The sequence below is a fragment of the Erythrolamprus reginae genome, chromosome 1 (assembly GCF_031021105.1).
Source record: "Erythrolamprus reginae isolate rEryReg1 chromosome 1, rEryReg1.hap1, whole genome shotgun sequence".
NCBI classification, from domain to species: domain Eukaryota; kingdom Metazoa; phylum Chordata; class Lepidosauria; order Squamata; family Dipsadidae; genus Erythrolamprus; species Erythrolamprus reginae.
In genome coordinates, this window is record NC_091950.1 from 231,953,347 (window position 1) to 232,025,435 (window position 72,089).

At 40.5% G+C, this 72,089-nt stretch overlaps 1 protein-coding gene across 1 annotated transcript; it reads right to left on the reverse strand.

Annotated features, from left to right (window-relative positions):
* Positions 1 to 2,128: 2,128 nt before the first annotated feature.
* Positions 2,129 to 50,578, reverse strand: TFAP2D (transcription factor AP-2 delta). The gene is made up of 8 exons (XM_070738017.1): positions 50,540 to 50,578; positions 49,006 to 49,503; positions 45,465 to 45,525; positions 24,986 to 25,151; positions 24,616 to 24,734; positions 13,114 to 13,255; positions 10,379 to 10,492; positions 2,129 to 2,348 (listed from the first exon to the last, which is right to left on the reverse strand). The coding sequence occupies exons 1-8, from the start codon at positions 50,576 to 50,578 to the stop codon at positions 2,129 to 2,131; spliced, it is 1,359 nt and encodes a 452-aa protein (XP_070594118.1).
* Positions 50,579 to 72,089: the final 21,511 nt, after the last annotated feature.

Sequence of the window (72,089 nt, forward strand, 5' to 3'; positions counted from 1 at the left end):
GGCTTTGAATGAACTATGCTAGGATACTAGATGCAAGTAGTCCTTGTTTAATTGCTGCCTTGCTCAGCAACCATTCATAGTTATGACAGTGATGAAAAAGTAACTTTACAACCAATCCTTGTATTCGAGACCTTCACAGATCTATAAAGCAAAGGAAAACTAAAGTAAGATTTTAAGCACAGTAGCAGTTTCACATTGTAACTGCTTTGCTTAATTATTGAGTTGTTGATCCCAATTATGCCTGCTAAATGAGGATTACCTATACTGCCAATTTGTGACTGAGTCCTGACAAGTAAATCTAGCCAAACTTGGCTGATCTCAAAATGGGAATAAGTTAGGTTAGTATTTAGGTAGGAAACCCCAGGCCTTTAAATTAGACTAAATTAGATAGTTATAAGCAGCCACAAACAGGAAGCTGGGCATTAATTTCCTGATAAATATAATATTTAAAAAACCTTGAAAAATTGCAATGGCAACCAAGTTCTATATTATTACCATATAAATTTAATAAATGACTTGAATGGGCAGATTTTACTTTTCACTTCCCTCCTGGATTAAAAAGAACTTTTCACAGCTTCTGTAAGCATATCACTCATATCACCATGGCGGTACGAGAGCCAGGAACCTTTACCTGAGTATGTCTTCTAAGGAATAACAGATTAACAGAGTTGGAAGGGACCTTGCAGGTCATCTAGTCCAACTCCCTGCCCAAGCAGGAGACCCTACATCTACCTCCATCTAGGATCCAACTCAAAACCTCCTGATTGTGAGGCAAGAGCGCCACCTCTAGGCCACATCAGCTCTGATGGTCACTTTAGTTTATTTTTAGTACATTCTTAGTCTGCCTATTGCAAGACAACATCTGCAGCAATGGGCACCTTTTATGCAGACTGTGCTAGGATAATCTTGCCTATTCAAGGATGCCCGGAGCCTACCTACTTACAGCAACTCAACATATACTGTTATTTTTTTCAGGCATTCCTGGAGATATGTCCTAGAGCTGGGGTAGGCAAAGTTGGCTCTTCTATTGTGGACTTCAACTCCCAGACTTCCTGAGCTAGCATGATTGCTTCATGAATTCTGGGAATTGAAGTATACAAGTCGTACAAGAGCCAACTTTTCCTACCCTTGCCCTGGAGAACTAGAACAAGGAAGAATAACCTGGGCCTGTTCTCTACTACCACCTGGAGAACATCTGAGGTTGATTCAGAATTGTTATGAAAAAGAAAGCAACACCCCCCCCCCAAAAAAAATATCAAAATGACACAATAGTCCTCTCCACTCCCTTCTTTTGAAACTGCAGAATACGTGACTGTATATCATTTCTTGCTGAGATGAAAATGGGCTAATAACTGGAAACACAAACAAGAAAGAGACTCGTTGAATGTATCACTTGACTTCTACTAAGCAGAGATAGATTTAAAAGGTGATAAAGCCCTAATCTGTGATGCCATCCCGAGGCTGATCCTTGAATGAGAAGGACTCAACCTTGGTGGATTTCGACATTGCTCTGATGAGGATCATTTATACATTCCCAAGCCTCAAATCATCAGTCCTGGTTGTACTCCTAAGAGCTCTGAGGTTTTCCATTTTTCAGTCAGGGGTCTTTCATATGTTGTCAGAAAGGAAAAGAGGTGTTCTTTCATGTGTCATCCATCAGATGGGTGGTGCAGTTCAATTTCCCCCACTAGTACAAGCGTATCCCATGATTGTGTATTTTCGTGATCCTGAATGGCATTCTTGAGTCTGGAAATGCCAAGAAAATGTGCATTGATGTAATGTTTGGAATGATTGAATTAAAGTGTGTGCACGTGCACACACACATACACACACACACATACACACACACACACATACATACACACACAGCAGTTTCAAGGGCAACACTTAAAAATGGATAGTCTCATCACAGGTTTGATGTCCGTAGAATTGTTCAGGTTGGTAGACTTTTTACAACTTTCCTCTCTCTCTCTCTCCCCCCCCCACTTCCGTTTGGTCCATGGGAGCAGAGTTCACCTTCAATGAGATGTACAGGCATATATAGATATAGTTAGTTAGGTAGATATATGTTTTTCTAAAAAATATAACAGCAGCAAAGTTCTCTGGAAATATATTCTGTCTGATGTTGCTAGTCTGTCTTTTCTGTTTTGCCCTCTTTCACTGCTGCCTCTGACGTTTTCCTCAGTGGGACTTTCTCTGAGTTGCTGTGTCCTTGGCCGGATTCTGCTGCTCCCCCATTTTTGTGTGCCGTGTGTTTTTCCAAGTAGTTCAGCATTTCACTTAGAACAGTTTGGAAAGTGCTTAGGGCAGCACAAATCGCAGGAGTCCCAAAGCCATGAGTAATCAAACTGTAAAGCAAGCAAAAAAGAGAGAAACATTGAAGGGTTTACTATATGTCTATGTTGGGCATATTTCATATATATATATCATATCATATTTTTCAAACTATAAGACAAACCTTTTCCCCACCCCATAAAAGAGGCAGAAATTTTTTTGTATCTTATACTCTGAATGTAGCTTTTTTGAAGCTTTTCCCCCCCAGCCCAGGCTTTGGAATACATTCTTAGCAGAGAGTAACAATGAAGGAGCTTGCAAGCCGGTAAAAGCTGGGAACATAGCACCTGGTTAGGGCTGGAAAGAAACATTTGGAGCAAATAGGGAATGAAAAAAAATCAAAGACAGGGTTTGGAATACATTCTTGGCAGAGATTAACAATAAATGGCATCGGACCAGAATATCTCCAGGATTGCCTTCTGCAGCACGAATCCCAGTGACCAATTAGGTCCCACAGAGTTGGCCTTCTCTGGGTCCCGTCAATGAAACAATGTCATCTGGCGGGGCCCAGGGGAAGAGCCTTCTCTGTGGTGGCCCCGACCCTCTGAAACCAACTCTCCCAGAGATCAGGACTGCCCCCACCTTCCTTGCCTTTCACAAACTCTTTAAAACCCACCTCTGCCATCAGGCATGGGGAAATTGATTCCCCTGGGCTGGTCCGTTTTATGCATGGTATGTTTGGGATGTTTGATTGTTTTTTCATTAAGGGTTTTAAACTGTTTTAATAATTGGATTTGTACTATGCTTTATTGTTGTGAGCCGCCCCGCGTCTTCAGAGAGGGGCATCATACAAATCAAGTAAATAATAAATAATAATAAATAATAATAATAATAAAAAGAGCTTGCAAGCGGGTAAGAGCTGGGAATATTGTTAGCACCTGGTTAGGGCTAGAAAGAAACTTACTCAGAGCAAGTTAGAGTAATGAAAAAAACCCTGCAAAGACTTAGAGCTTGGAAAACATTCTTCAAAGAGAGAAACAATGAAAGAGCCTGCAAGTTAAGAGCTGGGAAGATCATTATCAGCTAGTTAGGGGGGGGGGAAGCTTCATTCAGAGTATAAGATGCACCCTAATTATCAGCCTATTTTAGGGAGGAAAAAAGGTGCATCTTATACAACAAAACATGGTAATCTTTCAGTGCTAGCTGAACACCTTCTGGAAGGAACTGATTGAGAATCTTGATGAACAAACAATAATTCCATTTTACTTGGATCCAATTTCAGTCAATTTTGTCCTATACAGAACTGTTACAGCCTCCGGGTAAAATTTCCATAGCATCAACCATAAGGCCCAGAGTGGTGTTGCACATTTTTTATTTATTCTGCCTATTTATTCTCCCTGAAAAAGAGCATGCAATCCTATTGGCTTCATCCCAGCCTTGATGTCTGCATTGTCACCTACAACGAATGGATTGAAGGTACCTCAAATGTTGCAGTTTCCCAAGAGTCTATTCAATTGTGGTGGAATAGAAATATGTTAAATGATAAATTGTATTCTGTTTAAATGTTGCAAGGAGAATACAGGGAACATTTGTCTAGTTTCCAACGATTATTCTCTTAAAGATTTGTGGACTATTTTCTAGGAAATCAGCTGTCAAGCCAACAAAAAGCCTATGGTTTTCAACAGTATATGACTTTGAATTGCAACTAGTCTTTTGTGGATGGATGTAGAAAAAACTTCTTAGACTGGAATTCTTAAAACTATTAGATCAGAGCTGTAAACTGCCAGGTGACCATTTATTTATTTATTTATTTGTTTATTTATTTATTTATTATTTGTATTTGTATGCCGCCCCTCTCCGAAGACTCGGGGCGGCTCACAACAAGTGAAAAACAAATCATAAATAATCCAATTAATTAAAATATTTAAAGATTTAAAAAAACCCATATACTAACAGACACACACACAAGCATACCATGTATAAATTAAACGTGCCCAGGGGGAGATGTTTAGTTTCCCCATGCCTGACAGCAAAGGTGGGTTTTGAGGAGTTTACGGAAGGCAGGAAGAATAGGGGCAGTTCTGATCTCCGGGGGGAGTTGGTTCCAGAGAGTCAGTGCCACCACAGAGAAGGCTCTCCCCCTGGGGCCCGCCAACCGACATTGTTTAGTTGACGGGACCCGGAGGAGGCCCACTCTGTGGGACCTAATCGGTCGCTGGGATTCGTGCGGCAGAAGGCGGTCTCGGAGATATTCTGGTCCGATGCCATGAAGGGCTTTAAAGGTCATAACCAACACTTTAAATTGTGACCGGAAACTGATCGTCAGCCAGTGCAGACTGCGGAGTGATGGTGAAACATGGGCATACCTGGGTAAGCCCATGACTGCTCTCGCAGCTGCATTCTGCACGATCTGAAGTTTCCGAACACTTTTCAAAGGTAGCCCCTTGTAGAGAGCATTACAGTAGTCGAACCTCGAGGTGATGAGGGCATGAGTGACTGTGAGCAATGAGTCCCGGTCCAGATAGGGCCGCAACTGGTGCACCAGGCGAACCTGGGCAAACGCCCCCCTCGCCACAGCTGAGAGATGGTTTTCTAATGTGAGCTGTGGATCGAGGAGGACGCCCAAGTTGCGGACCCTCTCTGAGGGGGTCAGTAATTCCCCCCCAGGGTAATGGACGGACAGATGGAATTGTCCTTGGGAGGCAAAACCCACAGCCACTCCGTCTTATCCGGGTTGAGCTTGAGTCTGTTGACACCCATCCAGGCCCCAACAGCCTCCAGGCACCGGCACATCACTTCCACCACTTCGTTGACTGGGCATGGGGTGGAGATGTAAAGCTGGGTATCATCGGCATATTGATGATACCTCACCCCATGTCCTTGGATGATCTCACCCAGCGGTTTCATGTAGATGTTAAATAGCAAGGGGGAGAGGACCGACCCCTGAGGTACTCCACAAGGGAGAGACCTCGGAGCCGACCTCTGACCACCCACTAACACCGACTGCAACCGGCCAGAGAGGTAGGAGGAGAACCACTGAAGCACAGTGCCTCCCACCCCCAACCCCTCCAACCGGTGCAGAAGGATACCATGGTCGATGGTATCGAAAGCCGCTGAGAGATCGAGGAGCACCAGGACAGAGGATAAACCCCTGTCCCGGGCCCGCCAGAGATCATCCATCAATGCGACCAAAGCGGTTTCCGTGCTGTAACCGGGCCTGAAACCCGACTGCTGGGGACCTAGATAATCGGCTTCTTCCAAGGACTGCTGGAGCTGGAGTGCCACCACCTTCTCGACAACCTTCCCCATAAAGGGAAGGTTGGAGACTGGACGATAGTTGTTAAGTACGGCTGGGTCCAGGGAAGGCTTCTTGAGGAGGGGGCGCACAAGCGCTTCTTTATAGAGTGTTGGAAAAACTCCCCTCCCCAAGGAAACATTGGTAATCTCCTGGGCCCAGCTCCATGTCACCTCCCTGCTGGCCGAGACCAACCAGGAGGGACACGGATCCAGTAGACAGGTGGCGGAACTCACAGCTCCAATGGTCTTGTCCACTTCATCAGGTGTCACCAGATCAAATTCTTCCCAGACAGGTGGACAAGTACGTGCCCCAGTCACCTCGACTGACTCATTGTCAGTCGACTCTGTTTTACAATTGGAGTCAAGGTCGGCCCGGATCTGAGCGACTTTATCAGCGAAAAACGTGTTAAAATCCTCGGCACTACTCTGCAAGGGCTCCCCAACTCCCCCCTGGTTAAGAAGGGAGCGGGTCACCCTAAACAGAGCAGCCGGGCGGGATTCCGCTGATGCAATCAAGGCGGCATGGTACGCGCATCTTGCCGCCTTCAGCGCCACTTTGTAAGTCTTAATAAAAGCTCTTACAAGTGTTCGATCGGATTCAGACCTAGTCTTCCTCCATCGCTTCTCTAGACGTCTCTTTTGGCGTTTCATCTCCTGGAGCTCCTCGTTGAACCATGGGGCTCTACGGGGTCTAGCGCCACGGAGAGGTCGCAAAGGCGCAATCCGGTCAAGAGCCTCCGCAGCAGCCCTGTTCCAGGCTTCCGCAAGAGACTCCGCCGAACTGTGGACGAGTGCCTCTGGAATAACCCCAAGCGCCGTCTGAAAGCCCTCTGGGTCCATCAGGCGTCTGGGGCACTTAGTAAGAATTTGTGTTTTCCACATCTCTTAATGATGATCCAGATTTGGGTAACCAAAACCTAGGAGCCCTAGGCTTTCTCCATTCAGAATTGTTTTAGAAATTGCTGCCAGAATTTTTTTAAATTGAATGTATTCATGGGCCACATTGGCTGATATACTGTATCATCCAGTGTGTCCAGAATTCATACTGAGCCAATATCATTCCTTTTATAGAAATAACAAACTGATCTTCACCTGATTTAGTTCTCCTGGGCAGAGAAGGCCTCTCATCCTCACACTGCTATTAAATATTATTTTTTAAAAAGTATTTCAATTATTTGGTTATACTGAAAAGGTTCAATGAGCCTAGCAAGTTCTCAGCATAGGTTAGAAGTCTGCTATTTCTCTTGGATAAAACTGAGATTAATTATATAGAAAGTCCTGAGCATCCTAAACTCGATTTGTTCACATTTGCCAAGAATCTTAAAAGAGAAAGAGACTAGCTCAATTGCTAGTCTTTTCTAGTCATTATGCTTTAATGATATTCTTTCATTATATGTCAAAGCAGCCAAACTGCCCTCAAGACTTGGACTCTGCTTTGACAGTATCCACAAGGTACCTCACATCCTACCCGACCCTTCCATCCCCACCCTCAAGGCTGACACAATTTAGTCTTTTCTGCAAAGGAAATGCTTTCATTTTCCACTGAGAAGGGGGAGAAGAAGAGGAGGATGCCATCTGTTTATCTCCAGTTTCCAACAATGGCCAAGTCTGGAAATCGTTAGCAGCAGAAGTTGCTATCAAATATTTACAACATACTGTGGCTGGTGGATGATACTCAAAGAGAGTCACAATTTTTTTTTTGCTACCCCTTGCTCATGTGAAAAACATCTGGCCCCAGGTATGGACCATGTTATTTCAACAGAGTCTACCTGCATACCATAGAATATCTTAAAGGATAATTGTAGTGTTTCATCTCGGGCCTCAGCTTCAGAGAAGCTACCAACATTCCATGGAGTAGATCAAATGGTGACCTGCAGTAAGCCACTCCATTCTTTAAAGTAATCCACACCTTCAGATTATTTTTAAAAAATTACAAATGCCCTTTTAACTAGCCATGCTTATGCATGGCCATCATTGTTTCACTCATCACATAATAGTCCTCAGATTAGTCCTTATGATTAATTACAATTAAACCAACATAAAACTTACTGTATCTGTGGATGGATACAGCATACATACACAAAAAGGGCAACCTAAATGATGAGGCAGCTAGAACGGCTCGTCCCCATGCTTCAGGGGTGGGCTGCTAGCAGGAACACCTAATTGGGCTCATCACCGTGGCTCTGGAGGTACCGTGAGTTTGAGTGGAATTATGCTTCTGTGCCCATGCAAGTAGCAAAATCGCACACGGAGGCACAAGTGCACTCATGTTCCGGTGAGGTTTTTTGCACATTTGCCTGTTTTCTGTGCATGCGCAAAAGCAAAAAACCTTGAAAGGACACAGGGGCATCTGCATCTCCATGTGTGATTTTGCAACCTACATGGGTGCAGAAGCATATTTCCACTCGAACTCACAGTACCTCCAGAGCCGCGGAGGCAAGCCCAATTAAGCATTCCAGCTAGCAGCTCACCCCTGCCGTGCTTATACTTTGTAGCTTAGACAAATTATGGGCAAAAAGAGAGGTGATACAAGTACATGAAATTGTGCACAAATTACCCAGGGCTAAAGGTAAGAAAAATAATGCAATATAGATGGAATTAAGCTTTAATCCTGCAAAATCTATGGTTTTCCACTGAAATTAAAGGCAGACAATTTCAATATTGAAAAAAGGAAGTCAGCATGTAAACAATGCACTTTAGAAATATGGAAACTGATGCAAATCTCTGGTAATGGCTGCTAATTAGGATGCCTTCAAAAGGGGTGGTGGTGTAGAAAATATAATGGATGAATTACAGAGAACATACATTAAATATTAGCTGCTAGGAAACCAAAGCAGAGAAGGACTATCATCCCTTTATCGATGCTTATCAGCTCCTTGAAAATATTTAATGGGCCATGGTGTGATGCAGAATGGCCAATAACCTGATCCAGTTGGGCTCTACTTTGGGTTTTAGGTTAGATAATCTCATGTTTATAGAAGGCAACATAGACCTTTCCAAAAAACAAAATTAGTTACTGTGAAAGCCTAAGTGTTTAGAGAACAAAGGATGGGCATCATTTTTTACGGCCTTTACTCCGATGTGGGCAGTAAAGTCACAGTAAACAGTAGCCCGTTCATGTGGCTTCTAATGGGAATCCTTTCCCATTGACATTCTCTTTGGCAGAAGTCATACAAAATTATTTAAATTTATTTATCTAGTGCTTTTGGGTCAGCCATGACTTTTGCAACCACATGGGCTAGGCTATGAAGTTTCCCAGCAGCATTTTTGGAAGAAATTTACCAGTGTCTCCCTTCAAGGCTGAGAGAGCAACTGGCCCAAGGTCACCCAGCAAACTTTGTGCTGAAGGTAGGACTAAAACTCTAATGCCTCAACCATTAGACAAAACCAGCCCTGAAGACACAAAGAGAGCTACTTTAACCCCAAAATGCAGTTCTGGAGGTTACATGGATGTTGACATATGACTCATAAATGTTATAAACATTATGCATTTTAATAGTGCCATCATTACAAATATCATATTAGGAGGATGAGGAATTACTAGGGATATTTGGCAACTGGAGCTCATAATTATTTTTATCTACACTTGATCTTAGCCAAAAATTCTATTGGTTGTTAATAGAGTAAACAGATGAAATTCAATTAAATCAAGAAAAATATGGGTATTCTAAGGAGAGTGCTTATATTGTTTTGAAGATAACATAGAACATAATAATTGGGGGGGGGGACACCTTACATGCTATAATAGGATAGGGAGACCATATTCTATGTGGACTAAATTAAAAATTGTATGACTTCTAGAATTTATAAAATAATTGTTAGAAAAATCAAGCCCATTGTATTGTAGATATAAGGTAATGTTTCATATGCATTTGTTCCAACCTGGCTACTGGGGAAATCTAAGCAATTTTCCTCACATTGTTCTACTTAGACAAAAGTGGAACTATATTTGAAATAAAATACAGTTAGAGGCAGGAGCGAAAGTGTAAGTTAGTATTCCTTTCCTTCATGCTTCCTTGGGATGTGTTCTTTCAAGGATCACTAGAGGGCACCTGGCCTCTTATTTATAGCAAAAGTGCAGTCTGGGATTAAATGAATAATTTGAGCAATCTATTCTGTTACTACAGCTTTCCTCAGTTGTGTGGTCTTCAGATGTGCCATAATCCCATGCATTTTGGGGTGCTTCAACTTTGAGTGTACCAACTTGAGGAAAGCTTCTCTATGGAATCCTATCCTATGTGAGCTGATGTGGTCTTTGTGTTCTCTGACAAACAAAATCCTGTGTACTCAACTAGACAAATTTTCATCAAAAATCCATGCAAATTATATAAAAATACATATTGATCAATCAGCTGAGATAAACAAAGAATCAATTTCTTTGGAGAAAAAAAACCTATCATCAAGAAGACTGATGATACTGATTTAAGAGAAATAATAGAATGACTTGACATATAAACTCAACCTTGTTATTAAACCAGAAGAGTATCTTCCAGCAGCAATGACAGATCACCAGAGGAGCTTGAAAAGCATTCATAGTCCCAACCATTGTAAACCAAAAGATTTGCTATAAGATGTTGGAGAGGTTCTGAACAATATTAGCTTTCCCCTGGATCGCTAGTCTCTGGAGTATTTTGACATTTCCTCATCTTTGTTTTGGAAGAAGACATGCACAAGAAAACATTAGTTTTGGACAAGATTTTCATATATACAGCATATTGAATACTTCTGCACAGAGGAAGTACTCTTAACACTTCAGAACTGTTTTTTAAATGAAGTTATTCCATTCAATAAATTTTGGAGGTCATACCTGAAATGTGTTAAATGTCTCTGAATATCCAGATCTAATATTGGAGTAGGTCTTGAGGAACCCAAAGGTGACCTGTCTTGGCTTAGGAGATCCTGGAATTCTTTACATATTTGCCTAGAATAAAAATTAAAGTTATTTACCATATTCATTGAATCAATACTTTAAGTTTCATACCATCCATGCTTCCTTCACCACAATTATACCAATGTAATATATAACTGATACAACTTTATGTAAATTTCTATTAGAAGAATGGATTGCACCAGAGGCAAAAAATGCTATTTATGCAGCAGAATAGCTGACTTTCTTTCTTTGTCAGTGATCAATAAAAAAAAAAACACTGGATGACCTAAATGTTAAGATTATCAAGAACAACAAGCATACATCCTTAAAAATATTGGCAGATCCTCTGAATCCTTTCAGAACTAACCACTGGGTTTTGCCATTTTTTTTAATGTGCCAGAAGGCAGACATTATGGAAGAGGTGGGAAGGAATTACCATATATAAAATTAAAGAAAAAGGTACCGTATTTTTTGAGGGTAAGACGCACTGCAATATAAGATGGGGATTAGTTTTTAGAGAGGAAATTAGGAGGAAAAATCTGCCTAGCAGATATTCATCTGGCTAGCATCCTTAGGGCTTAAAAAAACTTATTCAGAGAGAGTATCAATGAAAGAGCATGCAAGCTGTAAGAGCTGGGAAAATTGTTAACACTTGGTTAGGGCTGGAAAGAAACATATTTGGAGAGTAGAGCAATGAAAAAAAGCCTGCAAAGACTTAGGACTGGAAAAACATTCTTTTCAGAGAGTAACAATGAAAGAGCCTGCAAGGTAAGAGCTGGGAAAATCGTTAGCACCTACTTAGGGCTGAAAAAAAGCTTAAAAAAAAAAGCTACATTCAGAGTATAAGAAGCACCCAAATTTTCAGCCTCTTTTAGGGAAGAAAAGGGTACAATTTATACTCCGAAAATATGGTAATTTTGTCATGGCATTGCTCATTCATTATCCTGGCTCCATTCACTTTTCGGTATGTATTCACTCCCCTCCTCTCCAATCCCCGCTCCCAGCTTCTGAACCTGCTATGTAAAAGCCAAGTGGAACTCTTTTCATGAGAAACATCAACCATACATTGTAAATTACTGGGTAGGTTGCACCGGAAAAGATTATCTATCACAAGGCACACCCACACCATCAAATGGGAATATTATTCCGTCAGATTCCACGAAGATTATTAGCCCTGTTCTCCAGGACACATTTGGATGGCATTCATAGATGCCTGGCTTTCTTAGTCTTTTTCATTACTACCTCTATATATATTTAAATATATTTAAAAATTCAAATTAAATAGGTCTGGTATTCCTTTAAAATGAAAGTAGAATGCATAGTAGCTGTATTATTTGAAGTGTACAGCCTGAAAAGCTGTAATGAAAACCACTAGAGTGAGCCTTCCTTCAGAGGTAGCAGATTAAGCAAAGCTACAGGTATGTATCTCTTGGCCAAAAAGGGCCACTCACTGCTACATATGCAGATGCACCAGTTGGCTTGCTTTTGTCTTAGTAAATGTTTTAAGATTCTGTTTGGTCAGAAGCAATTGTTTTTTTATGGTTCCCTTGGGAAGCTACAGAGCCCTTTATAATAAGGCCAGCTTACCTTTGGTATGTTAGTACATTTGAGAACTTCCGATCGTAATGTCTGCGTATGGCCTAATAAAAGGGGAGGCTTGTTTTCTGCCACTTTAAGTCAGTTGGGTAATATATATATATTTTTGGATCATGCCATTCTGATATAGCCAAAGGGGATTCTTTGAAGAAGGGTTACACATCAAGTAGGAAAGAGGTTCTCCTTTTAAAGGAAACCAAAAGCTTGCTATTTTCACGAAACCCTTTGATACTGTATGTATTCTTTGCAGTAACCTCCTTCTTGTTACCAGGTTTCAAGTGGTGGCCACAGAGAAATACAAAGGCATGTCTTAGTGGACATGGCTGTTCTTGGCTATAAGCACATGCTTAGAACTAGGGCAATATAATGTAGGCAGTCTGATAAACACATTGGACTGGATTCTTATAAATTAAACCTTATACAGTCCCATAAGAGCACTTAAATCTGGTTTATGTCATATGCTTTGAATGGTTTGTGGGTCAGATTATAATCCTAAACCATGGAGTTGTGGAGAAACCACTTTAAAATCATGTTGCAGTCAGTGGAACTACCTGAGTCTTTTGTTTATATGCCAACAGCATGACTTCATTCAGTACAACCTGGATATTTTGTCCACTGTGTATAAAAATGATGAATTAAGAGAGCAAATACACCTTACAATGTCCCATGTGTTAGTACAAATTTGAAAGAAAAAAATAATATGAAGCAGACCTGGGAATATTTATTTGAGTGAGTTCTCACTGAACAATTTGATACTGTCTAGAATCTACTGAGAATTATCAGTAGAATTTACTTGTGAATCAGACTAGATTCAAATAGACGATTAAAGAGATTTGATTATTATATTACAGTACTACAGAAAGTATGTATGAAAGTTTTTCTTCCAAGAATATCTTCTTAAATCCAGAACACCTGTGCACAGTTTATCTGTAGTATTTCTTAAACTGTTTGATAACTGCTTAATTAACACAATACGATAAGATTTCCGTACATAAAGAATACTTGATTTCTATGTTTCATTGCAGTAGTTAAGTTCCAGACTCACGTGTGAGCAAGGTAGCATTTAAACAACTTACTTTGTTGCTAGGATCATTTTCTTCCTTGCTATTTGTTCCTTCTGTTCCATGTGTTGCCTGGCAAGATGTTCTCCGACTGCCTTGGCTGGGAATTCAGTTTCACACGTATAGCCAAAATCCCTGGCCAAATGCAAAGCTTCTCCTATGACCAGACAAATTATCAGTGAATTATACAAGCAACATGTTTTATAACTAACATGTTTTAAAATGTTTTAATGTGTTATAACATGTTTTAACAATATGAAAAACTTGGTTAGTTAAAAAGACTCTTGTTTTTTGCCTGAGACAAATCATTCAAGAATATCATTGCCCATGAGAAGATATTACTCCCTTATCCTTTTTTTAAAAATTCATAAACAGCATGGAGGAAAATCAGCAGCAGTTCTTCACATTAGGAGGTTTTATCTGCATAGAAAGAAATGGAGTTAACCTCACAGCTGAATTATTGCTGCCATTCTAGTTCTTCCAGTTCCAGAGTTTATTTATTTTATTTATTCTTTGTCCAATACACAATACATATTGAAGAGGATAGACATTGAGTAATATATATATAAAGATAACATGTAAAATAGAAGAGAAAATATATGAGAGGAAGAAAACATGTATGATATATGAGATAAAGGAAAGACAATTGGACAGGGGACGTAAGGCACACCAGTGCACTTATGTACGCCCCTTGGATGGAATGGAAGCTTCTAGCTAAAAGCTAAGAGAAGGATCTAATGAAAGTTTATTTATTTATTTATTTGTTGGATTTCTAAGCCGCCCAACTCCTTACGGACTCTGGGCAGTGTACAAGTTGCCCAAAGAGGACAGTGAACCTCCCCCAATCACCTCCCAGAGAAAATATGATTTGTAATACTCATTTAGTACCCTCCAACTAGAGAATTAGAAGCAATGCCCTCCTCCCCAGGTGTTAGCATATTTCTATGGGATTTTCCTATTAATTTCAATTACTTTTCAGCACTTAACAAGCACTTTGTGAGTTTGTGTATTTTGTCACTGTTTCATTTCCTTTGGATCCATCATGTATTACTTATTTGATGGATCTCTACATTATGCCACAGGCCAATGGGACCAGTAGTGGGTTGCTCCTGGTTTGGACTGGTTCTTAGAACTGGTAGTGCCAGCAACGGGGGCTCTGCCAAACCACCCAGGAGGCTTCTGTGCATGTGCAGAAGTGTCATGCATGCACAAACCAATAATAAAGGGTTTTAGAACCCACTATTGATTGGGACTGGAATGCTGGATGGTTTGCTTAAGTTGTGCCTGTGGCTTGATCAAAAATAAATCCTCACTTCTGAAGTCAACCTTGAGCTACATGGCTTTGTTCAACCCATCACCCAGGTATCAGGCATGTACTTTCTTTCTTGAGAATTTAAATTCATTTTTTGCAGAAGCCAATGCACACTAGAGGTATACCATGTGAACAGTAATGGGGAGCCAAAATTTTTACTGCCACACTGTGGGTGTGGCTTATTTTCTGGGTGTGGCTTGATGGTCATGTGACTGGGTAGGAGTAGCTTTCTGGCTTTGTGACCAGGTGGGAGTGGCTTGAATGATCATCTTCGTTCAAGTGAACTGTTAAGTCTTCAACTTACAACCTCACCAGTGTCGCTCTCTGGGGTGACAATTTGCTTCACGTTTCCCACGCTCTACTTCCTGGGTCACCCTCTGCCTCAGGCTGAGTAGCTAGGCAAATGGGTGCCAATCAGCTGTTGAGAAATGATGGGGGAGGAAATGGGCCCCCTGCAACTCCTGCCAGTGCTGGTCTCCCTGCCACTTTCCAGGGAGGAGTAGGAGGATGGGAGGGTAGGATGGTCAGCTGGAGCTGGGCACACAGCTTCATTTATGTTGTGAGCCGCCCCGAGTTCTCGGAGAGGGGTGGCATACATATCCAATAAATAAATAAATAAATTTCCACTGATGGAACTGCATTCCACCCCGTCCTGCCTGCCACCTGCCCCTGCATGTGAACAACCAGAGTGGATGAAGCAACTCTATGCCAATATTAGCTTGTCACAATTTTTTTACTAACATAAATTGGATGAATTCAATTTTTCCTCAATTTTTCATCTGTGTGACTTAAATTCAGTTCACTGTACTCAAAATTAGTTTAAGGATTTGTATTTTTTTTAATGCATAGCTCTCCAAACAATGCAGTTTTCTTTGCATAATTATTTATTTGTTCAATTTCTATAGCCGCCCATTTGAAAGAATTGAGTCTGGGCAGCAGCCAATCATAAAACAATTAAAAACAGCTATAAAATTAAATATGTATGGCAGCCAAGAAAAAAAAATATAATCATAGATGTCAATACAGCCAGGAAACAGGACTCTTAACATACTTGGGGCCTTAGGCCTGGACACAAAACCAGGTCTTCTTATAAAAGGCCAACAGGGTTGTGGCCATCTTCAACTCTGAATGGAGAATGTTCCAGAAGACAGGGACTATGGCAGAGAAGCAACATCACCTAATGTCCACCATCTGACATTCCTTGCCTGATGGGACACATAGCACACATAGCCTAACGTTAGCATTTTGCCCAGCCCAAATTAGCATTTTGCCTAATATACCCACTTCTTCTAAAATATTTTCTACTGCTATGTATGCGTTGACATATTTGATTTCTACCTTACACATATTTTTTATTGGAAAATTTCATGGAAAAATTAAAAATGTGTATTTTTAAGTTTAACAAACTTCAGGAACTTAGTCATAAAAGTGGAAGTAGAAAACTCTTTATCGGAATGCAAGACAAACACATTTGATGTTATCTCAACAGTCAGAAGTGTGGCCTTGGGATCCATTGACTTATTTATATGTCAATGGATCACAAGGCCACACTTCTGACTGTTAAGATAACATCAAATGTGTTTGTCTTGTGAAAGAACTTTATTCAAGGAAAACAAAAACTGCTGACAGAACACTTAAATGACATTTGCTATTTTTAATTCTTGCTGGCTTGGGCTTATTTGATAAAATGGTGGTAATTTGGGGAAGCATCAATTCACAATCACCCCTTCTTCTTCTTCTCCTTCTCTATTGTTATAGGTCTGTGAGTAAATACATTCAAAAACTGTATGTATGCATGAGTACACAGGTGAATGTAGCGGGCTTATTTCCTCATTTGATATCTTAACCAGGAACACCTCTGATGTAGAGCTGGGGTGGTGCAGTGGTTAGAGTACAGCACTGCAGGATACTTCAGCTAACTGCTAGCTGTAGTTCAGTTGTTCAAATCTTACCACCGGTTCAAGGTTGACTCAGCCGTCCATCCTTCTGAGGTGGGTAAAATGAGGACCCAGATTGTTGGGGCAATACGCTGATTCTGTAAACCGCTTAGAGAGGGCTGTAAAAGCACTATGTAGCAGTATATATGTCTAAATGCTATTGCTATCATGAAACTCATGCTGCTTTCAAGAGACTGAAATTTTACTTAAGAAAGGGATTGTAAGATTCATGAATTGGGAGAGCCAATGGTAGGTAACAAGGTCAGCCAATGAATAGGCATAGCAAATAAGTCAACCAATGGGAGCCAAACACATTTGTGTCTCTGAACTCTAAAATGAAACTAACGGTTCTCTCCTGCCTGCATGTTTCCTTGCAACCGCTTGAAGAAGAACCTACATTAGTTTTGTATATACTGTATATCCTTGTATATGAAGAACTTCCTTATTTAAATTAATCCTGCTACATCAGTCTGCCTGTGTGTACTTTCTGGATTTAATTTTCTGCAACAAACTCTGACAAGAATGATATAGGGTGCATTCAGCCCAAAGTACTAGAAGAATAAATGTTGGCTATAATGCCTAGAAATAAGTTTTATAATAAATACCCTGTTTTTCCCCAAATTAAGACATCCCCAGATAATAACCTTTTGAGCACATGGCAATAAGGCCAAGCACTTATTTCGGGGTTCAAAAAAAATATCGGACAGGGTCTTGTTTTTGGGAAACCCAGTACAGTGATACCTCTACCTAAGAATGCCTCTATTTACAAAGTTTTCTAGATAAGAACCAGGTGTTCAACATTTTTTGGCCTCTTCTTAAGAACCATTTTCCACTTACAAACCCGAGCTTCCGAAACTGTAATTGGAAAAGGCATGGATAAGCCTCCTTGGGCCCTCTCTAGGAATCTCCTGGGAGGAAATAGGGTCAGAAAAGGCAGGGAGAAGCCTCCATAGAGCCTCTATAGGAATCTCCTGTAAGGAAACAGGGCTGGAAAATGCGGAGAGAAGCCTCTGTGGGGCCTCTCTAGGAATCTCCTGGGAGGAAACAAGACCGGAAAAGGCAGGAAGAAGCCTCCCTGGGGCCTCTCTAGGAATCTCCTGGGAGGAAATAGGGTCAGAAAAGGCAGGGAGAAGCCTCCATAGAGCCTCTATAGGAATCTCCTGTAAGGAAACAGGGCTGGAAAATGCGGAGAGAAGCCTCTGTGGGGCCTCTCTAGGAATCTCCTGGGAGGAAACAAGACCGGAAAAGGCAGGGAGAAGCCTCCATGGGGCCTCTCCAGGAATCTCCTGGGAGGAAACAGGGCCTCCACTCTCCCTGTGGTTTCCCCAATCACACACATTATTTGCTTTTAAATTGATTCCTATGGAAAAAATTGCTTCTTCTTACAAACTTTTCTACTTAAGAACCTGGTCACAGAACGAATTAAGTTTGTAAGTAGAGGCACCAATGTACTTACAAGAACAAGAAAAACAATGAGGAGCAGAATCCTCTTCCGATGTGTTATCCTAGTCAATCTAGAAAAGCAGCCACATAAAGAAAGACTGATAGGTGAACAGGCAAAAAGCACTGTCTTTAAAGCACAAATGGGAAGTAGACATTAAACATCTCTAAGAAAAAAGACCCTCCTTTGATAAGTTGTAGGAGGTCAGTGGTTGAAAATGGCGATGAGTGAATTGCACATCCTGATTTGTGGAAGAAAAATTGGGTTCTTATAGAGTTAGGAGAGACCCCCAAGGAAGGACAAAACAAGACACCCATGGAAAAAAAATCCTTTTGTCCCCCTTTCTATTTTCTAGAATTGCTATGGACATTGCTGGTCCCTTGCCAAAGTCAGCCAAAGGAAATCAGTCTAGCCTTGTAATTTCTGATTATGCTATGAGATGCCCTGCGGCAATTCCCTTCTGCAGTTTCCACAAAAGTCATTGCCAATGAGTTGCTTAAACTGTTCAGTAGAGTGGGTGTACCTAATGAGATTTTCACAGATCAAGCCCCAAACTTCCAATCTGCTTTGCTAAAGCATTTATATATAGCACTGGGGATATCTGGCAGGAGAACCGACGGACAGATGGATTAACAGAATGATTAAATCAGACTCTGAAAAACATGTAAAAGAAGCCTGCCCAGGATGGAATGTGTGTCTTCCTTATATAGGGAAGAATCACAGGCTTTCCACAGGAAGCAGCCCTTTTAAGTTATGCTGTGTGGAAGATAATCAAGAAGAGTCATAGATGGGGTGAAGGACAGTTGGACTAATAAAGTTCCTAATAAAGTTCGCAGTCAAGGAGAAAAATTGAGAGACAAGGCAAAGCACATCCAAAACTACTGCCAAATATGCAAAATACAGGTATGATATAAAAGCCAGAAACAAAATCACTAGAATGGGGCAGATAGAGTGTGGCTTCTGTTGCCTGCCAGGAATGCAAAATGCAACCCACAAAACAGAACTCGCCAACTGCAAAATAGACTTGAGGGTGAAGAAACCACAGCCTGTCATGTCAACCAGTGGATTGAAAGAAAACAGCCAAGCCTAGAATTGTGAGCTCATAGATTGGCTTATTCAGCAGAGCAGTTGGAAACCTGCTTGTCATATACACTCATAGCAAAAGCATTGAGACTTGGGTAGAATTCAGCTTATCTTCACAACTAAAAGCAGATCTAGAGGTTTTCAATGATAAAACCAGGCACTATTAAATTAGTAGAGTACAGAAACAGAGATCATATTACATATAATGTAATATTACAGAGATGCCCTGAAGAAAGGGGAAAACAATCTATTCTTGACTAGTAAAATGGTCTTCAGACATAATGTTAGTTCCTAAGTCAAAAAAGAAGTTGAATTTTGTGTAGACCTAAGACTACTTAATAAGCAAGCAACTGTTTGATAGTTAGTCTGCCCAAAGAATAGATACTCTAATAAACATATATGGAAAATACTTGCTTATTTTGAATCTAAATAAGGGTATTGACAGATTTCTTTCAAGGAAACTCCCAAAGTGAAATCAAAGGTGCTTTTTTCAAGAGGCAACTGGACTTCCTGTTTATCAAGAGGCAACTACCAGTAAGTAATTTCTACCAGAAAGTCCAGTTGCCTCTTGAAAAAAAACACCTTTGGGACAACCATAACCTGGATGACTGGGAATCTCCATAGACTCTCTCAAAGCAAAAGCTTCTTCTGGACAGGCAGTCCTCATTTAGGAATCACAAATGGGAGCCACAATTCAGTCATTAAGCAAAATAGTTACTATGTGAATCCATCATTTCATATATGCACTTCAGCTTTCCTTTGCTTTACAGATCAGCAATGTTTATAAATGTGAGGATTTGTTGCAAAGGTATATATTTTCATCCCCAGTGTACTGTAAAACTGTTACTGTTTGAGGAATTTGCTAAACAGGGACTATCTATACTTCATGTACTCTCCAGAGACCAAATATTTGTGGGCTAGGGAAAATGTTATGGATGATACAGAAGATGAGGAATAATTGAAGGATAGCATTTTTTCCAGTCTTAAAGTAGCCAACTTGACTACTTATTTAGAATAATTTCAATTGGGCTTTTCTGAACTGTACTACTTGGGACTCCTTGGAGTTTTCTGAACTTGCTTGCAGATGTTTTATTACCTAATTATTTGAGATAGTCCAGGGGTGTCAAACTAGATTTCTTTGAGGGCCAGATCAGCATTGTAGTTGTTCACCATGGACTGGCCACAGGGAGGGGGGGAGATGGGCAGATGAGACGGATGCCTCCTGCATCACCCTGCTGGCCACCCTGCATCCTGAATGGCCTCCTGCAGCCCCCTGCTGGCCAAAATAGAACATGGGGGACTGCCTGTGCCCCCCATGGCCTGTTTTGGCTGTCAGGGTGCTGCAGGAGGCTGCCCAGGCGGAAAAACAGGCACTTTTTCCTAGCAGAAGCACTGCAGGCTGATCTGTGCTATTTCTAGGCTGGCCCCATGGACTTTGACGCCCTGAGCTAGTTGGTGGAGTGAGTGTGGGGTTTGCTTCCCCTTGATATAGAATAGCTTGCCCTACCAGCTTTGATGGGGGTATTTTTTTCTCCTTGGCAGTTCCTTCATTAGGGTGTCATTTTCTTCTTTTAATGTTAATCCCTGTTTATTTGCATGTTAGTTGCTAGAAAGGATGTATTCTGATCTTTTTTCTTCTTAGCTTTTTATTGCCTCTTTTGAAAGTGCATAAATATAATTTGTTTAAAATTGTCTGTTGATGGTTGATGTCTTTTTTAGGTTACACAATTAGCTTGGTATGTTACTTAGGTTACATTATAGATTAACAAGAAGTTAATATAGAAGAGCAGAAAGTGCAAACCATTCAGCTGCCACTAACATCGAAGATAGATGTAAAATCTTCCCCAGAACTGTGAGATTCTATAGCTGATTAGTATCTCATTTTTCAACCGAAGCAGGGATATTGTGTGTGTGTGTGTGTGTGTGTGTGTGTGTACGTCTGAAACGTAGGTAAGCCTGTGGCCTAGTGGTTAAAACCCTGCCTTGCAGGCAGAAGTCTAACAGGTTCAAATCCCAGTAAGGATATGGCTAGCTGATGAGAGCATATTAAGCTCGAAATAGATCTATACAAGTCTCCCTTCCTTTTCACTTATCAGCAAAAATATGTTATACATGTGTGTGTGTGAAACATATTTTTTCTGAATTTGAAAATGAAGGGAGACTAGTATATATCTATTTTGGCTTTGTTGTGGCCTCATCAACTAGCCATACCCTCACTGGGATTTGATCCTGTAGCCTCTAAGGCAGAGAATTAATCTCTAGGCCACAGGATCTCGTCCTTTCAGCTTTGTATCACTTGTACCACTTTCCTGATACAAAGCTGAAAGCATGAGATCCTGTGGCTTAGAGGTTATTTCTCTACCTTACAAGGCAGAGTCTGCAGGATCAAATCCCAGTGAGGGTATGGCTAGCTGATAAGACCACAACAAGGCTGAAATAGATCTATACTAGTCTCCTTTCATTTTCAAATTCAGCAAAAATACGTTACAGATACAGAATATAGTTTGTCTGCTATGAAAAAATTAATTAACTGCCTTGGATATGGCCCTGGGTTGGGCTGAGAGGCAAAAGGAAGAATTAAGCTCCTCTTACATTTGGGCATACCAGTGTGATTCGACAGAAAAAAACTTGGCAACTTTGCTGGCTGGAGAGTTGAAATCCACAAGTCTTAAAGTTGTCAAGTTTGAAGACCTCTGATGATAGATAGATAGATAGATAGATAGATAGATAGATAGATAGATAGATAGATAGATAGATAGATAGATAAATGCATGCATATATTATACATATATATAAGGAACTGTGATGTTCCTTCAATATACCAGGGTGATTCGACACAAAAAATATGTAACCCTTCCCTGGTACAGAGCTGAAGGGATTGGATACTGTAGCCTAGAGGTTAATTCTCTGCCTTAGAAGGCAAAGGTTGCAGGTTCAAGTCCCAGTGAGGGTATGGCTAGCTGATGAGGCCAAAATAAGGCCGAAATAGACCTATCCTAGTCTCTCTTAATTTTCAAATTTAAGACTTGTGGATTTCAACTCCCAGAATTCTCCAGCCAGCCAAGTTGCCAGGTTTGAGGCACCCGGTGTATAGAGTCAATGGCATCAACATGGTGAATGCAGCTAGGTAATCAAACCCCTGCTCTTTTATATTTGTGTCCATGATGCATATGACTCACCTTAAAAAGAATAGGGGGTCATCAATCACCCAGTTACATCCAACATTTTAATGCTGGATATCCCTGCTGCAATGCAAAATCTCTGTATGTAACCAGGAAGCAACTCAATAAAGTTCACTCCCAAGTGTAAACAGGCATTTCAAGATTTAAAAGAGAGCTTTGTGTAGGCATCCTGTGTTAAGAGGGAACCTTTCTTTTGTTCTGTGCATTGATGCTTCTGATGGGAGGGTGAGAGCAGTGCTAATGCAATAATTTTAAAATGAGGTATGTTGAACCTTTTATCTTTCAAAAAGTTCTTACCAAGGGAAAAGGGGTATGTAGGATCAAAAATTCACAGCAATCACAGTTCACAAATTTCAACTTTGGTTAGAAAGAATGATATACAGTGTTCCCTCGATTTTCGCGGGGATGCGTTCCGAGACTACCTGTGAAAGTCGAATTTCCGCGAAGTAGAGATGCGGAAGTAAATACACTATTTTTTGCTATGAACAGTATCACAGGCCTTCCCTTAACACTTTAAACCCCTAAATTGCAATTTCCCATTCCCTTAGCAACCATTTAGTTTATTACTCACCATGTTTATTTATTAAAATTTATTAAAAAAATATTTATTAAAGGCAGATGAAAGTTTGGCGATGACATATGACGTCATTGGGCGGGGAAAACCGTGGTATAGGGAAAAAACCTGTGAAGTATTTTTTTAATTAATATTTTTGAAAAAATGTGGTATAGACTTTTCGCGAAGTTTGAACCCGCGAAAATCAAGGGAACACTGTACTCCTAAAAGGGGAGTGGCAAACTGGTATTTGACACTGTAATCATATTAATTTGTTCTTGCATGGTTCAGGAAAACAGCACCACATTGCTCATTTCCTACCTAGATAGGGAACTGACATAGAGATTGCTATCTATAACAGAACTACAAATGAACCATTGTGAAGGCCTCAGAAAAATAAATCTTCCCCAGGAGGAAGTAATATGATGTAGCTCTAGCTGCTATGGCTATTTTTTTTGGCTCATCATATTTGTTCTTAGCCACCATATCACTTTGTGCCGGAATGGAAGTAGTGGCTGGCAACCCAAATGAACTTAGCTATCGATTTATAGTTAAAGTTATAAAAACAATGTTCTGAAGGTTTGTTACACCAGGGAAAATCTGAAGAAGTTTGTTGAAGATGTGGAGAAAAGTGCTAGAGTTCTACAGAGGATGATGATGGCAATTTATGATCTATTCTGTGCAGATGATAAAGATAAAGGATAAAAGTCAAACTATTTTATCACCCCAAGAAAAGGCAGCTAATAATCTGAAAAATGATCTTGCTTTGCAGTATAAAATACAAATGGCATCTAGAAGAGGGTTTCCGCAGGTTCTGAATAGTTCTGGAGAAGTGGTAGCAGAAAGTTTGGGTAGTTCGGAGAACCAGTATATACCACCTCTGACTGGCCCCATCCCATCTATTATCTGGCTCCTGAGTCCCAGCTGATTGGGAGGAAATGAGGATTTTGCAATAACCATGCCCTGGAGCCAGGAGAGAATGGAGATTTTACAGTATCCTTCCCCTGGAGTGAGATGGAGATTTTACAGTATCCTTCCCCTGCTACTCCCCCCAAGCCCCCCCCCCAAAAAAACCACACCCACCAAGCCATGGCCACAAAACCAGTAGTAAAAAATTTGAATCCCACCACTGATAGCATTTCTGTATTATCAAATTTTGAGAAGGAGGGATGCACAATGGAATCTCAGTGTAGTTAGTTAAGTTTATCAAGTGAGGCTAAGAGAAAAAGACTGCTGTTGCCTACAAATATTCAGGAGTTGTGTGCTGATATTTTTTTTTTAAAATCAAATCCTAAGAGCCCACATCAGCCATAATCTGATTTGTGGAGAAGGCTGAGATATTGAACAGTTTCTCCTAAGCCATGGATGTATTTCATATTTTCCTGTCCTCTATGAGGAAATGTAAACCATGATGGAGAAACACAAGACTTCCTTTTCTACTTTCTACCCATCCTCCTGCAAAACTAAAGCTGCAAAAGTGCTATACTGTACATTATTTCTAGCTACCAAAGACTTTATTTCTTATCAGTTCTCCCAACTGAGGCTGTCGTGAGGGTTTGAAAAAAAAAAAGGAATTGGCATGAGACTATTAATTTTTTAAAATTTTCTTTTTCTATTTCCCCCTCCCCACTCCATTCTCTCTCCAATTATTTCTCTACCTAACATAAAAATTTAGAAGTGAATTACCATGGGAATCTTCAGGAATCATGCCATTTCCATTAAATTCCTGATTTTACAGTCTTTGTCTAATGATTTTTAAGAGTCTTCTCATTTGTTTCTGAGTTCTCAGAAATGTAAGTGTAGCCCAGGAGCAGAACAGCTGTGGGTTGCTTCCGGTTTGGACCCATTCTTAGAACTGGTAGCAATGGTGGTGGGATGCTCCACCCACCCTCCATATTCAGAAGTGTCACAACTGTGAGCACGCACACAAACCAGTGGCAAAATATTGTACAACCCACCACTGGAGCAGAAGCCAAAAAGTCTAACATCACAGTTAGAACAAATCTTACCTTCCACCAAGGATGTCAAGAGGGTAACATTGGCTGCTTTTCTCCTTCCGGCAGGCAGATTGAGGCCCAGTCTGTCCAATTTCTCTCTTAAACACCGCCCTCCATTTTTGGATTTTGCTCTATCAGGAAAGAAATGTGGAGGAAGGTGAAAACAATCTTCTCTTTGCCTTTGCTGGCATCTGTTTTCGATTATTTGATTATTTACAAACATCCCCAATCTCTGCTTAAGCACTGCATGTTCCTAGTTTGAAATTTAATAACTTTTCTGCTACAAGGATAAATACAATGAAAAATAAGCAAGGAAATAGGTGCTCTTCTTCCTTCTTTTAATCTTTATTTGCCCATAGGCACTTTGCTTTTTGTTTCTCACCTTCTCAAAATCCCTCCCAAAAGAGAAGCATTGAGACATTCTGGTGGAGATAATCGCCTTTTCACTTCTGCAATGGTCACTTTGTATTTGGAAGTGGAGCTGAGTAAGGACAAGCGACCAGGAACTGAGCAAAAGAGATCCGTGGGATTAACGACACAGGTACCACCTGAAATGTAGATTAAAGTACATTGTTATGAGGTTCAGTCTCTTGTCAGCTGAAATGGTATTGATGACACTGAAATCATTGCCAGGTTTATCACTTTCAAAAGCATATCTCAATAAGCAGTACATCTGACATTCTAAAAGTACAAAAGTAATTCATAAATAGAGATACAACTTAGATTAGGTGGAGATCTTTATTTCTTTTATTGTGAATAAAGGAAAACCACACGTGTGGGCTTCCATTTAAAACAACTGCTGGTATCAGATGAAGGTAGAAACATTGAGTGGAAAGAAATGCCTAACACACTGCAATAGCCACAATAAATTGCAATTAAGCCCGCATAATGCCATATTCACAATGATGCCATAACCCAAATTATAATTATAATTCCATTATAATTCTTGTGTCACAGTGTCTGGTGCAAGCTCCTGAATTGTGCGATGCTGTCACTACACTGTGTTATTTGCTTCCCCCTTACTTCTTGTGTGGATCCATAAGCCATGGATCTAAATTTCCATATGCCTGTCTAAAGGTTGTGGCACATGAATTCATGGCCCTTTAGATTAAAAAACAGACAATCAGTACCCCAATCCATATATCCAGGAGTGAGTTCTAACTTATCTTGCTGCTCGTTCGCTTCCTCCCATGCTATGTGGCCGCAGCACACAAAGTGTACACAGTGTCAAAAAATTTAAACATTTTTTAAAAGCCAAAAACAAGATGGCAACCACATGCACAGTGCCAGAAACTCAGCTTCTGTGCACACTCACAAAGAAACAAAAATAAAAAAATTCCCCCAAAAAAATTTCCAAAAAAAGATGGTGGTGCCCATGGACCATCATTGACCAAACCCGTTCCATGACATCATTATGACATCACCAACAAGTCACTACCAGATCGGGCAAAGTGGCCCCAACTGAGAGGAACCCACCTCTGCATATATTGGTCCCTGTTCTGCCTTAGCCAGCTGTGGGACCTTGAATCTGCATGACCTTGGGACCTTTCAGCTCTGGGAAGAAGGCAAAGGCAAACCATTTCTACAAATCCTGCCCAGGAAATTACCAGGAGTCAAGACTGAGTTAAAGATCCATCTTTATTTATGCCATCTCTATATATCATGCTTTTGCACTCAGACATAGATTCCTTTTCAAAATTCAATTAGTGTTGTTGGCATTCTGACATTTAAAAAAAACCCTGAGTTGTTTCAGGAAACCTTTGAGATATGAAGTGACTCCACTTTTTCCTGGTTTGGATGTGTGTGGAATTGGTCGGATGAATTTTATCTTTTTATTTTATTTTGATTTTTTATTCTGATGGGTATAAATCTAATAAATAAAGAAATACAATTTGTTATCATTAACGTCAGATATTTGTCCCAATTCCTAGCTGTAAATAGTAATAGTTATACAGGTATACTAAAATGCCAGTATGATGAGAAAGATTACAGAAACACATAATTGATGGATGATTCTTATCTTTCCATAATGTTACTGATTTAAAATTATTATTATTATTTATTATTATTAAAAGAAGAGAAGCAATTACATTATTCTTTTATTTGTTCATTTTATTTGGTAACTATCCTCCATTGAAAAGGTGACAAAACAAAATAAAAACTGAAAATATCATGAAGGCTAGTAAAAAAATTAATACAATGAGTACTAGTGAAACCAGAACTACTGTGTAGTGGGCTTCAGCAGGCAAGAAACAGACCATAATAAAAACAACAACATTTATTGACTGAAAATTGGAACTGAGAAACTGCAGGTAAATCCCTGTAATTTATTTTTTAGGCCAGCAGTCCATGGACCACTGGTGGTCCATGAGAAAATGTTGGTGGTCTGCAGAAAAAATTATTAGCATTTTTTATATTGCACTAAATCAGAAGTCCTGAAACTATGGCCTCCGGGCTGGATACTTGCAATTAAAGCTATTGCTGCAGAGAGTCTCCCCCTTCAGGGTCTTTTTGTGCTGGTCGGAGGGTGTGTTGGTGAAGAGCTGGAGGGCCTCATTGCAGTGGGACTGCATCATGGCTTGAAATTGGCTGACCATCTCAGCCCACTGACCCTCTAGGTATGGGCCCCTGGCCTTTCACTCCCACAGGACTTCTCTCTGCTTGGAAAGTCTATGCTCCCAGTCCTCATTGAGGTGCTTCTGCTGAGCCTCCTTCTTGGCCAGATCCAATTTGAACTGAGACAGCTATTTTGCCAACTCTTCTTAGTTCCAACAACTGCTTCCTGTTGGGTCCTTAAGGAGCCCTGGTGGTCAGGTGAGGAGTGGCTGGGAAGGGAGGGTTAGAGGTCCATGAGACACCGTTGACATCAGTGACTTCAAGTTGGCCACTCCCACCCAATCGCATGGTCACCTAGCCACACCGACCCAGCCAATCATTAGGCAGATCAAATTTGCAGTCCATGGGATTTAAAATTATGAATTTAGTGGTTCCTGAGATCCAAAAGGTTGGGGATACCCATAGGGCCTTAACCAATCATAATATTTGAAAAAGCACACCCAAATATGAATGTTTTGTAAATACATTACAAAAACCACATTTGCTATCATATTTTTTAATTAATCATGAAAGCTGAATCAAAGATTGCTTCAGTATCATATCAATGGAACCAATAACTTATGTATTTCTTCACAGAGAGAGTTCCACATTTGGGACTTCACCACAGAAAGGACCTTGTTATATGTCACTCACCTTATATATTTTCTTTATTTTCTTTTGTGGCCTTTAAAAATTTATAATATATATTTAACTCAATATACTGTATTACTTTCAGATCCATGTGTCTTATTGCATCATACTATCTTTCTAACATTTGCTGTGAAGGGCATCATCTTCCTACAAAAGGACATGTACCTTCATATCTCAAAACAATGCACCTCTAATATCACCACAAAGATTCCTTGTACAGTACTTCATTCAAGAATAGATCCAACGAACAAAGAGGTATATTACTTTCTCAGCACCCTCCTTGCTTTGTAAGAATCCACTTATTCTTACAAATTTCCATTACATAAGCTCTTCTTACATATGGCAACAAACCTTCAACTCCATATTCAAATGGGATATTTTATAATTCAAGCTATTCTATTTCATTATGAGAAAATGCTATCTTTTAAAAAAAGGAGATATCTAGCATAAAAACTATAGTGATTATTGAGCTCTTGGCCCAAAGAATGGAAAACAGTCCCCTATGTAATAGGTTACCATGTGTTTTGGTGTGTAAGACACACCAAATATATAAGACACACTAGAGTTTTGGGGGAGAAAAATAGGAGGGGGGGGGAAACTACCTACCAGGCAGTGATGGACTGCCAAAACATTTATTGCCATGCTGTGGGCATGGTTTATATTGTAGGTGTGATTGGATGGTCATGTGACTGGGTAGGAGTGACTTGCCAGTCATGTGACCAGGTGGGAGTGGCTTGACAATCATATGATTGCGTGCAGTTTAAAAGTTATGTGACTGGGTGAAAGTGGCTTACTGACCAAAGTAAGTTTTCAAATAGGTGCTTGGACTCTTTTTCGGTTGAATAAATCACATTATTTAAATAGCCACAAAAAGGACAAATGATAGCCAGCATTATTTGTTGAGGAGCACAGTAACATTTTAAGGTTTTGTACTGGACCTACAAGGTTCAGTATGCTAACAGATTAGGCAAGTAGCTCGATTTTCTTTAATTGCTATAAAAGTTCAGTTCTAGAGAATCACACTCCATGGAAGCAAATGGCTGGAGGGAGAGGCAAAGACAGAATTTTATTTTCTTCTGCTAATCAGTTGCTGAAACTGGATCCAAGAAGGTAAGTCAATAACTATAACTGCCTATAGAATGTTCAAATTATTAGACTTATTCTTTAAAGATTGCTTTATTATTGTGCTAGACAACAAAATGAAGAAACTTTTTAAATTAATGCTCCAACATGCATGTGTATGCTGGCCAGTTGAATTTTGGCTCGCACAGAGGCTCTGGGAGGGCATTTTTGGCTTCCAGACAGCCTCCGGAGGGATGGGGGATTTTATTTTCCCTTCTTAGGTTCCAGGGAAGTCTTTGGAGCCTGGGGAGGGTGAAACATGAGCTTACTGGGTCCATCAGAATTTAGGAAACAGGCCATTTATGGCCTCCAGAGGGCCTCTGGGGGGCGGGGGAAGCTGTTTTCGCCCTCCACAGGTATTGAATTGTGGGTGTGGGGCATGCGCGATAGCGCACGAGCATGCTCTTTCAGCACCCGAAGAAAAAAAAGGTTCGCCATCACTGGTATATATCATCTGTGCTGTTTGCTGTTTGCCAAATTGCTGGGAGGCAGAGGCCTTTTTTCCTTGTTTTCCTCCTCCCAAACAAAGGTGCATTTTATACTCTGGTGCATCTTATATTTCGAAAAATATGGTACTTCAGAAATATAAGAAAAAGGGTAAGATATTATTTATTTTCCATGCTATACATAAAACAACCTAAACTAATTTTTTTCTCATTCACACATTTTCAGTATAGGTAGTTCTTGATTTATGACCAATCGCTTAGCAACTATTCAAAATTATAACAGATCCCCCCACCCAAAGCCATTTTATGACCTGATTTTAAGTTATGACAGTCATACCACCAGAGTGACATGATTGCATTTTGGATATTTGCCCTCTGGTTTATCTTTATAGATATTTGTAGCATCCCATGGTCATGGGACCATGATCTTTTTGTTGCTGTTGTATTCTGGTATTTACTTCAGGTCTCTGGCAAAAAACCCCACCCCATTAATGGATAAAACAGATTTATTTAATGACCATGGCAGTCATTTAACTACCACAAAAATGTCATAAAATTGGGTCTGATCACATGTTGAATCATTTAACAACCCCAACAGTTTAAGACCAAAATTCAGAAGCCAATTACATTCGTAAGTTGAGAACTACATGTAAGTTAGTGGAAAGCAAAAATCTGCCCTGCATACTCAGCAAATGTCTTAAAGAACAGACTCCCAATCAGATATAATCTTTTTTTTAGGGCAAAGGATTTTGTTGTCTATTATACATGTCCATGACCTTCCTTAAAGGACAAATTTGACAATTTTCAGGTGTTCCACCTGAACATCCATGAATTGGCCTTCCCCAACCCAATTTTCTCTATTATTTCCACTGAAGTGATTGTTTTTATCTTATTTAGTCTATACTAGTGATGGCAAACCTTTTTTTTTCTTGGGTGCCAAAAGGGCATGCCCATACCCATAATGCAATGCCCTCCCTGTGCAATGCGTGCACAGCCCCCCATGCTGCTCCCCATGCGCATGTATGCAGGCCTCACTTAAAGCCTCTGGACTTCTGGTAGGCTCATTGAGTCTGTTTTTTGGCCATCGACAGGCTCCAGAGGCTTTCCTGAAGCCTGTGGAGGGTGAAAACGTCCTCCCCCTGCCCTCCAAAAAGCCAAAAATCAGCTGGTCAGCAAGCGCATGCATGCTGGAGCTGACATAGAGCCCTCAGATATGGCACGCATGCCATAGGTTCACCATCATGGGTCTATACCTGTATAATTGCTACTTACTTCTATCTTGGTTCTACTCTAGAATCACATCATGGTCATTATAAATGTTCGACGAATTTCTATAATGAGAAGCAGCATAAGAAAACTTCTTATATATTTTCAAGAGTCACATAAATAAACACACTGAATGATCAAAAATATATTTCCCAAAATGGAACACCTTTTGCTTTATGTGATAAATGAAAACAATGATTTCTGAAATCCAATTGTTGTGGCCAGCCAGCTGGTAGCAGATCCCTCCGGAGAAGAGGCTGATGTGGTGAAGTGTCAGTGGCCTGTGCAGCTGATACCCAAGTTGGACAGAGAGGAGGCTGGCAAGGACTCATTGCTAGAGGCAGAGGCTCAGTCAGGACCTTCAAAATCTCCTGCACCTCACATCAGTGATGAGAAAGAAGAAGAGGAGCTTCTTCTTAATGCACAGGCACACAGAGCTGCCAAAAGGCAGGAATGGTTCCTCAGGAGGAGGTCTCCTTAGGAGTAAAGCTTGGGGGCTAGTTGGGCACTCCCCTAGCCTATTTAATGGATGGCGATGACAGCAACAACTTTCCAGGAAACAACATTTTTTCTTTCAGGTGCCTCTGTAGTCTGAAAACATCTGCTCAGCTTATCTGTTTTAGCGTTTATCCTGCGGACTGCTTCTAGGCATTTTGCCAACCTTTGTAAGCTTCTTGAGATATCTACGACTAATTGCTTAGACTTAATTTATGACTTTATGGACTTCTGTTAGCTGCTAATGTCGTTTAATTAACAGCTGGTTTTTCAAGAAAAGACTGCTTTAATTTGTGTTTTTGTGTGTCAACTACTAAGCAAGATTATTAGGAGTCCTTAATTGAGTAAACATAGGTTTGAACAAACTGCATGTGTGCTACATTCTTTCTGATTTGTAGCTGGGGCAGAACACCAATTTTCTTAATTTATTTATTAGATTTGTATGCCGCCCCTCTCCGTAGACTTGGGGGTGTAAGAATTTACAAAGGGATACAAATGTTAGTTCCACATTAAGTTAATTGAATGTATATCCCAGTAAAACCAACAAGTTAGTAAAACATAGCACTCCAATGACTTTAAAACAGTATAAATGCCAGAAACATCTCACCAAGGTGTGTTTGATTCATCTGCAATAGAAATTGGCATTTCAGAGAAAACCAGGCTCGCTTGGTGGGTGGCATATACATTTAATAAATAAACAAATAAATATTTAAACATTATATTGTGCACTTGTTGACATTAGTCTATATACTAGATTTCATTCAGTCAAAAAGTAATTAATCAACTTAGTTGAAGGCACAATATAGTTTACAATACAATTTATTTGTATGCTTGCATATAAGTAAAATATTACTACAGCATGGCTCTTTATCTTGCAACATCGAAGATAAACTGAGACAGATTTTAAAGACAAGGTAGAAATGAATCAATGAAATTTAAATATTTATTTGCTATAGTCCAGCCTTATTTGTACAGTCAATGTGTGCTGAATTCATAACTGTACCATTTATTAACAGCATTTTGTTCAAATCTTTTTCATTGAAAGCTTCGTTATTTGGTAAAACCAATTGCACGAGGCACTACGGCAAAGTTTTAAAACACAACTGGCTCATAAAGTGGTATCACTTGAAATGGTACAAATAGTGAAGGTTAAAAAGAAAATAAAGGGCTGAAATCCCAAAAGGAATACTAAGTGCTTTTCCAAAATTTAGTAGATTTATGGACTGTCTTTTGGACCATCCTCTTACATCACCTATTCTGCACCTCTCTCTTTCTCTATCACACAATCTTGCCCCAGCCAGCCCCCACCTGTAGGAACCAAACTTTTTTTGAAAGCCCCCTTGAATTCTAAAGGCAGTTCCTTTATGGGATGTCCACTACTGCTATTATTTGACAAGCTCAAGGCCAAATCTGCCTTGAGCATGAAAAACTAGCTGTGCATTTCCTTGGATCTCAGCCAGCGAGAATAAAGACACATTTTGAAACAGAGGGAAATGCCCATTTAGGCATTTCATCAGCCATGTTGGTAAGCTGGAATCTACAGTTCTAAGCAGCCTTTCTGGTTGAGGGTACCATGCAGCTGTTGCTCAGCCACCAGAGTACCAGATAAAGGGCTCAGCCATTGAATGAAGGGGAGGAAAATGCCTCTGGAAGGAAAAAAACAGCAGTTCTTGAGCATGCCTACCATTATGGCCTTTAGAATATTGCTGTTTCCCTCCGTATACGATGGTAATAGTCTCAGTTTTCAGTTTCTCTTTTTTTTCATTTTCCTTAACCAGACATTTTTTTATTTCACTACCATGTGCTTTTTGTCAAGACGTAGAAGATATTGGCATTGACCTGTTTTGCAGTTTTGAGCAGAGATGCTTCTAAGTGCAGTTCCAGCCCTACAAAATTGGCAGTGTACTATTTTCCTGTCTTTCCCAACCCTCTATTTCCCCCTTAACAGCAAAAGCACAGGGGCCTCAGATGAAACATGTCCGGTGTGTGTGTGTGTGGTCCTATTTTCCTGTCTGAGTAAACAGAGTGAGCAAATTTTGTGGTGTTTGAAATACTACAACAATGCCCAGTCTATTTGCATCAATTGACAAGGAGTGGAAAATACTAACTTACATCATAACCTTATTAGCTCCCCGCTGTCAGCCAAACAACTCTAATTCAGGTCTAGCATTTTCTTTAGCCTTATTCAGTTCTTAATCTTAAATCTTAAAGTAGCAGTTGCTGTAATGCAAGGGTCCCCAAACTTCGCAACTTTAAGACTTGTGGACTTCAACTCCCAGAATTCTTTCCACAAGTCTTAAAATTGCCAAGCTTGAAGACCTCTGCTATAATGAATACCTAGCTGAATAGTTTTCAGTCTAATGGGGATTTAATATGCCATCAAAATAAAATACCATTTTAAAAATATATTTTATATATTAAAAAATAGGTAAACCAATTATTTGTTTGTACTTTTCTCCTAGCAAACTTTGATTTTTTTCCCTGTTTATAACAATTTTATTAATTTATATTACATTTTAAAAACTCTTTGATGACCCTAATGGTACTTTTCTATTTGAGAAGTGCATTTTGCATAGCTGATTTATGGCTTGAACTCTAGACATATTTTTTCCCTGCCACAGTTTTCCCTTTGGCTTTAAAAAATAATTTATTAGAAATGTTGAACATAACACAATATACAAAATAAATCAGAACAAAGATAGTAAATAAGAAATAGACATGCAAGGAAGAAACTGTGAAAAAAAGAAAGAAAAAAATAAGTTGTGCCTTCCATCCTATGGAGTAATTCTCATCATAAATTCCCCCCCAAATTCTTGGTCTCCTTCTGGAGTTCAATTGTGACAAAGACAATTAATTGCAATCAGTACCATTTGGAAATTCAAAAGGTTTTAGCTCTTTTCTACATTTTCCGTTTGTTTACTAAAATATTTTGGATTTTTTCCCTCTAATGGTCAATGCATCTGCTTTTGTTTATTATGTTGCAATACATTTTTATTTTATTCCCTAGTTTTAAATAGCCAAACTCAACTCAAACACATTTTCTTAATTCCTAATGATATTTCTTATTAACATGGATTCCAGTACATTCAATTCTTTATTATAACTGACTGAAGTATCACCAAATAGTATTTCTGAATTTGCTATAAATTTTCATCAAAGTAGATTATACTAAAAAAAAAAAAAAGCAAAAGCAGTGGAGGAAGACAAAAATAAAACTGACTGTATACGTATTTAATCAAATGTTGTAACCCTACATTCCCAAGAAGAATTGTGAAGTGTTAGAGGGAAGGAAACGGAAAAAGGAATGGGACATACAATTTTATTGTTCTCTAAATTACAATTCCATTTGCTTCTTACATTGTTTTGAGATCCAGTAAATGATTGTTTCTTAATAATGCTAACATATACAGTGCCCTTATTTTAAAAGCATACAGACTTTTCTAGAAAGATATTTCTGTGTGGATCTTTTTCTACGTCTTTTTAATTGTTTTCCTCCCTCCCTCCCTGATTCACATAGGGGTTCCTTATCAGAGTTTTGATATGCTCACTCCATTAGGCAGCTTCATCATTTTTACTTGCCTTGAGTCTCCAGAGAAGAATGAAAGAAGGAACAAGAATTCTTTCTTGAGTTCCCTAGTATTCCAGGACTTTTGTTAAGCTGCCCTCAGTGACACCTGATTTATCCTTTCCAAATGCTGCAGTCCACTCTGTGGAACACTTTCAAATCCTGCTTGATTGTGCTGTAGGCTCAGCTACAGATTTCTCCACCAGCTGTAATTGGATTCAAACCATACCTCCACCATACGCAGAACACTGGCAATGTCTAATAGCCAACAACAACCTTCTTGCCTAACACTTCTGCCCTTTCATACATTTTCATCAAAAGTCCATTATGTCTGCTCTCAGGTGTCTGAATTAAGCAGGAAGCTTCTAAGCAACTAATGGTCCCTTTGAGACCATTTGCCATCATTCACTCACCTTTCCACAAAACAGAATTAATCCCTGCTAGATATTGCTCGGTACTAATGATGGAAATGAGTGTCCAACTCCAGATCCAGCCCTCTGTTATCAAGAGTTACCTTCTCCTCTACATCCAGTTGGTAGATATGTAGAGAGGAGAAGTAAAGAAAAAGATAACTTCTTCATGCAAACGAAGTCAGATACTACTATTGCTAGTGTACTAGGAGTCAGTTTGACGTAGTGGTTAAGACGCCAGGCTAGAAACCAGGAGTTCTAATCCTACCTAAGGCAGAAAACCAACTAGGTGACCTTGCATCAGATCCTCTCTTTCATCCCTAAGAAGGAAACATGACAAACCATTTCTAAGAAAATTGCATGGATTTATCCAAGGCAGTTTCAGGGATCAAAACTGACTGTAAGACTCATATTCGCATTAGCTTAAACAATGAATAGAAGTTAAATTACATAGTCTCACCTAGTGATTAAAGTCATTTCATTTATTTTAATTAAAAGATTTGTAAGACCACCCATTTAAAAGTACAATCCTGGGCAACCGTACAAATCTAATAAATAAATGTAATTCAGGCATTCTTGAAATAAATTTCTATAATTAAAGTTACTCCAAAGCTATTTAGGAGGGCAGTACATTTTAAGAAATTAGAAAAGTGTTTTTCTCTATTCTATAATATTCCATAATTAATCTATTGAGTGAATTAAAATGTGATATCAAGGCTGCAAATTTATTTTTATTTGTCTGCTAATAGTTCTCAAGCAGTTCTCTTTTTTTTGGGGGGGGGGGGGGGTTAGTTTATGTTTTCGGTGCATAGCATTACAAACAATAAAAAGGATGAATGAGGAAAAGATTGTGCCAGAAATCTCTACAAGTGATATCTTTGCTTTCTCCATTCACCATGGTGTGTGCCAGACTTTCTTTTCTGCCAATAAGGATGCCCGGAAACAGATAAATACACATTATGAAACTCTATTAGTAGCTGGGGCAGCAGCAGTATTACTTTCAAGTCTATGCAATTTTCTGGCCCTTAGGTTAGGTTAGGTTTATTGGATTTATATGCCGCCCCTCTCCGCAAACTCGGGGCGGCTCACAACAATAATAAAAAACAGTACAGTACATAATACCAAATCCAATGCCCACCCATCTGGTTACAATTTAAATTAATAATCTCATAAAAACAGTATATATAAAAAACAGGCACACAGTCAATCAATCAACAAAACAACATGGGCAAGAGGGAGGTGTTTTAGTTCCCCCATGCCTGACGGCAAAGGTGGGTCTTAAGGAGTTTACGAAAGGCAGGGAGGGTGGGGGCAATCCTAATCTCAGGGGGGAGCTGGTTCCAGAGGGTCGGGGCCCCCACAGAGAAGGCTCTTCCCCTGGGTCCCGCCAGACGACATTGTTTAGTCAACGGGACCCGGAGAAGGCCAACTCTGTGGGACCTAACCGGTCACTGGGATTCGTGCGGCAGGAGGCGGTCCCGAAGATATTCTGGTCCGGTGCCATGAAGGGCTTTATAGGTCATAACCAACACTTTGAATTGTGACCGGAAACTGATCGGCAGCCAATGCAGACTGCGGAGTGTTGGAGTGATATGGGCATACTTGGAGAAGCCCATAATTGCTCTCGCAGCTGCATTCTGCACGATCTGAAGTTTCCGAACACTTTTCAAAGGTAGCCCCATGTAGAGAGCGTTACAGTAGTCGAGCCTCGAGGTGATGAGGGCATGAGTGACTGTGAGCAATGACTCCCTTAATTTTTTCCCCCTAACATCAGCAAAGGTTTCTTCTTCTTGGAGGTTGCCAAGAAATGGAAAGACGCCATTTAATGCCAGATCAACTTGATCCAGCACAAAGAGCCTTGATCCTGCATTGCTAAAAAAAAAAAATGCTTCCTATCCTTATTGCAAACTTTGATCCCAGTTATCAGGATTTGCAGGGGCAAACTGTTTGCTCTCACTTTTGTTGTCTCCCTTTGGACAGCAGAAGGGAAACGGGCATTGTGGTTATCAGTATAATAACAGAAGAGTTCAATAAAGACTGAGATCATTATTTTTTGCAGTGTGTGTGAGAGAGAGAGGGGTGGGTGGGGGATGGATAAACTCTAACTCCCATCAGTCTCAACCAACTCTAACAATACTGTTGTATATTGGAAACTCCACATTCAACTATGTCAAATCCAACAACATCTGGAGGGTCACAAATCCTCATCTCTATTCTAAATACAAAGGATTGGCCTCTTGATTTTCCTTTATAAGGAAGAACTCAATGCTCTGATCAGTTAAAAAAATGCCTCCTTCTGACTCCTTCTCTGCCTGTGATATCCCTATTCCTTAAAAAAAACCCGGTAAAGATCACCTTAAATGGACTTAGCCTGTGGGGTGTAATATCATACATCCCTTCCAGCTATATACTGGCAAATAGGAATGAAATACTGACTGAAACAGCCTTGATACAATCTTTTTGTGATGGCACGGAGGTTCTTTTTTATGCTGTGACCTGCTGGTACACATCATACATAGTTGAATGCCATGAATATTATCCCTTCCAGTGCTTCATCAATATGCACACGTGCAATGAAAATGCATACCAGGATAAAGATATGTGGGAACTGAAGGACTGAGAACCAGTTAAAAATTGTGGAACACTTTTTTGAATAAGCAAAAGCTTATTAGAGGTACACCATCTAATTCCAAACATTTACATCAAGAAGAAGAAGAAGAAGGAGAAGGAGAAGGAGAAGGAAGAAGAAGAAGAGGAGGAGGAGGCGGAGGAGGAGGAGGAAGAAGAAGAAGAAGAAGAAGAAGAAGAAGAAGAAGAAGAAGAAGAAGAAGAAGAAGAAGAAGAAGAGGGTTGTCCACCTCTGTTGAACTTTGGATCAGTGCACAGACCTGTTGCATTAACCTTAATTGTATCTTAATGTGCATTTCTTTTTCAACGTGAATCCAACTTGCTTCAAATTAGGTTGAATGTGTAATCCATTACTTCATAACTTGCTTCTTCATAAAGTTTGTAACCCCTCCATTTTAAATGCAGTCTTTCCATTAATTAAGGGTAAATTCTATTGACTTCGAAGTCTTTATTGGGCAATATTTAGAGAAGGTTCAATCCTATGGAAATCAATCATTCTTAGAATTAGTTTCCTGTACTTTGGGGTGGAAGTGGAGAGCACGGATGGAGCTCCCTGAGTAGGTTTTCTTCCCACCCTATGTATTTTATTTCAGCGATTTTAACAGACATTTATTTATTTATTAGATTTGTATGCCGCCCCTCTCCGTAAACTCGGGGCGGCTCACAACCGGACATTTCCTCTGAATTTCTCCCAGACAAGAGAATTCTGTATACTGAAGATAACAAGCGTCCATGTTACTTTCCATTTTCTCTCTCTAGCTATATACACATACTATTTGTGAACCTATAAACACACACACGCACCAGTATGCTCCCCCCCCGTCCAGTTCACACCAAATGTGAATGAAGTAGCTCCTGTCTATTCAGAAAGTCGTTTATCAAAGCACTTTGGCTATAAATCTGATAGACTTTTGTGTTAGCTTCAGGTTGCAAACCTGCAATCTTCCCACGCTGGACTTCGGGCTTTAAACCGATTCAACGCTGAGAGTTCTGTACTCTTGGGGTGAAAGACCTCTCTCAAAATACTGTTTTTACCAAGTGATCCCACGAATTAATCTTAGCCACAGCTGTCTCTACTGCGAATTCTCGCGTGACCCACCTACCCGGCCTGATCTGCCAAGCCCAACCACCTCGGAAACCCCAGCAGCGGCGTCGCGGCCGGCCACCAGCTCTCTTCGTCCTTCCTCCTCGACCAGCCGGTCCGTTCCCGGCACGCTTCACTTTTTTCCTGCCTTCTCCTCTTCCCCGCCCCACCGCCTGCCTTGTTGTGAGCCCATTTGAAATCTGCTCGACTGGAGCGATTAATTAACTCTGCGCATTAAGGCTTTTTCATGGGACGCAGATTAATAGCTGCTTGAAAAAGAGGCAGCCTCGTTAAGGACAATACAGTAAAGGCAAATTATACGTATTATGGGATTATCAAGACGCGGGCAGCCAAGAGCTGAAAAGGGAGGGTGGGACGGCGGGCACAAAGGCTACAGTTTTAAGCGAGGCGCTAGTGGGGCTGGGGGCCGGCTCGTTGTTTTCTCCTAGCCTTGCGCCGAGCCCCGGCCGTTACTAAAGGCACCGCAGCAAGAGGCGTGAGCGGCGATCCTCCTTGAGCCCTGGGTCCTACGGCGAAAGGGGAGAAGGCTCCGGAATCTGCCACTGGTGGCGGAGGCTTTCTCGGTGGAAATCCGGCCGTGCGCCGGAGGTATTTCCCGCATGGCTTTTAGATTAACTGCCTCCACCTTATTGGCCTTCCGGAAACCTGGCTTTTCCGACAGGCCTGGGGCCATGGACCTGGAAGGGGAGGGGTGGTTACTAGCTAGGTCGGACCATGAATTTATGGATGGCTGCAATTATTTTAAATTGAAATGTTTTTATATTGATCCGTGTTTATATTTTGGTGTGAGCCTCTCTGAGTCTCCAGGGAGTTGGGCGGCATAGAAATAATAAATAAATAAATAAATAAATAAATAAATAAATAAATAAATAAATAAATAAATAAATAAATAAATAAATAAATAAATAAATAAATAAATAAATAAATAAATAAATAAATAAATAAATAAAATAAACTGCTGAGCGTAGCGCTAAATTGGGAGGCGAGGAGACGGAAAGAAAGAAAGTGTGCAACCCAAAGAGAGAGGGAGGGAGAGAGAGGGAGGGAGGGAGAGGGAGAGAGAGGAAGAAAGAGAGGGAGGGAAGAGGAGAGGGGAGAAAGAGAGGGAGAGGGAGAGGGAGAGAAGGGGGAGGGAGAAGAAGGGAGGGAGGGAGAGAGAGAGAGAGAGAGAGAGAGAGAGAGAGAGAGAGAGAGAGAGAGAGAGCACTCTTTACAACAGTGTTTCCCAACCTTGGCAACTTGAAGATATCTGGACTTCAACTCCCAGAATTCCGCAGCCAGCATTCGCTGGCTGGGGAATTCTGGGAGTCGAAGTCCAAATATCTTTAAGTTGCCAAGGTTGGGAAACGCTGCTTTACAAAACGTTCAGTCAATCGAGCAATAAAAGGCACAGCTCGTGTGTAGTAGAATCCTGAGAGTAAAAGGGATCCGAAATCTGGGGAAATAAACAAAAGGGCAAAGCGACAGGGGCGGCAGACGGCGCATTAGTATATCTGCGCGAATGGACCCGCCAGCCTTACACGCGAGGAACTAGTCCTGGATTCCTCGCGCGTTTCGAGAAAACGGGCCTAGGGTCACTTCGAACCTCAACCCTGCCACCGGCTATTCTCTCTCTTTTCCCAGTCCTGATTTGGAGAAAAAACTGCGCCCGAATTTCTTTTTTAAGTTTCGGTGAAAACCCAGGAACCGCTGCAGCGATTGCGTCCTTTTCTTGAGCCTCTCTTCCACGCGGCCCCGGTTTCGAGGAGACGACGGGGAGGAGAAGCTACGTTTTTCCCAATAAGGCACATATTCGATGCCTCGTCGTGCTGCATCCTATCAGAATGAACGCATAAGCCAAAAAAAAAAAAGTTGATTAAAATGCTTGGTCTGAGATCTTGCCCCCTGGAGCTGCAGTCCGCCCCGTGTTGAAAAACTCCCTTAATTCCCTTTCCTCTCCCGCTCTCCCCGCCATCCCGAATAACCATTAGGTTTAGTTTTCATAATTAAGTGCCTGAAATTAAAATTGTAGATCAAAGATATACAATCAAAACCGAAGAGGCTGCGCCTTAAGTAAACACATCAAAGGCAGGAAAGGAGGCTGTCCAAAGAGGCGCTTTATTGGATAGGCTGCTTTTGGGTGACTGGTGCGCAGCCCTTTTCTACGCCTTTTTTTTAAAAAAAGATATTTTTAATCAAATAAGATCTGACAATGTTTCTAGCTCTGCATTAATACCTCAGCTTTTTCATGTCAGTCACCTCTAAGCGATTTGACAAACTCAAGATCTCTTAAAACGGGAAGGGTTCAGATCATATTAATTTCTCCAAAATGTTTTGATTCAAAGTAGTTTGTATTTCGCGTTGCCAAGGGCAATCGGGGAAAGAGACAGTGTGGATAGCCCCGGTCCCCTTTTTCTTTTCATGGCCCAGGGGCGATAGCAGTATTTAAGCTGCTGAAATTAGCCTGGGGCAGGGAAAGATAGACGATCACAAAGCGAAACAAGAGGCAGGGTTTTTTCCCCCTTTCTTTTTTGGGGAGGGAGAGGGGGAAGAAAGATTGCCATTTCATTAAACGACATAGGAGGGCGAAGTATCACCATTGGCTTGTCTTCCCCTCCCCTCCTCCCCTTTATTTCTTCATTTCCTTCCTTCCTTCCTTCTTTCCTTCCTTTCCTTCTTTCTTTCCTCCTTCATTCCTTCCATCCCCCTCCCCCTCTCTCTTTCCTCCCTCCCTCCCTTTCTTTCTTTCTTTCTTTCTTTCTTTCCTTCTCTTACTTTCTCTCTCCCCTCCCCCTCTCTTTGGACTACTAGTTTGGTACTAGGTTCCTAGTCTGTCTCTACAGAAGAAATAAAAGAGAATCTAGGAAAAGATTAAGGAAAATAGACAGACAAACATATAAACACTCATGTGTAAGCAGGGTCTCACACACACACATACACACACACACACTCGAGCTGTAGATTTATAATTAGAGTGCTTTTTTAAAAAAGAAAAGAAAAGGAAGAGCAGAGAAAGGGGGAAATGGCTGGAGTGTGTGTGTGTGTCTATGTATACAGGCTATCTCTGTGAAATGTGTGTGTTTGTTTGTGTGTGTGTATGTGTGCGTGCGCGTGTGTTTGTGTAGGCATATCTAAAGGATATATATGTGTGTATAGATACATACATACACAAACACAAACACAAACACACACACACATATCCTTTAGATATGCCTACACAAACACACGCGCACGCACACATACACACACACAAACACACACACACAGTTCACCCCTCCACTGTGATTAAAAATCTCAGGCATCTTCTGTAAACAGGAAATTCGTATCTTTGCAAGTGATTCCTTTTGAAACAACCGATCTGAATATTCAACTTTTAAAGCAAAGCTGTGCCAGTCTGTATGTACAACATTAATATGATCTCTGCAGAATTTGGGTCCTCAGAAAGATTACCATATCAAAGGCGGATGCCTGAGGCTAGAGAAGCTATCGATAGGCCCGCAGCAGGTAAAGTAAAGATTATTGGTTGCGATGGTGCACGGAGCGGAGCTCCAGGCGAAATCCTGCACGTCATTAACTGGAAGTGATAGCGGTGGGAGCTGGGCCACCTAATCAGTGGCTACTGTTGGCGCTGCCTGGTAATTAGCTCGCCAACATTGAAGCCCTGCCGTCCCAGTGGCCCCTCCCCCTCCCCACTGCAATCTTCAAAAAGAAAACGTCCTCCTGTCCCGGCTCTCGTCAAAGAAACAAACCGGCCAACCTCACTCCCAAAAAGCCCCAGGAATGACGCGGCCGGAGCCAGCTAAGTCAGAGGAGGAGACGGGCAGGAGGCAGCTTCTTGGGTGGGATGGAGGTGCTGGGCCCCCGGAATGCGGGTTTCCAAAACCACAGGAAAATCCTATGTGCAGCAGCCCAGAGCCAAGATAAATCTGGGGTAAAATCGTCTCCACTCTATCTATCGTATCCCACCATTTTATTTCGCATGAGTAGCTTATGCTTCACTCTTGTCAGTTCCCCCATCTGTTTAATAATTATTCGTTTCTAAAGCCAAGTCTTTTTGTCCTCCCCACTCCCCAAACTGGGAATTCAAATTACTTGTTTTTCTTAAATCAAACAAGATTTTTTTCCTCTCTCTCCCTCTCTTCTCCTTCTGCTGGTTTCTAACTGAAAGCATTGCCTTCTTTTCTTCCTTTCCTACCACACGCCTTCTAAAATCTACAGTACCTCCCTTCTTTCAGATACAGTAATCCTAACCTGCCTCTGAGAAGGTGAACAAAGAGTTCAAAATACAAGGTGGCCCATTAACTATACGATTTAAAGTATTAGCGGCCAGAGTGCAGACAATTTGGATGATTTCATGAACATTTCATGATCGGCCTAAATGTTATGATTATTTCTATCATGTTTTTTAAAAAAGATATACAGTATTTATTATGCATTATAGGCACACATTTAAAACATTTAAAACATACAGCGCTGTCTTCCTCAGGAGGCAGATGGATGGCTCACAGAGCCAGGGCGTCAATTTTTTAAAAGATTAGTCAAGAAACAGCTTTCCATGTTCAGACAGGGTTTCTTCATTATCATCCTTTACATCATTTAATAACTCAGTTACGTTTTAAAAGGAAGAGGAAAGAAAAACGGAGTACGGTTTGTGCAATTCCTGCAATCAGTAGCTCTAGTAATTACCAGGAAAGAGTTTAAAGAAATTGCACCAGTACTATTCCGAAGGACTCAACGTGAAAAATCTCCTTCAGATGGGAGATTAGAGTGCAGTCAAGCGGTACAAGTGCAACAACTCTGTTGAAGGCAGCACAACTTCTTTCTCTTTGGCAGTAATGATCTAGCCCCAAAGACAAAAGCATTTGTTTGTCTCTGATATATTGAGTTCTTAGAAACTCAAAATCCCTCCCTCCTGTGGTGGGAAATCGTCATTTCATTGAGAACGAAGAAGTCGTCGTTAATTATTTCAAGTGGCTTATGACAGATAGCTGACCTCTTCTTTCATATATAAACTGCAACTAACCCTTGGAAAAAGTATTTTATTCTTAAGCCACTCCCTTTTCCTATTGATTTCCAGTGTCCGTGTAGTTTAACTAGATGAGGCCATAAATAAAATTATTTGTGGATCTCCAAACACAAAAACAAAAACCTAGGATGCAGAGGATCAAAAGTCGGAAAGGTCCAAAGGAAGGGATTTACAATTGAGATTGTGGTTTAGAATGGAGAGTTGCATCGGTCTACAGTTAAGGAAATACAACATGCAAGCCATAACATACTTAGAAATAAGCCTTGTAGATTCCCACTGTTCCAAGAGACCTGACAGACCAATAAAACCTCGACTTTGAAGAGAAGCTGGAGAATGTCTAGTCAAGGCGCTGTCCATTTCAGCACCTAAAAGCTATCTCGACCGTCTTTCCCTGATTAATGCGATTTTGGAACCCTGGAAGTTCGATGGTTAGGAGATTTCATTGCCAGCCTCAGCTTGTGCTTCTTTTAGAATAACATAGTTCATATTATTTTTATGAACAATCATGATTTCATAGATCTAAACCTAGACATTAATTAACTATTCCCCTTGTTCATTCTGGGCCACTCTTCCTAGAAATTAAAATTCAATCCACTAATTTCTTCCACAATGACATAAAACTAAATGCACAACATATACAATACAAAAGCAAATCTGGGATTCGCTTATTTGTATATGTGAACCAAATGGAGGACACGATAAAGCAACATATGTATTTCTGTTCATTTACTTTAAATTTAGTATTAGTATTCATTAATATATTTCACAGTGTGGCAAGATTGAATAACGTTCTGCCCTGATATTTTCCTTCACCGCCATTTCGATCCTGATAAAATAATTCTTGTACCTATTATACTAATGGTGACATAAGAGCATAAACTGACACCTCCCATTCAAAGAAATATATCTCCATATACAGTACTTAAATTATTATGGTAGTAATATAGAATTTGGATTGTGAAAACTCCCCAACTGGTTACCGTTGCTGCACTTTTCCTGCACTGCCAGTGTTTTTATTTCAAATACTGTCTTCTATTTTTAAATCGAATTGGTTGAATTGCTTACAGTCCTCATGTTCCTTCCCCATGCTTTCTGTTTTCTGGTGCAAATTGTTCCAGCCAGAGGTATAACTGGAAGGCTACAAGACACTTACCAAAGAGTGAAATAGAGCCAGCAGGCAAGAAAAGGTTCACACAAACACCACCATTAAGTTGTAAAAAGAAGCACGCTTTCTTGAACTTTCTGCTTCAATATTGCCATGTCTGAATTCAAAAGCCCTCCAAGAAGCACAGATCGCTTAAACCTGCTTCTTCCCTCAGCATGATTTCTGAGATTTCTTACAAGATTCCGCAGATGGGAGCTGAGGGTGGAGAGAGTGTTACATGAATACAAAAGACAACCAAGATCCCCAAGTGCTTTTTTAAAATTAAACTTTGGACACATGGCTTGTCCCACAAAACTTGCCCCAAATTTCAGGTGATAGGCAAAGAACTTGATTTTTTTTAATGGGAGGGGAAGAGGAGATATATACCTATATATATACATCTATATATATATATTAAAAAGTGCTTACCTCTCCTTATCACCCCACCTTGTCCATTCAATACTAGCCCACATTGGGCCTCCACCGAACCCTTGAATAAGGAAGAGAAAAATCAGATTCAAAAATCCACACAGGTAAAATGCATATGTAGCTGCAAGGCTGAAATGGTTGGGATTTTGGTAGAGGCTGTAGTCATTGCAATGGATGTAACAACTCTCCTTTGGAATTGTGAGATAGGAAGGAGAAACCTTAGAAAAGCACAGCTTGTGCCCAAAACAAATAAGCCCTGTCTTTTTCTTTTTCTTTTTTTCTGTTCTCAAATATGACAGTTCTTTGATGGATTGATTGATTGGCAGGCAGACAAAGAGGAAGCGAGTAGCATGGACACAGACAGAACTTGCCAAAGGGATATTTGGCACATGGAAAAAAGAAAGAAAGAAAAGAAACAATAAAAATGAAAGTGACTCTCTGCCTATTCGTGCATATAAAATATGCAGGGCCTCTGGAAATGTAGCATTTCTGTACCACAAAATTGCCACCAGTGAATCAAATTAGAGAAAGACAATGGAGAGATCTAAGGATGTGGTTAGGTTGGAGGAGTGTATCCTTCTAACTAAACAATATAGTTCTAGCCTAAGCTGAACAGAAAAATGACCAGGACAGATTAGGTACTGCCCATAGAAGTAGATAAAGTGAACGTCACTGCCTGTCTTAAGATGCAAGTGAGAACTCTGAATAATAATAATAATAATAATAATAATAATAATAATAATAATAATAATAATAATAATAATAATAATAATAATTATTATTATTATTAATTATTATTATTTTTAAAACAACTTTTCTTTATGGTTGTGCATTGTGTGTTCTTATATGCTCTGTTCAACCACATCTCCCAATTCTTTTTCAGCACTGCAAATTTCAACAAAGACACGCACTTCCCTCCACAAACAAAATGAGGTTTTAAGTATAGAGTAAGCCTTTAAAGGTGTTTCACCTAAACCACAGTCTGTGAGGAATTAAGTTCATGTGGAGAAAGAGTTGGTACATAATAATCGTAATACCCTTCCCCCCCCAAAAAAAACCTTTACAAAATCAATCCTTCTTCACCCACCCACCCTTTTCACCATCTTCATGCTGGCCTAAAACCCCCTCCTTTTCCAAGGCCTCTTTTGAGTTTAAATGTTCTGCCTTAAAGTGATTATGAAATCAATATGGACAAAACTGGGCGACTGAGCATAAATTAAAGCAATGATGGGAAAAGGTGTGACAGTTTCTTTTGTTGCCCATGGAAAATCTTTTTAGGGGACTGAAAGATATCCACTGTGGTTCCAAGAATCCTTGCATCTGTTAGGCTGACTTAAACAGCCTTCCAAACTATTGGACTTTCACTTAACATTCTGAGCAGGGGAAAGTATATTTACATTTGTTGCATTAGAAATGAGACATATGTTGATGGGGAAAGTGGAAAAGAAGGGGGAGAAGGAGATGAAAAGAAAGAAAGAAAGAAACTGAAAGACTGGAGAGTAACACTCTTCTGGAGTGGTCCTTTCCCTTTGGGTCATAAATCCGATCACTTGCTCCTATAAAATCTGTGAAATGAACAAAGCGGCAATAAGCTAAAGCTACATAAATAAAGTTACAGGAGCCCCATCTCTCTTTGTATAGTTCTATTCCATATTTGCAACTAAGGAAGTAGCCATGGTGGCACGGTCCAAACAAACCAGTATTTCGGTATCCTGATTAGAAAGTTGTCTAGACTGCAAGTATAATCGACAAATCAGAGCAACGTTTTGTTGAACTGAGTTTTTTTTCACAATCTTGCTTAGGTCAAATACCCAATGAGCAAACACACGCATAAAATCACACACACACCCCTATTTAAAGGAGAGAAGATTGGTCTTATTTTCTCCCATCTTAACTAGAAACAATTAAAAAAAACACTTTTTTAAAAAATGGAAATGTTTCTTCCAAATGAACCGGCTGTCTACAGGCTAGAAACAATTAAAACAACTTTATATATACTGTATATATTTTTAATGGCAATGATTCTTCCAAATGAATCGGCTGTCTCCAGGCTGGAGAGGGAAAAGGGAGGGTCAAAGTGGGGGAAAACGTTGTTTGGTCGGATGACATTGCACAAGTGACCAGTTGAATGGCACTAAGTCGAAAATTGGATAAACTACGGTCCTTTCTCGCGCAGGATTTACGCATTGTGGCTTTCCTTGCAAACGACGCTAATCCCTTCTTTTGAAAAAAAAAAAGATACAAGGCTTTGTGCTTGGGCGCAGGAAAAAAAAAGTACAGCTAAAAATCAGCAGCAGACGTGGTTATAAAAAAGGGAAGTAAATAGGTCTTAGTGAAGCTAAAGAGTGAATGGCAGATTTGGGAGAAGGAGGAACATAAGGGAAGCTCTTGTTGAAAACGGAAAGGGGGTGGGTGGGAAGGGGGCAACAGACGCGTAGAAAATTATTGAGCGAGTTTCAGCGCAGAAAGTCAGGCTTTAAGGAGTTTGTGGCCCCTGAGGATTTTATTCTTGTGGCTATTCTGCCCTGTATGAGTGTGAGAGGCTCTCGTTAAGTTAGCATTTAGTTAACCCGTGGGTTTTAACTAATTTTCCCCCCTGTTTTTCACTGAAAATAGAAAACCAGGCTTAAACCTTTTTAGAAGGAATAATTTAATATACAGTATAAATATTATTTGAGGGAGGAAATAGTGATTAGAAAACTAGGACGTTGAATGATCAAGGTGTCAGGGCGGTAACCAGCATCCAATTTTTCGGTGGAGCTGGGAAAACTGTGTTCTCCCTCCCTCCCTTTCCTTTCTCTCTCTCTCTCCCTCCCTCTTCTCTCTTCTCTCTCTCTCACACACTGTCTTTCTCCCTCTCTCTCTTCCTCTCCCCCTCTCTCTTCCTCTCTCACTCCTTCTCCCCCCTCTCTTTCTCCTCCCTCTCTCCTCTCTCGCTCTCCCCCCTCTCTCCCCCACTCTCGAAATAACATTTTACGAAGGAAAAATATCTGTGTAATCAAAAATAGTCGGGTGCTTGGAGATAGGGAGAGCTAGAGGTGAGCCAAAACGCAGGGGGGTCTTTACTGTTTACACTTCTAAGGCGTCCATAGAAATATATTCCAGTCGCCTTAAGGCCAGGAATAGATTAATTTAAGCAAAAGAAATTGTCTGCATTCGTGCGTGGAAGTTCAAGTTTGGAAGTTCAAATATAGCCATACCATGCACTACTTTCCGATCTGCTTCATCTACAAACACCTCTGGTCTGTAATCTTTGGCGGTTTCCACATTTCGGGACTTATAGGAAACCCACCTTCCTGTGTTTAAGGTTTCCTGGAGGAAGGTGGATTTTTTCCCCTCTTCCCGTTTCTGGGAAAGGCCGCGACGCGCCCTGCCTGACTCTTATCCTGGGTTCTGTGTAGGACCGAGAGCCGCGGGAGTACAAGTCTGTCTGGGCAGGGCAGGGCTAGAGCATCCAGGGCAGGAAAGGCGAGGCGTCGGGGAGAGCTAGCGGAGAAGAACCGGGGCGATTCCGCGCGCCCAGGAAGTGCATGCCGTTTACCTGCAAATCATCCGCTCCCGTGGCCGCCAGCCCAAGGCTCGGTCCTGGCAGGAGCCTTTGATCTGGATGCATCCCATATTGGGTGCCATGGCTCATAAGAGAGAGGTCGTGCCGGCGGTAAGCGTCTAAACACCCAAGTTCGCGCCTCTGCTCGTCCAAGCAGGAGGATTTGAGCGCCCGGGCGTTGTGCAAATTGATGAAGTCGGCGGGTTCTCCATGGTGGATCTGCTGGTAGTATTGCTGCGAGTGGTGGAGCGAATTCAAGGAGTAGGCGTCGGGGTTCACCGCCGGGTGGCTGTGCTGGAACTCGTAGTGGAAAGACTGGTGGTGTAGGGGAGCGTATTGGTGGTTGGCAGAGAAATAAGGGGTGGCGAACTCAGTGCCGGTGCCGGAATAGGTGAGCGGCGACGTGGAAGAGTAGGCGACGGTGGAGTTGGCCACAGACTCCAAACATCCCAGCTGCATCAAACGGTAACTGTTTGATCCATCGTGACGTATCTGTAAAGGCAGAATGGAGGGAAAAGGTAACCCAGGGATGGAAGGCCGGGCATGGGAGAAAAAAACGGGGCGGCCCGAAGTATCCGGTCCCGTCTAACGCTCTCCCCGCTCCCAGCCCGGTCCTCTTAGCCTTGGCCCTCGCCTACACTTTGGGCTGGTGTGCCGGGCAGCTCTGAGCTACTCTTTGCTCTAGTTTCTTTCTTTTTTTAAAGGAAAGAGACAAAATCAATCCGTAAGTAAGTGTTGTTTTGGTGGTGGTGGGGAGTAAAACCTACGCCTGAAAAGTTGTTTTGGTGGTGGTGGGGAGTAAAACCTACGCCCGACTGGTCAAAAAGTCTCCGTAGTTGCTTTGGCAAAATCGCCCAACGCCAAAAAAAAAAAAAAAAAAGCCCGCTCCGTTTCCCCGCGGTGGGTGTCAGGCGCAAAACGGCGCCTTTTCGGATCCTGACTGCTGGGCTAAAGGCGCAGGCCCCCTTACTTTGAGCGCAGGTTCCACTGCTCCGTAGCAAGACTCTCGGCGCGCCTTTACCCCCTTTTCCTGGTTTGAAAAGCTCTCCGCCCCGTCCCGTAACAAGCCCCCCATATCCAAACCTCTCCTTCGGACAATCGGAAGGGGAGTTGTGGATTGCTGGGCTCCCAAGTTCCCAGCTGTCTCTCGGGCTACTTTTTTCCAGCGTTGCCAACGATTTCAGAGCACATTTTCGCGCCGCTCAGTCTGGTTTGGTCCGAGCAACGGTTTGAATGCGGCAGCGGTTTGCCCCTCGCCTGTTGCCGGCGACAGATGTCATAACGAATTTTCGCCCTTTCCTTCCCCAAGTTCTTTCTGAAGCCGGATTATAATTAAATGTAACGGTCCAATGTGGATTAACATACACACACAAAAAGAGAAAGCCTGCGCGAGAGAAAGAGAAGAAAACCCAGCCGTACATACACACGCGCGCACATGGAGGCTCGTTCGAACACACACATGCATAAGCATATACGCACACACACACACACCCGCGCACACACCCGCGCGCCCACACACACAAAATACCTCCGCATCGTGGACGAGTCCTGGAAAGGTAGTTGACATTTTGGGTTCTTCGAACGAGGCGTAAAATTAAATCCCGTCTCCCAATTTAAAAGGAAAGTAAAGAACCAAAGCCACCATCAAACCGAGAATAATTTCTTTTTAAAGCCAAAAATAAAAAAAAAATAGAAAAATTGCCGTCGTCTCCCGTTTCCCCCAAATGTGGAAAAAAATAGAGACGCATATATATATATATATTCTGTCTAAATGCAAAAAGTGTTTCCCGATCTGCTGGTCGGGATCGCCGGCCTTTTTTCCGCCATACAAGCCTTTTAAAAACCTGTAGGAACAATTTTCCCCTCTGCACAAAAGCGGCTCCCCGGATCAGATTTTGTACTTGCTGGGTATTTCTTTGGCTGATGTCGTAGGTCCCTTGGTAATATAGAAGTTTTGAAAATTAAGCATCAGCACTGAGAACTGGGAGGACAATAGATAGAGCAGCTTCATCCCAGGAGACAAGGAATAAATATTGTATCTTCGCCTAATAAGGAACTGGAGGTTCTTTCAAACGTTTTTATACATTTTCCCCTTCGCTCTTTCAGAACGCTTTTTCCCCTCACCCGTGCTTAGGCAAATGTGGGATCCCCGCGTTCAGCACTTCCACGCCGGCCTTTTAACATTCGCATTGTTGGGAAGATCTAGATCTATTACATTAAACAATATAGATGAATTTAAAGCTAAACTCTCCTTTACAATGGGTAAGTCGCTTCTTTTAGCGCACGGTTATTTGCTTTGTATTTTGCCCCCCCCCCCCAACACACTTTCGACCAGAGTGGAAATTTGTTTTGTAAGTCATTGAATTTCTCTCCTCCCCACATACACAAATGAGAGAAAACCAATTAGCCGAGGTTTTTTAAAGAACAGGATCGAAATTAGCCCCCCCACCACAGCCCGACTCTTTAATGTGGGACATCCTAAATAAAACCACATTTTGGGGTTGTTGTTTTTTTGTTTTGGTTTTTTTTAAAGATTCAAAGGAAGGACTTCTCTGAAACCTGGGTGCTATTGCGACACGTTTTATTTATGTACTTGCACACTCAGCCTCACACAACCTGACATATAGTGGTGGTGGGGAAATAACATTGAACGAGGAACACCCGTAAGAGAAAGGGGCTCATTTTCCACTGAGCAAATATAGTGTCACAGACTTGAGGTTGTTTGGTAGCATGCTGATCAAAGCTACTTCCCCACCACCACCACCACCCCAAGTCTCCCTATTGATTCACTACAATCGGCCAAGTTCCTTTCGGCTACCCCAGTCCCGCTGCCTGCGTGTGAGCGCGAAGAGAGGCGCGTGGGTGCCTGGCATCTCCCTTCTGCTACCGGCGAGCTGATACTGCCAGCAGTGGCGATGGGGAGCGGGTAGTACTGGTTTTTAATTGCCATTTAATTTGCTTGGCTTTTAAGTATTTAAACCGCGAAGGGTTGTTGTTTTTTTTTCCGGAAGAAGCCGCGGGCGAAGAGACAGGTGGGCTCTGTTTGAAGGTCCGAGGCAGGGGAGGGTTTTCTTGCTATCTGTTCGCGCCGGCTAACAGGAGCTGTCAGTCAAGCCGCTTTCCTTTCTACAAATGGGCCCGGGCGCACGACCGGAATGGCAATGCGCGGTGGGGAAACGGGCTAGGCGAGTTTGCAGACGGGTCCTTCCTTTCCAAGGACTCGGCAGCGAAACCCTTGAGCTTCGCCGAGGCTTCCTCCGAAGAGGGATCCCGGCGAAAGGAGTTCTTGCTTAACAAGGAAAAAAAAATTAGACAAATGAGGCCGCCTCGCATTTTGATCTTGAAAAGCTATTTATTAATGAGGCTCCGACGGTCGTATTCTCAGCCTTCGGGCGCTGTTCGAGTTTCGCCTAAGAAAGATGGGCGGGGAAAAAAAAATCTCGGTGCATCGACCAGGCTGTCTAGTAGGACGCTTCTAGTTGGGAGCAGAGCAGAAACACCTTCTGCGCATTTCTCCCGCGGACAATCCCTCCGTCCGCTTGCTCCCGAGTAAAGGTCCCGAGCTCTTTCTCTCTCCCTCCCCGTCCCAAACGGCAGCCCTCCCCCCGCCCTGGCGTTTCGAATCGCTCCTCTTTTAAACGTCTGGGTGGCCCAGCCAGACCTGGACAGGCTCCCTGGCTTTTAAGGATAAGGACAATGGTTCAACAGTCCAATTCGGAAACCTGAAGGACTCCCAACTCAAACCGCGGCCTCCCCCCACTCGTCTCCTCTGCAGCCCCGTCCCTGTGCAGTCTGGATTTTTAAGCATTTTCTCTGAGTAGGAATTCATAGAAACTCCGAACTTTGCATACGGTTTTGTAAACCCTTCCTTGGCTAAACAGAGGCGCTGTCTTAATATATGGGTCTAAATCGTGCACCTAGGTACACCCACATCACACCAACCCTCCGCAAGCTGCACTGGCTCTCAATCGGCCTACACAGCTTAGGGTCAGACTATTTGTGGGACCATCTTCTACCGCATAGCTCCCAGCAACCAATAAGGGCCCACAGAGTTGACCTTCTCCAGGTTTCGTAGGCCACGTGGAAGCGCCTTCTGTGTGTTCCACTCTCTGGAACCACCAGCTACCCTCTGAGATCCGTACTGCCCCCACCCTACTGGCCTTCCTGAAAGCCTTAAAGACCTAGCTTTGCCTGCAGGTCTGAGGACGTTGAGTGAAACACCTTCTAGATTCAGCCACAAAATGTGGGTGTTTGTATTTTAAAATTGTTTTTAGATGATATTTTTGCTGTAAGCTGCCCAGAGTCTTTGGGAGTTGGGCGACATTTAGATTAGATTGGATTGGATTGGATTGGATTGGATTAGATTAGATTAGATTAGATTAGATTATGGTTGGCTCAGAACAGATAGATGTAGAGAGTGGGGGAGAGAAAGAGATAGAGAGATAGAGATAGATAGATAGATAGATAGATAGATAGATAGATAGATAGATAGATGATAGGTAGGTAGGTAGGTAGGTAGACAGACAGACAGACAGACAGACAGACAGACAGACAGACAGACAGACAAACTGCCTCCTTCTTTGGAAAGAAGCCCTTCTATCACAATGGAATCCCCCCCCCCCCAAAAAAAAAATATGGAAATGTGAAAATAACGCTTTAGGATCAGATGGTTATACTCCGTTTTTCTTCTCAACCAGGCTGAAAAAGTAAATCCTGCCAGATCAGCCCAACGATGGCCTTAAGAACAAAGGTTTCGGAGTGAGACCAGAAGAGTTCCAAATCTGGCTCCCCCAAAGCCTTTAGCGCCCTGCAGCTCTAAGAAGAATCTGCTCCCCGACCTGCAGTTGAGCTTTCTCTCAATTTCATTATTTTGCTGTCGCAGAAAGTTTTCCTTCGTCTCTCCCCCTCCCGTAAAAGCGAGGGTGGGGGAGCTGGGAGAAGGAAGGGCCAACTGGAAAGGAAGTAAGAAAGCGCTACATTTTAATCGTCCTTGTTTTCGTTTAGGCTGGTTAGCAGTTTACACTCCTCTGCAGCCAAAACAAGGCAGAGGAGGTGCACGGAGCTTGCCAATCTCTTCCTCGGCTTCCTTGGCAAAAGAGAGATTCCTCCACAGGAGAATGTAACTCCTCTGGTCCAGCAGAGCAACAGCAGGGGGGTGGGGGCTCTTTCCATAATCGGAGAAATCAGGGGTTGCAACACATAACCTGGCCTCTTGAGGAGGGATAGGGAAATCCTGTTCTGCCAGCTGCATCTGCCATGGGCTTGCGGTGGTACCCTTTCAAGGAAACCATCCAAAACTACCCATATACTTCCCCCCACCCCCCCATGCAAAAATTGTCCACATTCAAGTGTAATTAATTTTTTAAAAAAACTGTAGAATGGCTTCTCACTTGCTACCCCAAAGCCATCTTTCTAAAGGAACGAACCACAGTTTTCACTTAGCTAATTGATTCCCTTCTGTGCTGTCCTGGCTACAAGAGCAGTTCTGTAAAGCTGGGACATGACCGGTGGTGATAAACGAATGGCCTACTTTAGAGCAACCTCTCCCAAAGTTTTTCACAGCTTTCATCCGGGCAACCTCTGAGAAAGGATTTTGGAGGAATGAGGAGGGGAAGCAGCATGGATCCCCTAGGAATCTTGTGATACAGTGGCAAAGTGTTGGTTGTTGGTATGGAAAAGGAAATCTGGGTCCTTTTTCTTATCAGAAGAACATGGCAGAATCAGTTTGATGCAGTGGCCAAGGAATCAGCAGACTGTGAGTTCAAGCCCCACCTTAGCCGTAGTCACTTTTTCAGTTCCATTTCACTTTGTAGGGTTGTTGTTGTGGGGAAAATAGGAAGAGGAGGGCATATTAGTTATGTTCATCACCTTCAATTATTTACAAAGTAATAAAGATAGGCTAAAATAAACATCAACATGCCATCAAAGGGAGACCTAAGGAGTCCTTTTAATTGGAGGGAAATGTTACTGTTGCTTCCTTTCTAATTACACTATGTTTCTTTGTCAAATTTATAACCCACTGACTCCTTGAGAAGATGAGCAACATCAATCAAAAGCGTTCATAAAAGTTCAAAAATTACAAAAGTATGTAACAAGCAAAACTATATCACACAATCCTTAAATAATAGCTGTATGGAAACAATACATTGAATCACTTCAAACTTAAATGTATTAGATGAACATTCTTAAAAGTGATTTCTGTGCTTTGGCCAGTTCCCTGTGTTTACTTTTCATTTCCAGCCAAAAAAGGCCATAGGATAAAATGGATTTATTTAATGACTGCAGCATTTCCTTAATAATCATGGTGCTTGTTTAATGACTGCTGTGTTATTTTAATGACTGCTACAGAAAACCAGGCATAATCACATGCTGACCCACTTAATTATTGCAATTAAGATGGAATAGAGAAGTAGATGTAAGATTCATCTACATACAGATGGTACACAACTCAATATCCACACTAACAATTTCCAATAGCTTCACAGAGTTATTAAAAAGCATGGGGGACAGGGTGAAACCTTGTCGTTCTGGGGATGGGACATTTTGCCTCCACCAGTTGGGTGAAGCTCTTTCTTCTGCAGCTAGGGGCCTTTTGTTGAACTTTGCCCAACTGGTGGAGGCAAAATGTCCTAGACCCGTGGTTCTATGATTTAAGGACTGTAGAGCAGTGATCCTCTCTACAAGAAAGCCTTGTAAAACATTATACTCAATGGTATCAAAGAATAGAATACAATAGAATTTTATTGGTCAAGTGTGGGACACACAAGAAATTTGTCTTGGTGCATATGTGTACATAAAATGGTGTATATGTGCACCCTCCCTTGATTGAAGGAGGCATAAAAAACCAAGTATTGGATCTCCTGACCAATATCTAGGAAAAGAAAGCTAAGCCTAAGGGTCATGGCCTGAGCACATCCAAGCACCCTGCCCACGAGAAAATAACTCCAATAAAAGAAGGCAAATAGGTACACTGACAAGTATATAAATTTTATAATATGAAACTGGCAGAGTTTCATTATGAAAAGACACCTGATGTAGCTCCAGCACTGGAGGGGATATACACTCTCCTAGAATTTTCTGCACTACTCTATACTTACGATATTCTATATAGCCCTAAGGCCCTTCTAGATTTCACCATTTCAATAATGTTGTTACATATCAGCACTCTCTTTAAGCAAATATCTTCCATGAAATGTGTGTCCCATTAAATGCATTTGGAGAGCAGGTCTGATGTAGTAGTTAAGTCATCAAGCTAAAAATTGAGAGACAATGAGTTCTAGACCCACCTTAGACACACAGCCAGCTGGGTGTCCTTGGACCAGTCACTGTCTCTCAGCCCTAGGAAAGAAGCAATGGCAAGCTACTTAGAAAATTGTTGCCAAGAAAACTGCAGGATTCTTTCCAGGTAGTTAGAGAGTAGGACACAATTGAATGGAAGGGAAAATATATACACAGTGGTACCTCTACTTACGAAGTTAATTTGCTCTGTGACCAGATTCTTAAGTAGAAAAGTTTGTAAGAAGAAACCATTTTTCCCATAGGAATCAATGTAAAAGGAAATTGGGGAAACTACAGCGAGGGTGGAGGCCCCGTTTCCTCCCTGGAGATTCCTAGAGAGGCCCCATGGAAGCTTCTCCCTGCCTTTTCTGGTTACAGTTTCGGAGGCTCGGGTTTGTAAGTAGAAAATGGTTCTTGAGAAGAGGCAAAAAAATCTTGAACACCCAGTTCTTATCTAGAAAAGTTCATAAATAGAGGCATTTGTAGGTAGAGGTACCACTGTATTTGTAATGTTAAGATAAAGGTTCCCCTCACACATATGTGCTAGTCATTCTTGAGTGAGTAGTGCTGTTGAGTGAGCCAGTGCTGTTTCATGACTTCTCCATGGTCATATGGCCGGCATGACTAAATACCAAAGGTGCACAGAATACTGTTATCTTCCCACCAAAGATGGCCCCTATTTTTCTACCTGCATTTTTTACATTTGTTCAAACTGCTAGGTTGGCAGAAGCTGGGGCACATAATAGGAGCGCAATCTCTTATGCGGCACTAAGGATTCAAACCCCTCAACTGCTAACCTTTCAATCAACAAGTTCGGTGTCTTAGTCACAGAACCACCACGCCCCATTATTTGTAGTTATAATTAAAAAGTGGGTTTTGTTTAGTAGAGAAAAGAAATAAAATTAATTGTAACTCTAGAACAATAACTTTATATTTTACAATTGGACCGTTCTTCCTGCCAAGCTGACTGTTCCTGTCCCGTTTTTCAAGAAAGCAAAGGAGATTTTTCTCTTCTAATTCTTATTAGTATATCAGTAATATCTTATTTAGCAGTAATAGTTGTAACTTATGATGTATCTATGCAATAGCCTGTGTAATTTGTTCTTCTTTGAATGGGTGTGTGGGAAAAAAAATCAGTATTTTTCTTTAGGTTCACCTATTGCCACCTCTGTCCTACGTCAAGTATTTCACAGACTGTTCACAAAGGAATGTCACATCATATGCTGTATGATGAACAAATGGAATAATGTATGAAATACAGTACTTCACTGAAAGACATGCATGACTTATGATGCACAGTAAAATTAAAATTCTTTTGAGAATGTGATGTGGAGAATGTGATGCTGAGATTGATGGTCATTCACACCTGAAATTTACTTTATAGGTTTTACAAGAAATTACTGTATGCAGATCTTGCTTCAATTCAATAAAATGCTCAGAAGCCACGGGTTCACCCTATGGGGGGCGGGTGGGTGTGAAATAACATACATCACCAATTGAGATACCATTTATTTATCTATTTGTGGCTTACTTACTCTAGTCAATAACTGGAGAAAATAATTTTAAAATGGGTGAGAATAGTGCACAATAAAGCCAAGATAAGATCATAAAAAGAGGAAAACAAGGCTAGACCCATCATAGAAATGAAAACATTCACTGTCAGGTAAGTCTTTTGCACTGGTCTGTGTGTGGAGTACAGAGAAGGTCAATGCAATATAGAAAAAAGAAATTATTTGAGAGGAATGGAACTGCAATGAGTCAAAGAAGATACATGCTAAGCTTCTAAAACATTGAATATATCAGTGAAAAAACAAACAGTTAACCTGTCAGGTGTCCAGGTAACACCCCCAATGCAAATAGACTCCAAGGCTGACATAACCTGTATCTCTTCATCTGTTACTCTGCTGGTTATAGTTCTTCTTCTTCTGGAATTTCTAGAGTCGTCTTCTGGAAGTTGTTCTTGGGAATATTGAGCAATCCAGAATGTATGGCTGTAGAAATCAAAGACATGGAAACATGGTTTTCTGAGCAAAGCTGTTCTGAGCTTGGAAAATCTCTCTCTGGGCATGAAGCCTTGTTGTTCAGAGAACTTTTTTCTCTGGGTATGTTCAGAGGCCTCCTTCTGCTCAGAACTGCATTCATTTTTATAGCAAATTTCTTTCTGCACAACGCGTACAAAAGATTAACTTAACTAATTTAGTTACAATGGATAAATGGTTAATATATAACATATAGTATGCATACAGATCATATCAAGGTGTGATTGTTAACTAAACAGAAGAGTGTTTAATTAACTTTCACCCTAGATAATCAAAAATGTTTAATTAACTTTTACCTTAGTTAAACAGAAGAGTGTTTAATTACCTTAGATAAATAGAGAGCTGAGTAAATAATCTCTACATTAAGCAGGACAGAGAGCTTAGTAAATAAGTAGGATGCTCAGTCAATATTTACCAGGACAGGCATTCCACATTCTTCGGAAAGACTGATAATAACCTACATATGGCCTGATGGTTAGCATCTTCTCTACCTTGCAGGTAGAGAAGACATAAGCATATTCCATTGAGAGCAATTAAAATACAATTCTATTCTTGAATATGAACCAACATTAAAGTAATAACAGATTGGATTTATGGAAACAGTTTTCAGGTATAATAATGTTTGTTTGTTTGTTTGTTTGTTGCACTTATACGCCACTCACTCCGAAACGGACTCTGAGCGGCTATGAAAAGTATAGAAAAATTTTCCTGTGTGCATTTGCTAATGCCTTCTCAATGTGTTATCATGTTTTCACAGCAGCTACATAGATGCTGATGGGGGAAAACTGTATTTGTTCATTTTTCCATCTACATCAATTGTTGGTTTAACTTGCTTGCTTATGTCACTGCTTTGCTTCCCTACATTATTTAAGGTCCCTCCTTCAGCCAATTAGAACTATCAATAAATACTTTCACTGTTAATGGTCCTGAACTGTTTTCTTCTGCAGCAAATATTGGTGCATATATTTTCATGGTTCATCTTACATGTGATTCTTAGCATCTTTTGCCAAGGTTGTCCATGTTCAGCATAAGATTTTTAAAAAGTGGATTAAAGGAGTCCATTCTTTAAGATTCTAAATTGCCAGTTCTAAGAAACTATTGGCAATCTGTTAACAGAATCTAAATCACACTCCTTTGAATTCCTGATATAGCCTTTTTTATGAACTGCTAAATGCAGGTTAGTCCAAAATGTGCAACATGAGACCACACTTGAAGTACTGTGTACAGTTCTGGTCACCGCACCTCAAGAAGGATATAATGGAACTGGAAAAGGTGCAAAAAAGGGCAACTGGAAAAGGTGCAAAAAAGATCAAGGAAATGGAGTACCTCCCTTATGAAACCAGGTTGCAACGCCTTGGTCTCTTCAACCTTGAAAGACAGAGTTTAAGGGGGGACTTGATTGAAGTGTATAAAATCATGTATGGGATAGAAAAGGTGAATAGAGAAAAAAATCTTGTCTCTATCACACAATACTAGGACGAGGGGGCACGCCCTAGAGCTCATAGGTAAGAAAGTGAGGACTAATCAAGGGAAATATTTCTTCACCCAGAGGGTCATTGGTTTATGGAATTCACTTCCAGAAGAGGTCATGACAGCTGTCAGCCTTGATAGCTTCAAGGCAGGATCAGACAGATTCATGGATGCCAAGTGTATCAGTGGTTATTGAAACGGATGTCCATGTGCCGCCTCTATGTTGGTTGAGGCAGGCAGGATTCCCTTGAGTACCATTTGTTGAGGGTCAAGGGAAAGGAAAGGTTTTGCCTTCTCTTTCTGCTCAAGATCCCCATGTACAATTGGTGGTCCACTGTGTGACACAGAATGCTGGACTCGATGGGCTTTGGCCTGATTCAGCATGGCTCTTCTTATGGTCTTAGGAATAGCAAAACCAATATGCCAAGTCATGAGCAATTGTAGAAAAGGAAGTGTCACTCAAGATTATTAAGTCCTAAAAGAGTTTGACATTGCCCAGTTTGGATAACAGATTGACATTATCCAGTAGCTGAGGCTTGGAATAGTGAAGAATGGCAAAGGATCTGCTCAAGATTGGTTTGTGAAGGTCCATATACATTAAATGTTGAGGCCTTTTTCAGAATAATCATATAGGCATACTCTAAGAAGTGCAGTAATGGATGGCTGTTTCATCCCATATACCAAGCCATAAGCAATTACAGAAGTAAAAGTGTCATTCAAGATTATCAGCTAAAAAAAGAATTTGACATCATTCAAACTTACCTAGAAAGAAAGAGCAGATGAAACTGATCTGTGAATGCTGATGTGCTGATTCATTGTCCTTAAATTCTCAAAAACCATCATTTAGAAAGGCCTTCAATTCTTTTGGGAGAACCTGCTTTTATCTTGAGTTATTTAATATTCACTAAGAATGAAAGAATGTCCCAATTACTCAAAAATGAAAAAAAACCCTGACTTAGGGTCATAACAAAAGATTCCACAGACTCTTCCAAGTTCTCAATTAGAACCTGGTCACATTTCTCATAATAAATTTCTCTGTAAAAAACAAAATCAGACCAGATGAAAAACTAGATTTATGTCATTTTCTAGATGCATCTTAAGGATCCAATTTTTACATTTTTTTCTGTGGTAGTTGAGAAAGAAATCATTTGTAAACTGTGATTAACATCAGATTCTTTAAATTATTGAGAATTATGCCTACCAGTAATAACAAACCTTATACCTAATTAAATTCATAGTGCTGTGGCATGCTTATACACAATCAAAATTATGGCATCACTTTAAAATAATTTATTTAAAGATAGGGCTTAGCATTGACACTCATAAATGTTGACAACTGCAAGTGAATGGGTTGGAGTCAAAGGAACCTTAGTGAATAATGACATTCACCTAAAAATGAATCTACTAACTTAATCTCAGACAAATTATGGAAATCATAGCAATATATCACCTGTGTACTCCTTCCTGACCAGATCTAAGTTAGTAGAATATTAATATAAATATAAAAATATTTATATCCATTAATATGGCAAAATCAAAATGTTCCACCTATATGGGTGACTGTTAATCTCAGACAAATTATGGAAATCATAGCAATATTTCATCCGTGTACTCCTTCCTGACCAGATCTAACAGTCACCCATAAAGGTGGAACATTTTGATTTTGCCATATTAATGGATATAAATATTTTTTTTCCTTCCAAACAATCACCTGTAAATTGGATTTGGGGGAAGGGATCATCTTACAGTACCTGAAAGAATAGATAAGCTATTTAAAACAAAGGTTTGGGCTGTAAGTGTAAAGATGATGAAAAGCCTAGATGCCTTTGAAGATTAGCTTGAAGATAAGCCCTTCGTGGGAAGGGTTGCTTTCCTAGCAAATTTTAACCCTTTTTGTAATCCCTAAAGAGAGCCTTTCCTTTGCCATCTATCTTTTCCTCTCTCCTCATTTCCATCCAGTTTTGCTCTCCCCTTTCTCTTTATTTTCTTCCTCATTGCAGCTGCTCCTTCCTTCTCTCTTGGTTCTCAGTTTCTATTTCTCTTGGAAGAAAGGAATACAATGTCTTGGTATATTTCTATATGTAAGTGTAATCTGGGTTTGTGAAAGAGACTGATTGACATATGCAGATGGGGATCAATTAATTTTATCAATTGACTGTCTTGTTTTAAAGTCAAAGTTTCCTTCCTTCCTCCCTCCCTCCCTTCCTCCCCCCTTCTTTCATCTCTCCTTTCCCCTTCTCCCTTCTCTCTGTACTGTAGCTTCTAACAAGTACAGTATACAGTAGATAGGTCCAATAGACACATGATCACATAAGTGTGACATAAGTTGGCCGAGCTAAGTTGATAAAGTTGATAGGCATTGTATATTATGTTTGCCTTTATTTATAATGTTTCCTATCCAATATTTTATTTGGAGGATCATCTTAAATTCAGGGTTGTCTTCCTTTCAAATAAATAGTTGCCTTTTGCATATAACTTGTTTGCAATATTCATATAAGGATGTATTTTGCCAGATTTTTGTAGCTTTGCTCTAGATCTAGGATTTGTCAGTAAATGCTCACTACATGAAGGGCAATGCTATTAATATTTTTAAGCTATTATTCTCCCAAGGGTATGAGCAGCTTGAATAAATCTATGATTAAGGTGGTGTTTTTGTCAAAATTTGAATACATATTTATTCATGGTTTGAAACATGAGGCTTTTATTGACTCAAGAATCCAAGATATATTGCACATAGTTTCCTTGACTTTTTGCTATTAAAATGCACATGCTGCATTCCCCAGACTGAAACCAGCTACTTCAGAGATAGTGGAATCCATCAGGGGATATGTATTTATGTTTTTAAAACATATTTTAATTTCCCCATTGATCATAACTCATGAATAAAATCAAGATATTCCCTGAGAATTACCACTTAAAATTAAGAATTAAATATGATATGGAAAAAAACCACATCTTCAGCAACCTAGCCATAAAGGGGGTAGTGAAATTTCATTTTTAATCAGCAAGTGATCATTACTGAATGTGAGTTTTTGTTTTAACAGGAAGAAAGGAGGGACTTCAAAAATAACTTTTCTTTGGTAATAGCTAATATCTCATTGTATGCGCTGACAACACAAACTATGGGGTCAGTAGATAAACCTTAAGCCAATTGTCTTGTTGACAATTGGTGGATTCTCATGAATGAAGGCTGAACAATCAAAACCTTAAAACTGAAGAACTCTCAGTCTTGAAGGATTTGGCCAAAGCTGATATTATAAATAGAATTATTTCCATTGATTTGTGATGGGGTCAAGATATAGTCCCAAACATATCTTCGAGATTCTGTGTTAAAATGAAGAAAGAAATAGAAAAAAATATCTGTGAATTGATTTTTAAGGAGACCAGGCACATCATTTGGAAATAATTTTACATGACAGTTAAACTTGGGCATACCTTCTAGTGAGAATTCAAGGTGGCACAGTGGGTAGAGTGCAGTACTGCAGGCCACTAAAGCTGACTGGTAGATCTGCAGGTCAGCAGTTCAAATCTCATCACCGGCTCAAGGTTGACTTAGCCTTCCATTCTTCTGAGGTGGGTAAAATGAGGACTCGGATTGTGGGGGCAATATGCTGGCTCTGTTAAAAAGTGCTATTGCTAACATGTTGTAAACCACCCTGAGTCTAAGGAGAAGGGTGGCATTAAATAATTGAATAAACAAACAACAAATAATATCATACGCACAAACAGAAATATTTGATCTCTAATTCCTTTGCTATTGGTATATTTAAAACAGTAACTATTGAGATGGCAACTGAGAATGGAATCCTTCCATCTTAGAGAAATTGCCTTGAATATAGTATAATATTTTCAAAAATTACTCATAGAAAATTGAGTGACTCATAGAAAATTGAGTGATTCATAGAAATCTACTCATAGAAAAGGGAGATTACTGATAGAGATGGAATTTCATAGAGAAATATATGACATGTAAATGTCAAAAATAATAAATTTGTACTTCCGGCTTTTCCTGTAATTAAAAAAGAGGGCAAATGGAAAAAAGTACCTATTTTGTATATATTACAATCCTGAGCTATAAACTAGAGATAGCTATAATTCTTACCAAAATAATCAGCATTAAAGTTTTACCAGTCTCTATATATAATTTTTTTGCAAAACTGGAAAAGAAAATATTTTATAGAAGTGTTTGTATATTCCAATTCATTTACCACTTGAAGTGACCAACAAGGGGAGAAAAGAATAAGTTTGGATAAATATTTTGGAAGATTTTATAATGTTAAGGATGTGTGGATTAACTCCATTTTGGTCTTAACTGTTGACTTGATTTAGATTGGTTTAGAAATTGAGTCAAATTGAAGGAGTGATTTGATTTTCCAAATAGATTTTAACAAGGATCTTTTGCATGTACACAAAACCATTCTGAATCATTATATTGATCTGAGGGTGTTCAATCTGATTCACTGATCTGATTTGGAAAGTTAATTTGATTCTAAGGTTCAATAGAATTACCTTCAGATCATATCTTAAAACAAAAGTAATATGCTATCTTAATAAAGTCTATGTCTAATACAGATTTGGAAATCTGTAGCTTTCTCACTAAAATGGTAATAACTCCAGCTTTTTAATAAAGCTTGGAAATGTAGATAATTATCATAAGTATGGACTATCTATTCAGATGACTATGTTTTATTTATGTAGTGTGTCCAACATGAATAGGAATGTGGTCTCAGAATTAGAATGCAAGAAATATTTTTAAAAATTAGATTATGCTAATTGATGAAAATTAAAGAAAGCTCCATTATCATTTTCAAGATGATTGTTTCGATTCATATTTCAACCAATACTTTCTTATGCACATTGCCCATACTTTCCAATTTTGAAACAAAAACAACATAGCTCTTGAAAACCAGGTGTTATTTTTGTCTACATGTCATTCCATGGAAATGTGAAATTTTCCTAAAGAGTGAATCATTGGGAATTATTCGGAACAAGTATAAACCTGCTCACAGGTTTATGTACTTGCAAATATACCTAATAAACTGGGAAATCACATGCTTCTCATGACCATGAGACATGGTCAGGTGTGCCGTGGGGAAATTAAACATGGGTCCTCAAACTACGGCCCGTGTGCTGGATACGGCCCACGGAGGCCATTTATCCAGCCTGCCATCAGCCGCCTCCATCCGAACATAAACATTCCCCTCACAATCCCTCCAGCTATCAGCGACAGGAAGAGTGGAGGCACAGGGAACGCTCGCTGACCAATCACCTTCTAGGATTCATCCTGACCACTAGCGATGAACCAATAGCAGGCTGCCTCTCATCCACACTCAGGAAGGTCCCGCTTGGGCTGCCGTGCATTTGTCATTGTGCGGCCGTGGCGAGTAGTCGATGCTGCTACTCCCCCCCCCATGGTTCCGATTTCTAATCCCGGTCAGGACTGGAGGTAAATGTTGCCACCACTAGATGAAGCCTCAGCCTCAGGATTTTGTAAATGTAAAAAATGTGCCGCAGCTCAAAAAAGGTTGAAAATCACTGATCTATATCACCTATATCATCTCTCTCTCTTCTCTCTCTCTCTTTGTGTTTCTGTCTCTCTCTCCCCCCCACTCTCTCTGTGTTCATCTTGTCCCTGGCAAAAATCAAATTTATACAATTTAAAATTGTCCGTGTTTTCCTTTATTTATGTATTTAATTCATAAACCACAATTCTGCTCTAGCAATTGCTCAAGAGAACTATCAAATACGTGCCACACACTAAAATTAAGGCAAAACTGCTAGCCAAATCCTTTAACAATAGAAAGATTGAGAAAAGAATTGAGGAAAGAAGGTGGGGGGGAGGGAAAGATAAAAGGAGAAAAGGAATTCCCAAGAGAATACACTCTTATTATTATTTGGATTTCTACCCCACCTTTCAAATCAATAACCTTAAATTGTGCCTGACAGAAAAAAAACTTCATGAGACAATTTACCTTGCAGAAATTAGCAGCCCAACTGCCATATGGCACTTTCCCCCAATTGCAACTTTCAGACACTTTTCAAGAGAAGCCCCAGACAGAGCATGCTGCAACAGTCAAGCTGTGGATAATTTAATCTGACAACCAGCTTCCTCCAACCCCTTTAGTTTCTCCTGCTTTGTTGATTAGAGATGGTTAAGGAAAAGCAACTTTACTTCTAATTCACTGGTGCAAAACAAAAAGTCACTGTGAAAAACTCTCTGGTTCTTGCCTGCCTTTGAGACCCTATTGAGTCACTTCATTTCTGGAAGGCCATTTTAAAAAAAATGTGGAAAGCATTTCCTCCTTTCATTGTCTTAAAAAAAAGCCACACTTGGTTGAAGATTATGGAGAAGTAAATTGGTTGGTTAGAAGATAGATGGAAGTCAGCTTGGTGTATTTGCCTTTACATTTTGTGGTTGGAAGATGCCGTTGTCGCCTCCTTCCCACAAGGCCACTTTTTTTCCATTGGGCTTCTGCAAGAGCAATTCCTTGATTGAACCTCCCAGCCCTGCAGCACATGCCCTCTTGTTTGTCAGCCCCACTTCAGCAGGGAGCTGTCCATTCAGAACCAGACAACCACGTGGTGCTTGCCCGCGAAAAAACAAAAGCAGTGAAATATTAATTAAGAGAGCTAAAGAAAGAGAGGAGCAATCTGTTCAATTCTATGCCCGGAGGCAAGCTCTAACGGAAACCACATATGCTTTCCCTCTCCCCCACCCAGCCACCCCCAAGAAATCTTCATTTGGGCATTAAACTACTTAAAAGGATTAGTCATTAAATACTGGCACATTTAGTTTAATTTGTTCGAAACTCTGTGTCGCAGAGTTTGATCAGAAAGCTAAGGGTTTTAATCTCATTTGCCACTATTTACCTAGGTGTTTTATTTCTTCTGCTGCTTGTTATAAGGATTATATTAATATATCTCATGTATCCAGAGGGAAGACACTTTAAAAAAAAAGGAAGAGCCGGATGATCACCGATGGCATAGAAATATCAAAGGGTCTTTTCAAGTAAAACAAAAGATGTTAGTGGGAATCCTCTGTTCCCTACAGCAGACTGGCTCTGACTGATTATTATAGGGATCTGTAAATGTTGCCTAAGGAGGCAGTAGAGCTCAGTGGCTAGAACAGTTTTGGAATGTTAGGAGATTTGACTGTTGCTCCACCATCTTCCCACATCAGAGTTAGTAACTCCTCTTTGCCTCCCCTTCCCAAATTTAATATAAATAATATTCAGCTGTTCAACACACTGGATTTTAGCAAGACTCTGAGCATTAATGCAATCTCATCTACATCATATCTCTTTTTAAAAAATACATTTTATTAATTTTCTATTAATTACATTTCTTAGTGCTTAATAATAATGTTGTCTGGGTATTTAAATTGCATAACAATACAAATGTCACCCTTACTCCCCACCCCCTCTTTTTCCCAACCAATGAGTTTTAAGTTTGATAATATTCTGTTTCTTCTTTCTGTTTGATTTTCAATGTGAATCTGTCCATTTCTCTTAATTATCTCTTCATCTTGTGGTGTTTCTTCATCTTTCCAATACATTCACATCTTTAATGACACAGTCACCAAATATGATTTCTCTTGTATTTGCAACAATTGTGTCTAATTATAGTCAGAATGCCAGGATACAGGATGTCCAATGCTGCTTAAGACAATCTTCTAAAAGTAATCTGTTCACTAAGAATCATTGGTAAAAAGGGATAACCATGATGCAGTGGTTAAGCTCATGGCTTGTATAAAGGGTTTAGTTTTCCTGTATTTACAGGCAGAGCTTGGGAAATGCTGGCTGGGAAACTGTTATGTCCCAGCGTCAAACCCCCAAGAATCAGATGCACACCACCGGAATTAATTAATAAAGGCTTTACTATGTACAAAAGTCTTATGAAGTTTGAGTCTTTTTGTAAAGAGGGTAAATTTTAGCAAAGGTTTCACTACACTGATTATAAAGTCTTATCAGCTGGCCAGAGTTTCAAGAATAGATAAACATGGCAGTAATTACCAAGTCAAAGCAAGATTCAGTAGCGTAAACTTACAAAAGTTGGCTGGAAGCCTGTAGCTCATCAAGAAAGCCAAGAATGTAGTTCTTTTAAACACAAGCCAAACACAAGAGCAAAAGCTAGATTTCTAGGATAAACTGCATTGTTCTCTGCACCGAAGTATCGTGTGACTATGTCTTAAGTAGCTTGAGGGTGTGGCCCAGTAGTCAGCAATGCTACACATAAGCAAAACCCCCGAGTAACCACTCATGCCTCCTAGAGGCCCTACGAATTCTAGCATCAAAAAGAGGCTCCTCCTCTTCTCCTGAGTCACTCATCTCAGGAGATGTAGAAAGCCCTGGTTGCTCTTCAGCCACTGACACCACATCCTCTTCAGTGTCAATCTCGGGTGCCAGGAACACAGGATGCCTGTACCACACCTCCATTGTCTCTGAGTCCTCTGAGTCCATTAGTAATTGCACAGGATGTGAACAAGCCACAACAGAAATGCTATACTCTTCAAATGACCAAGGTTGAGAGACACTGCTATAGACCTCTGAGGCAACAGCAGAAGGAGTATCAGATGGGTCAGAGAGAACCTCTGGGAGAAGATTTTTTATCATAAACATTCTACTTTGCTACCATCTCACCTTAAAGTGAAGCAAAGCCAGATGTGGAAAAATAGCATTGACAAGCAGCTCAGAGGAATATCACCTGGCTATAAATTTAATTGTATTATTGTGGATTAGAAAAAAAAGACAGCACTGAAAAAAAGCATCAGGATTCCCCTAATGCCATTTCATTCCTTTCTATCTGCATTCACTGTGGGACATTGTGAAAACAGAAATGAACAGTATTCAGATGTTTCTTTTCTCCAGATCAGTGCACAATGCTGTCTAGCACAATGCATTATCTTGCATTTTTCATTCATGTAAGTTGCTACTAAGCCCCTGCAAATATACGTACATGATACTTTAGAATAAACCACCACTGAAAGGGACTTCTCCAAAAACTGCCAAATTCAAAACTTCTGGATGAGATAGTTCATGATGACTCCAGTAGTTGTAAAGAGGGGCAGAATACCATGGTTGGAAGAGAATACCACAGTCAGAAGAAATTGCGAGACCACATCATGTGTCCAGCTCTTTTCCCTGCCTTTCAGCATCTTTAGATGCTTTATGTCCTTGGAGTGTTAAATAAATGACAATTTGCTAGCATTTAATGATATCTCAAAGTCTACTGCCTCAGGCATGTCCCTTTACAATGGTTGGGAGAGCCTTGGGGCTTTGCCCCTTTTACAAGGCTCATTTGTCTGTTACCCAGTTATCCTGCCACAAGAATTTGTTTTGGGGGGTGGCAGTATTTGATGGAGGTGAAAAGCCCCTGATTTACTGGAATGCAGTTCTTCCTTTAGAAATCTTGGCTTCTGGATATAATGTACTAGATTTATGTCCAAATATCTGGGAGAGAGATGGAGGGAGAAACTTTGAGCATGCAAAATAATCTCTGCACCTACCCTGAAGCTTTTTCAATCCCACACCTATTTTTCGCTCTCCCCAGGCTTCAGGCAAATTGTGCCTTTGCCAACTTCTGGTTGGACCATAAGGCCCCCTTTCCCCCTCTCCTCAGGCTCCAGAGCCTTTCTTGGAGCTTGGAAAGGGTGAAAAGGTTGTTCAGTTCCAGTCTGATGGAAACCACTGTTCACGGAGTCTGGTTATTGACTCCAACATGCTTAGATGTCCCATCAAGAAAAGGAACTCAAAATAAGTAATCTAATATGCCAATAGAACAATTTCCCACCATCTCTTTTAACCTGTTTAATGCTTGACTATTCCATATCTAATTTATTCCTAAGACTATTCTCTGGAAGGAAAATGTAGCAGAAAAAAATATTAAAGACAAATGATCTGTATCTTTTGAACAGCAAAAACCTGTTGAATGACATTTAAAGGGAATTAAAGCTGATTTTGTACAAGTAGCAGAATAACCATATCTCCTAGCTAAAACAGAATTTCAGTTCATCCTCAGAACCTGACTGAAGTTAAATCATCATCCCATAATTTACATGTCATTTACAGGGACACACATTGTGCCTTTAGCACTGTAAATATGATCTGAACAGCTTTTGATCTTTTGCAGCATCTGCAGGAACACATTATTGTTTCAGCAGAGGGCTGGGGGAGAAAAACCAGAATTCTAGGAAGGAAAAGAAAAATGCAGGAAGTGCGGTAATATTGTCAAAATAAATGTGTCAGCCAAATGATAATAGAAAGCTTCATTTATATGGTTAAATGGGTTATATAGATCAAAAAAATTCTTTAGCAAGAGAAGCAAGGGTATTGTTGAGCAACCAGTGTGATTGAACACACAACATTGTAAACATCCTCGTGTTCCAGCAACACTGAAAAACTCTTTTCAGGACAATGGAAACAAGGAAGAAAATACAGCCACAGAAGTTTAAGCTCCCTATTTTTCATGCTGTAAATCATTCAAAATGACTTTGATATGCGTTGTGGTTGGTCCACATCCAGCTCAGCTAATTACAGACTTTGAAGATCAAGAGACAGAGGTGCATTGGTATCCTAGGCCAGTGTTCTTGACATCTGAGTCTAAGAGTGAGAATGATGAGGAGTTAGAGACTTTGGATCAATTAGAGACTGTAGCACCCCTAGTTATGGTATTAAGCAGTGAAGGGCTACCAATTTTTTTACTACCACACTGTGGGCATGGCTGATGCAGGATGCCCTGCATTTTCTTTCAACATCTTTCAGTGCAAATTGGGTGCTCTGGGGTGGAGCTCCATTTTTACTACTCCACTGCGTTCCCCCCCTGTCCAGGCTACAGACCACCCCTGGTATTAAGTGAATCTGAAGAAGAGGTGGAAGAGCCCATGTTAGATGCAAGAGTGAGGAGGAGGATGTCCAGACCGGAGTATTTATCTTAGAGACTATTAAACTGGGAACACTGCCAGAATGGAATAATTCTGAGTTGAAACTATTAACCATTTTTCACCTGAGTGTTTTTTAAGCAATGTACTTTTGATATAATTATCCTTTGAGGGTGTGTGTTTTTTAATTTGGATCTGCCTAGACAGAACAATATGAAACTGCTACTCGTTAACCTCATTAATCTGAATCTTACCAGATTCTGAAGTTGGTGGATTGGTACCAGAAGAAAGTAGTTTTTCTTCTTAAGGATGTAGTGTTGCTCCAGTCCTGGAAATCTTATTGGCTGTGTACTATCTTTAAGGTCAAGTCTTTAAGGTCAGGTTTAAGTGGTTGCCTCAATTCTTAAAAACAAGCTCTGTAAGTGCTATTCGTCTGACATCATAAATTGATTCATGAAACAGAAATTGTTCATACTCCTGGATATGTCAAATTCAGATGCTATATGAAGGGGAGTGGGAAGAAATTTGACCTGATTAATGGGACTCGGATTCCTCATCTTCTTAGTTTTCAGTCTGCTTGCTTGGATATCTTATTAGCATCAATTAGCATAATCTGTCAAATGATCAGCAAATGTGAGATGAAGATCAGCTTGGTGTTCCTTGCCAAACCACCAAATCAGCTGCTTTTTAGGTGGTTTGTGGCCTTAGCAAGCAAATTGCCATTGAATAGTGCACTGTTTCTAATGGTGCAATCTGAAGCTTTTGGAAAGCTTGTGTGCCCGGCAGGGAGTAACAAGCACTGTTCCCAACAGTCAATATTCCATTCATGAACATGTTCCAGATGGCTCCTTTGACCAACAGGAGGTTGTTGTATGGGTGAAGCAAGGATGAATGGGCAGGAATGAATTAAGATATAATTGAAATTTGTTAGAAAAGTGAATGACCATTGCAGTATTTCTGCTTTCTGTAGGTTGCTTCTTTGTGACAGCTTTAAAAGCACTCACTGCCATAATTTAATAAGCTTAGTAAATTTGCTTACTTCTCAGTTTGCATTAGATTGTAACCCAACTCTATTACAATTATTTCCAGTTTTTTAAGTTTCAATGAAAATAACATAAACGTGTATTTTGAAGGAGGACAGTGACATGAGCACAGAAAAGCTATGGGTCCCTACTAGATTCTTTGGCAGTAATGAATTAGCTAATTATATTTTCCAGCTATTACTCTATATAACTTAACCACTGAGATTTAGAGAAGGGTTGAGGGTATTTTTATGTGTATATGCTATATTTGTATAGTAAAATTATTAAGGTTCCCTGCAGATTTGGGTTTATTTTTTATTTCATCATTTATCCTTAACTAAATGCATTCCTTATTATCAAGAAATTGTTTAAGTTAATTAAATTTGGAATTAT

Bases quoted from the DNA above. Each gene is read 5' to 3' on its own strand.
- TFAP2D (XM_070738017.1), bottom strand. From the start codon at position 50,578: ATGTCAACTACCTTTCCAGGACTCGTCCACGATGCGGAG. The intron at 24,735-24,985 runs GTGAGAAACAAA...CTTTCCTGATAG, and splicing joins TTGGGAGGGATTTTGAGAAG to AGCAAAATCCAAAAATGGAG. The intron at 13,256-24,615 runs GTAAGATTTGTT...GTCTGGTCATAG, and splicing joins CTTGACATCCTTGGTGGAAG to GAGAAGCTTTGCATTTGGCC.